We start from the raw sequence: 72,089 nt of genomic DNA, 5'->3' as shown, positions 1-72,089 counted from the left end.
CCTTTGGAGGTTCTTGTTACAGTTTAATGCTCCAAAGGATCTCTGAATCACCCAAGTTAATTTTTCAGGACTGGCTTTTAGGGAATTTTTTTCTTGCATAATATCTCTTTTAAACTTGATTTCAGCTCACTGGGAAAAGAAGAGCAAGTGATTCTTAATAAGGGGTGGTAATTATAGTGCAGTTACTTGGAAATGTCTTGAAATACACAGAAAACAGGAGCATATCAAATAAATACACATTTTAGCATCTGTATCTATGGCTGGACCCTAGGGTATTCTGGTTCAGTGACTTTGTGACAATAATATTTTATCCCTAAGCAAAAAAGGTATTAATCTCAAAGAAATTTCCATTTTAGGTCAAAATGAAAAAAAAAAAAGCATGTAAATGGCAACTTGTGTGGAACACAGTATAACCAGTGTCATCTTCCTTTTCAACCTGGAAGCAACAGCTCATGCATGATAATTGCATATATAACTTACTGAACAGGACTACAGATGAGCATATTAGTTAAAGGAGGGTGAATCAAGGTGACTTTAGAATCAACTCGTACAATAATCTCTTAATTTTCTGGTATTCTTTTAGTAGACTTGCCAGTAAACAGCATCCATGAAACATTAACAAATTTGAAGTGAACTTTGGCCAATTTCAGATATTATGTTCTATAATGCTTTGTATTTTAGTATGAAATATGTGAAACATTTTGTTATTTATGATTTATGAAAAAATAATCCTAAAAAGAGCCCCTTATACCCAACAGGCAGCATACAAAAACACCAAATTCTGAGGACTTTTGAATCCCTCCTTGATCATATTCCCTTCTCTTCCTGTTCTCTCAGAGAGAGAGAGAAATTTTTTTTCTTTTATTAAAATTTTATTTTATTTTTTATTTTATTTTATAAAATAAAATTTATAAAATTTTATTTTAATCCTACCACATGGATATAGATCCCAAAACAATATACTCTTTAATTTTACATGCATGTAAATTATAGAAATAGAATCAGACTGTATGTATTCTTCTGTAATTCACTTTGTTCAGTCAGTTTTGTGAGATTCATCCACATTGAGATGTATAGCTGCAGGTCTTTCAATTTCACTGCTGTGTTGTTTTCCATCCTGTGACTATATTATAATTTACCAATTTGCCTTTGATGTAAATTTGTTTTTTTCCAGGGTTTTGCTTTCCTACATCACTGTTATGTACATTCTTCTACATGTTACATTGTTCTTTATATGTGAGAATTTCTCTAAGGACTATATTTACAGCTAGAATTGTTACATCAAAGGATATGTGCATCATCAACTTTACTAGATAATGCTAAATATTTTTTTTTGCAAAATGATTCTAATAATTTATACTCCCACACGCATTTTATGAGTGTTCAAGTTCTACAGCCTCACAAGTTAACAGCAATGTCAAATTTTTAATCTTTGCCTAGTTGGTGGTTGTGAAATGGTATGATTTTAGTATATATGCTCTAGGTTACTTAATCCAAGTATGCATCTATTCATATATTTTTAAGTCCATTAGTTTTCACTGTTGTGTGAAATGCCTGTTCATGTCTTTTGACCTTTCCTTTCTATTACGTTGTTTATCTTTACTTACAGACTTTAGAAATACTTTATGTATCATAGATAATGATACTTTTCAGTTATTTTTATCAGACCATCTACTCTCATTTTGTGGACTCTCTTTTCACTATCTTTATCATATCCTTTAGTAAACGGTAATTCTTGATTTTAATGCAGTTAAATTTTACAATCTTTTTCTGGTTTTAACTCTGTGGTTTCTGTAAGAAATATTTTCCTTGGGGATACCAAGTTCATAGTGTTAATATTTTGTATATCTTTATCTTTTTTTAAAGTTTTGCCTCTCACTTTAAATGTGCAACCTATTGGTAATTTTGAATTCTGTACCTATACTTTAGTCCCCTATATACTTACTAAATTGTGTGTCTGTCTATCTGTCCATGTGTCTGTCTTCTCCCTTTTTTCTTAATTAATGTGCTGGGGTTTCTTAATGTTATTAGTATATTCACAAATTTGGGTTTTGTTGATCTCTTTATTAAAAATTTAATCATTAATTTATGTTCTTACCTTTGTTATTTAATTGCTTCTGTTTAATGTGGATATAGTATATTAATCTTTCTAACTTCTTAAATGGTATACTTAGGCAATGAATTTTAGTCTCTCTTCTTTTATATTTATATCTATATAGCACTTAAGCTGCATATCCTGTTTTGTTCCTTTGGTCAGCCTAAAATATTTTGAAACTTTCATTATTGTTTCATCTTTAACCAATTGATTATTTATTCATGTATTTCTTAATTTTAGGTAAATATGTACACAAACAATTTGTATGCATATATGTGTACATATATACAGCTTTTAGTCATTTTACCATTGATTTCTGGATTAATTTTCTTATTATAGATATACTCTATTATTTTGGTTCTTTGAAGTTTTTTGACTTGCTCTCTGATGCTGTATTATGTCCAGTTTTCATAAAGATTGTATATATATCTCAAAGAATGTACACTCCACAGTTGTTTCTCTAAATATTCCATATGTGTTCATTAAGACAATTTGTTATTTCTTCAAATTTTCAAGTTTGTGAAAATTTTGTCTCCATGTCTTATTAATTACTAAGAGAGACATGATAAATTCTTCTATTATGGCCATGGAGTATTCTGTTTTCCCTGAATTTCTGTCAGTTTTTGCTTGGTACATTTTGAGGTTTTATCATTAACAGCATGCATGTGCAATACTGCTATATCTTTCTGGGGAATTCAGTCATGTATTATTAAGAAATCACGTATCTACTTGTGGTAATACTTTATACCTTGATATCTATTTGTCAGGCATTTAGGTATACCAACTTTCCTTTATATTGGGATGATAGGATACTCCTTTATTGTTTTGAGGAGACCTTTACATACTGCCTAAATATTAACACTTCTTCTAACATGTTTTGATGAAATTTTTAACCCAATTTGTACACTTTTAATTATTGTGATATCTTTATATAATATTTAATATTCATGAAGTAATATTTATATTTCCTTTTACTTTCTTACACTGGCTTATATATACATATAAAGCATTTCTCAATCAAGAGGTCATATAGATATTCTTCTATATGCTCTTCAAATGTTTAAAAACATCTATAAAACCTCTTTCATTTATTTGGAATACATTTCATTTTGTAATGAGAAGTCAGGATCTAAGTATTTTTTCTCAAATAGTTGACACTCGTTATTTATTGTTATATCACTCTTCTATTGATTTCTTTATCATTTTAAGGATTTATTTTATAATAATTCTTATTTACAAAATCACTTATAAAACTGTACACAAAGTTCCTGTAAACCCCTTCCCTTGCCTCAAATATTAAAATCTTATGTAAGTACAGTACAGTCAATAAAACCAAGTAATTATCGTTGATATCTGACTCTCATTATTGAAAATACTACTTCTTTGCTCATTCCTATTACATATATGATTTCAGAATTGCTAGTACATACCTTCAGGAAAAACAAATTTACTGACTAGTATATGATATATAATAATCACATGCCTTTGATTTCTGTTAGCAATTAAATGTTATATATTGCTTGCTATTTGGCAGTGTTCTACATATTCATATATTAATTCATTTAATCTTCACAATCACCCTATGAGGTAAGTCCTCATAGGACTTCAAAAGTTATTATCCTTTCCCTACTAATGAGGAAACTAAGGCATAGAGAGGTTTAGTAATTTGCTCAGGGTCACACAGATAATAAGGAGTATATCTAAAACTTGGACCCAAGTATTCTGGCTCCAGAATCTGTGCTCTTAATCATTATACCATGCATTTCTCTTATATAAATTATTTCAGCTACTAAGGCTTCTTCTCATTTTCTACTACATTCCATCATCCTTTCAATCAATTATTCCAGTAGACCAACATGATTTAATTAAATGACTTTCTAATAATTATTTATATCTTATAGGGTAAATCTCCTAAATGGTACTCTTTTGCAAAGATAACTTGGATAGCTTTATTCTTTTTCTTTTAGTTATAAAGCAGTGCATACACATAATTAACAATTTAAACATCATAAACATATATATACAAAAGAGATCCCCTCTTAAATTCTACTCCCAACTCTGGAAACCAGTGTTAATAGTCACTAGATTTTGTTAATCTGTCTACTTATGAGAAAGTTAGACTCCCACTAATATAATAATTTAAGTCCAAAATGACAAAGTGGATTTTAAGTTTACAGTCTCCTCCCAGGAATATAAGTGATATTTTGAAGCTTGGAAATTTTATTATGCTTTCCTTTATTTTTTGTTTGTTTTTCTTTGTTTTGTTTCAAATTTTTATTTATTTAGTTAAAGTATAGTGTAATATTGGTATCAGGAGTAGAATTTAGTGATTCATCACTTACATATAACAACCAGTGCTCATAGCAACAAGTGCCCTCCATAAAACCCATCACACATTTAGCGCCTCCCCCTGCTGACCTCCCTCCATCAAGCTGCATTTTGTTCTCTGTAGTTATGAGTATCATTTTTTTTAAGTAGCTTCCATGCCCAGCATGGAGCCCAACATGGGGCTCTAACTTAGACCATGAGATCAAGACCTGAGCTGAGATCAAGGGTTAGACATGGGTGCCTGGGTGGCTCAGTCATTAAGTGTCTTCCTTCGGCTCAGGTCATGGTCCCAGGGTCCTGGGATCGAGTCCCACATTGGGCTCCCTGCTCCGCAGGAAGCCTACTCCCCCTCTCCCATGACCCCTGCTTGTGTTCCCTCTCTTGCTGTGTCTCTCTCTGTCAAATAAATTTTAAAAAATCTTAAAAAATGTTAGACATTTAACCAGCTGAGCCACCAAGTTGCCTCTGTAGGTAAGAGTCTCTTAGGTTTTGCTTCCCTCTCACTTGTTTTTCACTTCCCCCATGTTCATCTGTTTTGTTTCTTAAATTCCACATATAAGTGAAATCATATGGTATTTGTCTTTCCCTGACTGACTTATTTTGCTTAGCATAATACAATATAGCTCCATCCACATAGTTGCAAATGGCAAGATTTCATTCTTTTCGATGGCTGAGTAAATATTCCATTGTAGGTATGTATTTTAGCAGCCCATATGTCCATCAACTGATAAATGGAAGAAGAAGTCATATATATATGTGTATATATATGTGTGTGTGTGTGTGTGTGTGTGTGTGTGTGTGTGTGTGTATCATAATTCAGCCATTATAGATGATGCTGCAATAAATATTGGAGTGCATGTGCCCCATCGAATCTGTATTCTTGTATCCTTTGGTTAAATATCTAGTAGTGGAATTGCTGGATCATATTTTAGTTCTATTTTTAACTTTTTTAGGAACCTTCATACTGTTTCCAGAGTGTCTGCACCAGTTTGCATTCTCACCAATATAAGAGGGCTCCCCTTTCTCTACATCCTTGCCAACACCTGTTGTTTCCTATGTTGTTAATTTTAGCCATTCTTACAGGGGTGAGGTGGTATCTCATCATGGTTTTGATTTGTATTCCCTGATGCCGAGTGATGTTGAACATCTTTTCATGTGTCTGTTAGCCATCAGGATGTCTTCTTTGCAAAAATGTCTGTTCATGTCTTCTGCTCATTTCTTAACTTGAATATTTTTTGGAGGGTGTTGAGTTTGTAAGTTCTTTATAGATTTTGGATACTAACCCTTTATCAGATATATCATTTGCAAATATCTTCTCCCATTCCATAGGCTGCCTTTTAGTTTTGTTGATCGTTCCCTTTGCCGTGCAGAAACTTTTTATGTTGATGAAGTCCCAACAGTTCATTTTTGCTTTTGTTTCCCTTGCCTTGGGAGAATTTGCTAGGGCTAAGGTCCAAGCTGTTGCTGCCTGTGTTCCCCTCTAGGATTTTGATGGATTCCTGTCTCACATTTAGGTCTTTCATCCATTTTGAATTTATTTTTGTGTATGGCATAAGAAAGTGGTCTAATTTCATTCTTCTGCATGTTGCTGTCCAGTTTTCCAACACCATTTATTGAAGAGATTGTCATTTTTCTTTTGGATATTCTTTCCTGCCTTGTTAAAGATTAGTTGACCATATAGTTGTGCATTCACTTCTGGGCTTTCTATTCTGTTCCGTTGATCTATGTGTCTGTTTTTGCTCTAATACCATACTGTCTTGGTCACTACAGCTCTTTAATACAGCTTTTGAAGCCCAGAATTGCAATGCCTCCAGCATTGCTTTTCTTTTTCAAGATTGCATTAGCTATTTGGGATCTTTTATGGTTCCGTACAAATTTTAGGATGGTTTGTTCTAGCTCTGAAAAATGCTGGTGGTATTTTGTTGGGGATTGCACTAAATGTGTAGATTGCTTTGGGTAGTATAGACATTTTAACAATATTTGTTCTTCCCATCCATGACCATGGATAGTTTTTTCCATTTCTTTGTGTCTTCTTTAATTTCATCAGTGTTGTATAATTTTCGGAATACAGATCTCTAGTTCTTTGAGTAGGATTATTCCTAGGTATCTTATGGTTTTTGGTGCAATGGTAAATAGGATTGAGTCCTTGATTTCTTTTTCTGCTACTTCATTATTGGTGTATAGAAATGCAACAGATTTTTGTACACTGATTTTGTATCCTGTGACTTTACTGAATTCATACATCAGTTTTAGTGATTTTTTGGTGGTGTCTTTTGGGTTTTCTACAGAGAGTATAATGTCATCTGCAAATAATGAAAGTTTGAATAGTTCTTTGCCAATTTGGATGCCTTTTATTTCTTTTCGTTATCTGATTGCTGAGGCTAGGACGCTAGAACATCTAGTACTATGTTAAATGACAATGGTGAGAGTGGACATCCCTGTTGTATTCCTGACTATAGAGGAAAAGGTCTCAGTTTTTCCCCATTGAGGATGATATTAGCTGTAGGTCTTTTGTATATCACCTTTATGATGTTGATGTATGTTCCCTCTGCCTACTTTGTTAAGGGTTTTAATCAAGAATGGATGCCTTATTTTGTCAAATGCTTTTTCTGCATCTTTTGAGAGAATAATATGGTTCTTATCTTATCTTTTATTAATATGGCATATCATGTTGATTGATTTGTAAATATTGAACCACTCCTGCAGCCCAGGAATGAATCCTACTTGATTATGATGAATGATTTTTTTTAATGTACAGTAGGATTTGATTTGCTAGTATCTTGTTGAAAATTTTTTCATCCCTGTTCATCAGGGATATTGGTCTGTAATTCTCCTTTTTAGTCGGGTGTTTGTCTGGTTTTGGAATCAAGGTCATGTGACCTCATAGAATGAGTGTGGAAATTTTCCTTCCATTTCTATTTTTTTGGAACAGCTTGAGAAGAATGGGCATTAAGTCTTCTTTAAATGTCTGGTAGAAATCCCCTGGGAAGCCAGCTGGCCCTGAACTTTTGTTTGTTGGGAGATTTTTGATGACTGATTCAATTTCTTTTCTGGTTATGGGCCTATTCAAATTTTCTACTTCTTCCTGTCTCAGTTTTGGTAGTTTGTTTCTACAAATTTATCCATTTCTTCCTGACTACCCAGTTTGTTGGAATATAATTTTTCATAATTTCTCTTATAATGGTTTGTATTTCTCTGGTGTTTGTTGTGATCTCTTTCATTTGTGATTTTATCTATTTCGGTCCTTTTTCTTTTCTTTTTGATAAGTCTGGCTAGGGGTTTATCAATTTTATTAATTCTTTTGAAGAATCAGATCTTAGTTTCATTAATTCCTTCTACTGGTTTTTTGTTGTTGTTGTTGTTTTTATGTCATTTATTTCTGCTCTAATCTTTATTATTTCCCTTCTGCTGGCTTTAGGTTTTATTTACTGTTCCTTTAATAGCTCCTTTAGGTGTAGAGTTAGGTTATGTATTTGAGACTTTTCTTGATTCTTGAGGTAGGCCTGTACTGCAGTGTACTTCCCTCTTAGGACCACCTTTGCTGCATCTCAAAGGTTTTGAGCTATCCGAATTCCATGTATTTTTTAAAATTCTTTAATTTGTTGGTTAACCCATTCATTCTTTAGTAGGATGTTCCTTAACCTCCAGGTATTTGAGATATTTTCAATTTTTTTCTTGTGGTTGACTTCCAGTTTCATAGCATTATGGTCTGAAAATATGCATGGTATAATCTTGATCTTTTCGTACTTTTTGAGGGCTGATTTGTGACACAGTATATGATCTATTCTGGAGAACGTCCCATGTTTACTCAAAAAGAATGTGTATTCTGCTGCTTTAGGATGAAATACTCTAAAGATATCCATTAAGTCCATCTGGTCCAGTGTGTCATTCAAAGCCCTTTTTTCCTTGTTGATTTTCTGCTTAATCTGTCCATTGCTCTAAGTGAGGTGTTAAAATTCCCTACTATTATTGTCTTATTATCAATGAGTTTCTTTATATTTTTTTGTTAATTATTTCATATATTTGTGTGCTCCCAAGCTGGGGGCATAAATATTTACAATTGTTAGATCTTCTTGTTGGATAGACCCATTTATTATAATATAGTGCCCTCCTTCATCTCTTGTTACAGTTTTTGGTTTAAAATCTAGTTTGTCTGATATAAGTATAACTATTCTGGCTTTCTTTTGACATCTATTAACATCATAAGTAGTTTTCCATCCCTTTACTTTGATTCTGCAGGTGTCTTTAGATCTAAAATGAGTCTCTTGTAGGCATATATAGCTGGGTCTTGTTTTTTTTTTTTAATCCATTCTGATACCCTGTGTCTTTTGATTGGAGCATTTAGTCCATTTACCTTCAGAGTGATTATTGATAGGTATAAATTTAGTGCCATTGCATTACATGTAATGTCATTGTTTCTGAAGATTTTCTTTGTTCCTTTCTAGTCCTTGTTGTTTTTGGCCTTTCTTTCCCAATCAAAGAGTCCCCTTTAATATTTTTTGCAGGGCTGGTTAGTGGTCATGAACTCCTTTAGTTTTTGTTTATCAGGAAACTCTCCTCCTATTCTGAATGACAGCTTGTTGGATAAAGTATTCTTGGCTGCATATTTTTCCCATTCAGCATGTTGAATATATCATGCCGCTTTCTTCCTGGCCTGCCAATTTTCTGTTGGTAAGTCTGCAGCTGGCCTATGGGTCTCCCCTTTTAAGTTAAGGATTTCTTTTCCCTTGCTGCTTTTAGGATTTTTTCCCTTATCTCTGTATTTTGTAAATTTTACTACAATATGTCTTGGTGTAGGCCTGCTTTCATTGATTTTGATGGGAGTTCTCTGCCTCCTGGATTTAGATTTCTGTTCCTTCCCCAGATTAGGGAAGCTTTCAGCTATAGTTTCCTTAAATAAACATTCTGCCCCTTTTTTCCTCTCTTCTTCTTCTGAACTCCTATGATATGAATGGTATTATACTTTATGGAGTCTCTGATTTCTCTAAGTCTACATTTGTGATCCAATATTTTTCTTTTTTTCTTCTTTATTTTCCATAATTTTATCTTCTATATCACTTATTCATTACTCTACTTCTTCCATCCTTGTGGTCATTATATCCAGTCTGTTTTGCATTTTGGGTATAGCATTTTTCATTTCAGCCTGGCTATTTTTGGGGTCTTTTATATCTGCAGTAAAGAGCTCCCTAGTGTTGTCTGTGATTTTCTCAAGCCCAGATAGTATCCTCATGATTGTTTTATTAAATTCTGGTTTAGGCATATTACTTATATTATATTTTGATTAGCTCCCAGGCCATGACCTCTCCTTGTTCTTTCTTTTGGGATAAATTCCTCTGTCTTGGCATTTTGTGTAGATCTCTGTTTTTTGTGTGTTTGGAAAGCCTGTTATGTTTCCTGCTCCTGAGAGTAATGGCTGTATTAAGAAGGGGTCATATACTGTCCTGGTCCTGGCGCTTCAGGAAGTGTTTTTGGTGTATGCTCTGTGCACTCTGTTGTGTTTTTTGGCTGCTCTTTCCCTCAGATTAGTCCTCTTCAGGGTTTCTCCTTTGTCTGCAATAAGGACTGTTTAGACCTTGTCTAGTGTGTGGTGAGTTTTAAGTAGGTGCGTTTTGGTCTACTTGTTAAAAAAGGCTAGATCCTATTTCCCCTAGAGCTGAAGCTTTTCAGCACTCTATGGTGAGTAGATTTGGTGTATGCTGGAGGGTTGTGCTGATCTTTTGGTGGAGGGACTGCTACTTTGGCTCTCAGGTACACTTGCCTGTAGTGAAAACAAAACAAAACACTGGCAGAGTACAGGGGGTGGGTCTTGGTGTAGGCTCAAGCCTCCAATGTGGGCACTGTGACTCTCTGGAGTCCTTCTGTGCTGATGGGAGTGGTGAGAAATGGCATCGTCCCCCTATCATTCCCAGAGAGGGGAGTTTGCCTGCCGCTGTTTAGGAAGCCCTCACAGAAGAGTGAACAATCTTCTCTCTTGTGTCCTAGGCTTCTGTCAGATCCCTGCCTTCACCCTATCTGTGTCTAAGCTGTCTGCCCACCTGGCAGCAATGCCGTGCTCCTGTGTTTTATTATCAGGCATGTGGCGGGGTTTCAAATTCCAAATTTTAGGGACCTGGTGTGGTGTGGACCCATGCTTATCCTGTGGGATAAGTCTTGCCACACTGAGGCTAGTGCTGGTTTGTCCCAGAAAGGCAGTCACATGACCACTCAGGGTTTTGGAGCACAGTAAAAAGCTGGTGTCCAGGTTAGCTAACCTCAGCAGGAATCTCTGCTTGTATTCTAATGAATGGGGCAGCTCAGTGGCACCTGCCAGTTCTTTTTCCCCAGAGAGGCAGTGCCACCTCTCCCAAATGCACTCCAAGAGAGGGAACTGTCTCTCCCAGTGCAACCCAGGGGATCCTTCAGACCATGCTGTCTGCTCCTGGGCCTCTGCTCTCCTCCACAGGTGCACTGCTATGCCCACTAAGCTCTACTGGGGGGATGGTGTGGACTTCTAAAACTTCAGAATTTGAGCTCCACTGCTTGTAAAAACTTGTGATAATCAGCTCCTCTTGTTTTCCCAGTCAGTGGTTTTGGGGAAGTACTTTTCCTGTGCAATCCCCTGCGTGCTGATTTCTCTCTTTCTGTCTCTCCTCTCTCTGTGATCAGGCTCCCTCCCCTCCACAGCACCTGCAATTCTTTTGTTCCCCAAATTACTTCTCAGAACCTCCTGCCTTCCATAATGTGGCCTTTTTTCTCCCTCTAACTGTGCAGTTTGTTCTCTCAGTCCTCAGATCGATTTCTTGGGTATTCAGAATAATTTGATATTATCTAGCTGTGTTTGAGAGACAAGGCAAGCATAGGGTCCCCCTACTACTCTGCCATCTTAAGTCATCCCCCCTATGCTTTCCTTTCTGATGGATATTCTAACAGGTAACTTTTTTTCAAAATAGACCAATTTCACTGAAGATTTGATGACACAGTGTAGTCTTAAGACTATGTGTATAAGATCTAAAAAATGAACATCAAAAACTAATGATGTAATATGTGGTGATTAACGTAACAATAAAATTTTTTTTAAAAATGAGCATAAATGCAATATACATTTCATAGACTAGCAAAAAATTTCGCCAAGGGTAAAATACCTACAAACAGCTGTATTTTGAATTTATTTTAAAGGCAGAATCAATGGAATTTGCTGAAAGCAGTGCATGGGGTGTAAAAGAAAGAAAAAGTCAAGAATCACACCAGAATTGGCATGAATAAATGGTATAATGGGGAAATCATTTTCTAAGATGTGAGTCCTAAGGAACTAATTTTGGTAAGTAAGTTAAGTGTTCATTTTCCATATTTAACACTGAGAGGCAGATGTCTAGAATATAGTTGGATAAAGTATCTAAGATTAGAGTAAGTTCAGGTCATTTGTCCATTTTTTTATTGGGTTGTTTTGTTGTTCACACAACAAAATTTTAAAATTTTGATGGAGTCCACTTCGTCAGTTTTTCTTTAATGGGTTGTGCTTTTAATATCATATGTAAGAAATGTTTGTCTACTTCAAGGCCACAAAATTTCCTCCTTCATTTTCTTCTAGAAGTTTTATAATTTTAATTTTTACCTTTTGGTCTATCATCCATTTTGAATTAATTTCTGTATAAAGAATGAAATATAGATCATGGTTCATTTTTTTTCTTTTTTGTGTTGGAATGAAAAGACTCCTTGCTCCACTGAATTGCTTTTGCATTTTGGCAAAAATTAATGGAGTATATACGTATATGCCTATATCTGGACTTTACATTTGTGGCATTGATCTGTTTGTCTAACCATCCCCTAAAAGAGTGTCTTGATTAATTAATGTTATATTTGTTTATTTGAATATATGTTCATATTTCATTTTATTTTGTCTTTGTCTTTCATGTGTTATCTCTTTGTATCTTTTATAGTGTTACACTATACATTATAATATATATTCCCACAGTCTACTTAGAGTATATAAAGTGTCTTATAACCATATAGGTTTATTTTATCTCTTCCCTTTATATTACAGTTCTCATATGTATTATATTTATAAACATTGAAATGCTCCCCAGAAAATCTTATAATTTTTCATTTGGTAGTCATATATATTGTAAAGACTGTTAGAAAGATCATCTATTTTACTGACTCAGATATTTATCATGGCTGTTACTTTTCTTTTGCTACTCCTGTTCTAAGTTTACATCTAGCATCATTGCCTTTCAGCTTAAAGAAGGTTCTTTGACATTCTTTTAGGGTAAAGTATGTTTGTCATGAATTCTCTTAGTTTCCCTTCATCTAAAAATGCCTTTATTTTGCCTTCATTCCTGAAGATAATTTTCACCAAACAATTCTGCATTGACAATCTTTATAGTGTTCTAAAGATATTCCAGAGTCTTGTAGCCTCTATGATTTCTGATGAGAAATCTGCAATTGTTGTTTCCTTTTATGTAGGAAATATATATATATATATATATATATATATATATATATATTTATTTATTTATTTATTTTTGGTGTTCATCAGCTTGTGATGTGTCTGAGCATGGTTTTCTTTGAGTTTATCTAGTCTGTGATTCACAGAGCTTTATAAGTATGTTATTTTATATATTTTGCCAAATCTTTTAAGTTTTCATCATTAGTTTATTTAAATATTTTCTGCACTAATTTTATTCTTTCTTTCAGGGGCTCCAGGGACATGAGTATTAGATGTTTTGATGTAATTCTAGAAATCCCTGAAGTTCTGATCAGTTTTTTCATTTTTTTTTTTCATTCTTTCTGTTCTTACAGTTTAGAAAATTTCCATTGGTATAATTTCGGGTTCACTGACTCTGTCACTTCCATTCTGTTACTGAGCCTATTAAGTATATTTTTCATATCAAATATTATATTTTTAAGTTCAAAATTTTGTTCATATAGTTTCTATTTCTTTGCTCATTTTTACTTAATGGCACTTAAAATGGCTTTGAAGGTCTTTGTTTACAATTATTACCTCTATTTCAGATTGTTGATTGTCTTTTCTTCTGAGATTTTGTCTGATTTTCATGTTTCTTGGTATGTTGAGTAATTTTGTATTGTATTCTGGACATTTTGAATATTGTAATCAAGCTCTTGTTCCTTTTAAAATCCTTTGGAGAATGCTGATTTGTTGTTTCTATTGTTTTTGTTGTTATTGCTGCTGCTGCTGTTGTTTTAATAGGCAATCAACCTGGTAAAGTTCAGATTACAAGTTCTTTCTTGCCTTCCAAAGTCAGGAAAGTGGTTCTAAAGTCAGTTCATTTTTCAAAGGCTTTTCAGTACTGTTTGTGTTTGTCCCTTGCATATGACACTCAGGGGTTTAGTCTGTCCCTCAGGCAACTTTTATATTGTAGCTCAGTTTTCAAATGCTATGTTTATCTTTTCTGGGTGTATTCATTGCATGCACAGCTTGGGAGTGAGCCCTGAGCTTTTTGTTGGTTCATATGCAGAATCAGTGACCCTTTCTCTTCATTCTTCACTTGGAGATTCCCCCCACATTCTCCAGGTACAAGGGGTTCATTTCTCCATTTTTCTGGCCAGAAAGATGGAATTCTCTCAAAGTTTTAGCTTCCCACAGTACTGTGCAGGTCCACACCACTTGGGCTGCACTTGAGGTGAAGTGGCAAGAGAAAAGGGATATACAAATAATGAGGTTTTCCCCACACTCTGCATAACAGGGGCTCTTGCCCAGTTTCTCTATTCAGAGAGATGGGCTTTCTCTCAGGGTAATAGGTGATTATGCTGTACTCCTGTACCTCAAATAGGGCTTACTTAAGCCAGGGCTAAGAGAAAAAAAAGAAAGTAAATAAAAATAGATATTTGTCTGGCACTGAAAGACAGGCTTCTCTTGGAATGTTTACTGACCTGACTGCTAAGCAGTTACTGATTTGGTCTGCCCTGAAGTTAAAGCCAGAAGATAAAAGAAGTTAAAAAGAAACCATCAGACAAAAAACAACACCTTCTCCATATTGGTCTTTCTTCAAGTTTTGATTTCCTATCCCAGTCTGCCCATTTTTTTTTCTTTTTAGAGTTCTCAGGTAGGTGTGTTTTATTTTGCTTTTTGCATTTTGCCAAGTTTTTAGATCAGTGTAATGTAGTAGGCTTATTCATTGTGGCTGGAACCAGTGTTTTATATTCTTAGTTTTAAGTGGTAAGGTTATTTGATAGGTTAACTCTACAAACAACAACATGAAACAGCAACAAATGTCAAAACCTGACCCTTTTCCCTAACTTAATATTTTGTGAATGAAATCTAATTATTTTTACCACCAGTAATCCATTAGTAAAAATCATCAATACCTAAAATTGAAGGATGGAAAAATTATATCAACTCTACTTTTCATTCTACTCTCTAGTTTCCCTTTTGAATGAGAAGTCATGCTTCATTTTATCTTAAACTGAATCCAAAAGATTATAAGATTTTTTATTCTAAGATAAGTCAGAGTCAACAAACTAGCCCAGGAAGAAGAAACTTCTGATAATTTGTTTCCAAACAAAGTTAGTTGTGACTTTTCAGCTGCCTGGTTATGGTCAATTTTACAAAGAAAAATACTTTTCTAAACAATTGTTTATACAATGTATCCTCAATGATCTGAGCAGACTAGGAGACATGATGCAATTTCTTTTAAGCTGATCTCATAATGGAAAAGCCATACCTCAGCAGATGTAGTGAAATTTCAGATACTCAGAATAACAGGTAATTATATTCTTATTTTCAAAACATAAGTACACACATTTTTTTCTTAGTAGCAATTTCTGCAAATAGTCATACCATCAAACCTGTATGCCTCTAGGTTTTGATGTTCATCAGAGACTAGTAAACGTTTTCTTTAGTAGCCCTGAAAGTGAAAATATATAATAAGCCTGAATTCTTTTTCACTGCACACTGGTTTATAGAAATTAATGAGTCCATTTTAGTAGATACATTTAATTCAAGTGAGTATCCCAATAAAATCCACATTATGTCCCATTTGTCTAACCTGCAATCATGATCATGCAAGATTTTAAGTTAAAATTTGCTATATGTTAAAGAAAATTGCACTGAAAATGTACTTAAATGCACTTAAAATTGCACTTAAAAATGTAAACAAAAGTAACTAATTAATCCTCTATTTGTTTTTTAAATTCAACTCCAAGCTCCTGCAAAAATAATTATGCAACTTACCAATTTTAATTAAAAGGAAAGTATAAAATTCACAGTTAAAAAAACAAAGCTGAAACTAAACTATGAATAATTATTGATTGGCTAATATATGAGAGATGTCAGACAAAGTAAAAGGCAGCCTCCAATCCCTGTCTTATAGAAGATATTAATATTCCTTAAAGACAATTTATTTAATTTGCCTCCACTCCAGAAATAAAGCAGAAGGAAAAATATTAAAATTCAGAAAAGTCAGTTCTTCAGGGAATTGGAAATATATAATTGTAAAGTGATCTAAATTGATTAATCAGAAGTTTTCTTTCCTTTGGTTTCCAATTGGATTGACCCTTTTTCATTTTTTTTAAGATTTAGCTTTTTAGGGGCGCCTGGGTGGCTCAGTCGTTAAGCGTCTGCCTTCGGCTCAGGTCATGATCCCAGGGTCCTGGGATCAAGCCCCGCATCGGGCTCCCTGCTCCTTTGTACATTGTCCTCAGCTTGCCTTCTTCACCCTCTCCCACTCTCCCTGCTTGTGTTCCCTCTCTTGCTGTGTCTCTCTCTGTCAAATAAATAAGTAAAATATTTAAAAAAAAAAAAAAGATTTAGCTTTTTAAATATCCTGTATCTTGGAACTTAAAGACGTTACATGAATATTTGTACATTTAAGGTTCTCCAAAATTAGGCTCATAATAAAGTTCTGCTTATTGGCAACTTTAGCTCTACCTTGTATCTTGTTGCAGATTTATTCATTCAAAATATTATTGACCATGTACTATGTGTCATATGAGATTATAGTCAAGAATATAAAAACTACACTCAAGAATATAAAATATAATTTCACAGGGTCCTTTTTTCAGGAAACATTTAAAAAATACTAATATCCCAGAAGCAGTCAAACAGCTAATCCTCAAATCAAAGGCCATAACAGAACTGCCTTCATAAGCCTAATTCAAGCAATACACAATTGTGATGAGGGAGCAGAAGGCAATCTGAGGACAATGTACAAGCTGACACACTGCAAACCAACCCCCCCTCCCAGGTGGGATATGTGTGACATTCCTCAGGCACTCCTGGCAGCCCTAAAGCTAAAGGAAGGAAAAACAAATGGTTAACTAATAGAAATCACAGTCCAGCAAGACCTGTGTCTCCCTTAGTTTACAAATGTCTCAGTGACTTACAAGAAAAAGAAAACATTCTTATCAATAACCTAACTTCCAGAGGGAAAGTCCCAACTGTTTAATGTTAATGCTTTACTAGAGGGAAAAACAACATTAACTTGACAATTGCAAGGCCTCTAATATCTTGTATGTCCTCTTTAGCATACAAAAGTTCTTTTGAAAACCTCTCTTTTCCTTAGGTCCCCCAATTCCCAAGTATATAATCAGCCCCTCACAACCCCAGTGCAGCAACTCTTTTTGCCCATGGGTCCTGTTCCCATGCTTTAATAAAACCAGTATTTTGCACCAAAGACATCTCAAGAATTCTTTCTTGGCTGTCGGCTCCAGACCTCACCCCACCAAACCTCACCTATATTCCAAAACTACATCACTTGTGAGAGACTTTCCCAGAGATAGACTAAATATCCTTCCTACTAGGTATGTCTAAACTTCTCTGAAAAATTCACATTTTAATGAAGAGGGCAGCTTAATGATCATTTACCTTAAAGCCACACATTCATTTCTCTCATGTCTGCGAGTATATGACAGCTATTAACTGGCACTGGTATACGACAATAGAAAGTTTGGGGGTGGTTACCAGAGCAGGTTTTGGTCTGTGTCTTGGACAGTGTTTATATTGTAATTCAGTTCTCAGAGCCTTCATTATCCTTCTTTGGGCCTGCTCTGCTAATGATCAGTTTAGGGGTGAGGGGAGGGGAGAGGGACTTTGGCAAATCTGGGATTGAAAGCCTACCTGAATCTTTCAAACTCTTTGTAAAATGCTACAGTGACCAACACTTTTTTGTAAAACCCATCTGATACAGAATTCAAACCGTGATGTTCTAGTTTGCCTTCTCTTATCAGTTGAGCACAGATTTTTCCAGAAGAGAAAACTGGAGACAAGAAGGAAAGTGACTTAGCCCAAGACCAACCTGTTTGATTTGCTAAAAAAGTAAGAGTTGGAGCCTAGATCACCTAAAGCCCCAACCAAGCATTTTCCACTACTCCAAGTCCTTCTTTTCTTTGTTACTGTATTTTGAATAATAATGATTCTTTAAATATAAACAAAATCCTATTGGAAACCTGAGGTTAAATGTAAATATATTTGTAGTTGTTTTTGCATTCTTAAAATTATAACAAAAGTCATATAAATAGGAAAGAAAGGCATACTACATTGAGAAAATTAGCAAAACAAAACTGTGATTCCCAGAATAAGTCCTGTAAAAGAAACATCCTAAATAATTCATCTGGAAATCAAACACCTTCTAGTTAATTTCAGAAGTTAAATTTTTTTCTGAACAATGAATTTACACAGACAACTGTATGTAAGAACACTGAATGTTGATAAATATGATTTATAGCTTGGGATGCTTGCATGTATGATTGCACATGTGAGTATTGCTTTTCATAACCTTTCTCATTGACTATAATGAGGTCACTTTGTAGGCTTTTTAATTTTTGACATGTGGAATCACTTTTGGTTAATTAAAATATAGCCACAAAATACAGTCCTTGGAATGAAGCCTACTATAAAGATAATTGCTCAGGGTAAAGTATTTAGAAACGACAAAACAAAAACCTTAGCTTCCTGCCTTTTGTCTTAACCTTGAAAATATTATGGCCCTCAAACAGATTCAGAGTGTAGTAGAGGATTTTTGTTTTGTTTTCCCCCTCTCCTCTACTCTCTTCTCTGATTTCCACTTCTCTCACCTTAGCTTCCTTATTCTAATTCACTAACTCCATCATTCATTCTTTAGTTTACAAATATTTATTGAGATTGCTGTTAAACCCTAGGGATACGAAGATTTGCAAAGTATGATAATATAACTCAGTCTAGTCAGAGAGCAAGACTTCTAAGTAAATGGAATTGGTGGGATATTAAGTGCTAAAATAAAAATATGCATATGATATTAGTGGACACTGAAGAAATGACTATCTCTAATTGGTATAATCAGGAAAGGCTTTAATGTGGGAAACAAAGGCAGAAGGAAATGTAGATAAAATTAAATGTCCCTATAACCTGCAGCCCGTTGACAAATACTTGAGGCAGGCAGAGTGTAATTTTCCTCTGGGAAGCTCCTAACTGTCTTTTTTTTTTAATAAAGATTTTTATTTATTTATTCATGAGAGAGAGAGAGAGAGAGAGAGGCAGAGGGAGAAGCAGGCTCCCAAGGAGCAGGGAGCCCGATGCGGGACTCGATCCCAGGACCCTGGGATCATGACCTGAGCCAAAGGCAGACGCTTAACCATCTGAGCCACCCAGGCGCCCTCCTAACTGTCTTAATATATGTGCCTTGCTAGAGGGGAAAACAACCTTAATTTGACAATAGCAAGTCCTCCTATATCTGGTGAGTCTTCTTTAGCATATGAAAATCTTTTTGGAACTTCCCTTATCTTTATTTTCCCCTACCGCAAAGTATATAATCAGTTGTTCCTCACAATCCTGGGGCAGCAGGGAGCAGCAGCTCTTTCTGCCCAGGGGTCCTGTCCCCATGCTTTAATAAAACCACCATTTTGCATCATAGACATCTCAAGAATTCTTTCTTGGCCCTAGGCTCTGGACCCCACCAAACCTCACCTATATTCAAAAACTGGTCAGCTTCACGGAGGAAGCCATGTTTAAGCTGAAACTAGATTGATGAATAGAGTTTTCCAGTCTAACAAAATGGGAAATGTATTGCAGATAGAAGAAATATTATGATTAAAGGAAATTATTGAGGTCATGGACTTAACACCATCCATCCTTTTAGGCACAGCACGTAGCTCAGTGTCTGGCATATTGTAGGACATCAGTAAATGTTTATTGTGAAAGAAATCTTGTATATGGCATGCTATAAATACTTTGGTCTGAATAGACCATAAGGTTAAAGTGAAGGGGGGATGAGAATGAAGCTAAAAAGGTAGGTTGGTGATAGATTACAAAAAAAGCCTTAATACCAAGTTGAGGAGTTTGACCTTTATATAATTATCAGATGAAAAACATGACCAAGCTATAATATAATGTTGACTGATTTGAGCAGAGCAATAGTAGTACTGAAAAGACAAATTAGAAGGCTCTTCAAATAGTCCTAGAAAGAGGCAAGACAATAGGACCAGCTAGGAATTTATTATGGTAGTCCATGGAGAAAATGCTTAGTACCTGAATTAAGACTATGACAGTCAGAACTAAAAAGAAGAAAGAGTTTAAAGATATTTTAAAGGTGTAATTTCCAGATTATGTTGCCTGAAGGATGATTGTGTTAGAAAGGAAAAATAAGTCAAGAGTGATAGTTACATTCTGGCTTGATCTCATGGTTGGATGATGACTTCATTTATCCAGTAGGAGAGGAAAAACTGATTTTGGGTGGAGTTCTGAAAATAAATTGTTTCAGAGAAAATAGATTTGAAATAGCATGAACTAAGTGGAACTGGCAGTTAGAGAAATGACTTGGAGCTTAGAAAGAGGTGGCTTTTTGCAGGGGAGATAGACATTTTCCATTTCCCTTTTCAAATTCCCTCTCTGCCTAGCTCTTGCTCCAGGAAGCTGAGATTTATGGACTACATCACTGGATTCTCTTGCCCTCATCTTACTCTTGGAGTAAGCCAATGGGGGGAATCAGCAGGAGATACGAGGACAATGGAAAGGTGTGTTTGGATATTTACTCCCCTGATCCCTCCCTGTAAGGCCATGGCCTGTCTCTATTCCTCTGTTCAAGTCCACCCTTCTCTCCCCAGTGATCTCTGCCATAAGTTATAGTTCTTTCTCTCTTTCTCTGAATTTTGCTATTTATAGTCTCTTCTTTTTCTTTCTGTTCTAGGAGTTGTAAAAGCTTTCTTCTGTTGCCACCACAGGATACAGTACCATCTCTAGTTGGTTCCCTTTAAAACTTGCCCATGTCTGTGTAAATAATCTCTTTATTAAATTCTCCTTAATTCCCTCCTTGACTATGGCTGTTCTCTGTTGGAACCCTACCTGATACAATTAACAATGCAGGTGTTGTTGTTGTTGTTGTTGTTATAAAGTCATACAAAGTAAAATGGAAAATGAAGGTCTGTTAGAAAGCCAATATAATATAGGGATATAGTGTTATATCTAAAATAAGAGTCAATAAAGTGATTAGAAAAAAGTGATTGATGAGCCAAAAGACTGTCTTAGTCCATTTGGGCTGCTACAACAAGTACCATATATTCAGTGGCTTATCAACAACAAAAAATTATTTCTTTTAGTCCTGGAGGCTGAGAAGTCCAAGATCAAGGTACTGGAACATTCAGTGTCTGGTGAAAGCCAGCTAACTTCCTGCATTGTAGACAGGTGTCTTCTTGCTGTGTTCTCACACGGCAAAAAGCATGAGGGAACTCTCTCAGGCTTTCATGACAATGCTAATCATGACAGCTCCACTCTCAAAACCTAATCAATTCCCAGATGCTACCTCAAAATACCACTACCACATTGGAGATTAGATTTCAACATGTGAATTTTGGGGGGACACAGTCTATAGCAAGGACTTTTAACAAAAATGGGATATGATTATAGATTAGATGAAGGGCTGAAAATCCAAACAGCTAAGTTATGAAGGAAATAATTTATTTTTTATATAGGAAGAAAACTTGAAGGCACAAGATAACATTAGATTTAAATTGAGAAATCAATAGCAACTCATAACCTTAAAAATCACTTATTTTCCATCTCTGCCATGTCAGTAGCCTGCAATGTTCTCACCTTGCCCACCACCAGTGCATGTCTGGAAACATCTCACCTGTAAGTAACTGACCAAATTTTGGTTCCAAATGCAGTTTTCCACTAAAAGGAATGAAGTAAGTTGCTGATTCTCTCTTGAGTAATGAAAAATCAAATATGGTCCTGCAGGTCTAATGTATTTTAGAAAGCAAGAGTGATTTAAGTGTCTAGGTTAGTGCAAAGGACCCAGATTAACATGCCTTGAACTTGGGATGCCTGGGTGGCTCAGTCAGTTAAATGTCCAGCTCTTGATCTCAGTTCAGGTCTTGATCTCAGGGTCATTGGTTCACGCCCCGGTTTGGACTCCACACTGGGCATGGAGCCTACTTAAAAAAATAATGCCTTCAACTGGCTAGCTTGTGATCATTTGAGCATCTAAAAATAATAATAATTATAAATAATTGAATCAAGTGGAATCTTTGAAATTATTGAATCTGTACAAGTACAAAATATAAAGAATATAAAAAAGTCAATATAGAAAAATTAAAGTAGAATGAAAATAACACAGAATGTAGACTTGATGGTTGTCTTCTTTTGTTAAATATATGACTTTTATAAACTATATTTTTCTCTGTATAAGTAGAAAAGAGTTCCATATTGTTATTGTATCTCCCCTCTCATACTGTGAGAACCCTGGTTCACAACAACTTAAATATATTTTCTTACTTGAAAAATTATTCTCCAATACTGATACTAACAATAAAGCTAATAAAATATCCAAGATTTCTATTTGATTTATTTATTATTTTAATTCCAATATAATTAATATACAGTGTTAAAGTAGTTTCCGATATACAATATAGTGATGCGGTAATTCTATATATTACTCAGTACTTATTATGATACATGTACTTTTAATCCCCTTCACCTATTTTACCCATCCCCCACTCACCTCCCCTGTGGAAACCATCAGTTTGTTCTCTATAGGTAAGACTGTTTTTTGGTTTTTCTCTTTTTTTTTTCTTTGCTTGTTTCTTAAATTCCACATAGAATGAAATCCTATGGGATATTCTTTTTCTGACTTGACAAATTTCCATTAGGATTATACCCTCTAGATCAATCCATGTTGCTTCAAATGACAATATTTCATTCTTTTTTCTGGAAATATTACATTGTGTATATATACTGCATCATCTTTATACATACATTTATGGACAGACACTTGAGTTTCCATAATGTGGCTATTGTAAACAATGCTGTAATAAATATCAGGGTGCATATATCTTTTCAAATTAGTGTTATCATATTCTTTGGATAAATACCCAGTAGGGGAATTACTGGTTTATAAGGTAGTTCTATTTTTAATTTTTTTGAAGAACCTCCATAATGTTTTCTACAGTGATTGCACTAGTTTGCATTCCCAACAACTGTGCATGAGGGTTCCTTTTTCTCCACATCCTCACCCACACTTGTTTCTTGTGTTTTAGATTTTGATGTCATTTTCAGATGTCACACCATTCTGACGGTGTGAAGTGACATCTCATTGTCATTTAGATTTGCATTTCCGTGATGATGAGTGATATTGAGCATCTTTTCATATGTCTGTTGACCTTCGTCATGTCCCCTTTGGAGAAATATGTCTTCTGCCAATTTTTTAATTGGGTTATTTAGTATTTTTGATGTTGAATTATACAAGTTATTTATATATTTTAGATACTAAGCTTTTATCAGATATGTCATTTATAAATATATCTTCACATTCAGTAGGTTGTCTTTTAGTTTTGTTGATTGTTTCCTTCACTGTGAAGAAGCTTTTTTATTTTGATGTAGTCCCAGTTTACTTTTGCTTTTTTTTCCCTTGCCTAGGGAGACGTAGTTAGAAAAATGTTGCTATGGCTGATGTCACAGAAATTACTGCCTGTACTGTCTTTTAGGATTTTTATGGTTTCAGGTCTCACATTTAGGTCTTTAATCCATTTTGAGTTTATTTTTAAGTATGGTGTAAGAAAGTGGCCCAGTTTCATTCTTTTGCATGTAACTGTCCAGTTTTCCAACATCATTTGTTGAAAAGACCATCTTTTACCCATTGTATACTGTTACCTCCTTTGTCAAAGATTAATTGACCATATAATCCTGGGTTTATTTCTGGGATGTCTATTCTGTTCCATTGGTTTATATGTCTATTTTGTGCCAGTACCATATTGTTTTAATTACTACAGCTTTGCAATATATCTTGAAATCTGGGATTGTGATACCACCATTTTTGTTCTTTTTCAAGATTGGTATGGCTATTTGGGGTCTTTTGTAATTCCATACAAATTTTGGGATTATTTGTTCTATCTCTGTGAAAAATGCTGTTGGTATTTTTATAGGAATTGCTTTAAACCTGTAGATTACTTTGGGTAGTATGACTACCTTAATAATACTTATTCTTCTAATCCATAAGAATGAAATATCTTTCCATTTGTGTGTGTCATCTTCAATTTCTTTCATCAGTGTTTTATAATTTTCAGACTACAAGTCTTTTACCTCCTTGGTTAAGTTTATTCCTAGGTGTTTTGTTATTTTTGGTGCAATTGCAAATGGGATTGTTTTCTTACTTTCTCTTTCTGCTGCTTCATCATTAGTGTATAGAAATGCAGCAGATTTCTGAATATTGATTTTGTATCCTGTGACCTTACTGAATTCATTTATCAGTTCTAGTAGTTTTTTTGGTGAAGTCTTAAGAGTTTTCTATATATGGTATCATGTCATCTGCAGATAGTGAAAGTTATATTTCTTTCTTACAAATTTGGATGCCTTTATTCCTTTTTCTTGTCTGATTGCTGTGACCAGGAATTCCAGTACTATGTTAAGTAAAATTGGTAACATCTTTGTCCAGTTCCTGACCTTAAAGGAAAAATTCTCAGTTTTTCATAAGTAAGTATGATGTTAGCTATAGTTTTTCCATATATGACCTTTATTATACTGAGTTATGTTCCCTCTAAACCTATTTTGTTGAGGGTTTTTATCATGAATGGATGTTATACTTCGTCAACGTAATTTTCTGCATCTTTGAAATGATCATATGGTTTTTATCCTTCTCTTGTTGATGTGATGTATCACATTGACTGATTTACAAATCCTGAACCACCCTTGTAACTGAGGTGTAAATCCCACTTGATTGTGGTGAGTGATTTTTTTTAATGTATCGTTGGATTCATTTTGCTAATATTTTGTTGAGGTTTTTCACATCTGTGTTCATCAGAGATATTGGCCTAGAGTTCTCTTTTTGTGCAGTGTCTTTATCTTGTTTTGGTATGAGGGTAGTGCTGGTCTCATAGAATGAATTTGAAAGCTTTGCTTCCTTTTCTACTTTTTGGAATAGTTTGAGAAGAATAAGTATTATTTAAATGTTTAACATTCTTTAAATGTTTGCTAGAATTTGTCTGTCAAGCCCTCTGGTCCTGGACTTTTGTTTGTTGGTAGTTTCTTGATTATTGATTCAATTTTGTTGCTGGTAATTGGTCTGTTTAAATTTTCTATTTCTACCTGCTTCAATTTTGGTAGGTTATATATTTGTAGGAATTTATCCATTTATTCTAGGTAACCCACTTTGTTGGCATATAATTTTTCATAATATTCTCTAATAGTCCTTTATATTTCTATAATGTCAGTTGTTACTTCTCCTCTTTCATCTCTGATTTTGTTTGAGTCCCCTCCCCATGATTGTGGCTAAAGTTTATCAATTTTGTTTATCTTTTCAAAGAACCAGCTCCTGGTTTCATTGATCTGTTCTCTCTATTGTTTTAGTTTCTATTTTCTTTATTTCTGCTCTAAACTTTACCATGTCCTTAATTCTACTGATTTTGGGTTTTGTTTGCTTTTTTTTTTTTTTTTTAGCTCCTTTACATGTAAGGTTAGGTTGCTTATTTGAAAGTTTTTTCCTTCTTCTTGAGGTAGGCCTGTATTGTTCTAAGCTTTCCTCTTACAACAGCTTTTGCTGCATCCCAAAAGTTTGGATCATTGTGTTTTCATTACCATTTGTCTCCATGGATTTTTTATTTCCTCCTTAATTTTCCTGGTTGACCTATTCATTGTTTAGTAGCATGTTATTAAACCTCCATGTATTTGTGGTCTTTCCAGACTTTCTTGTGGTTGACTTCTAGTTTCATAGTGTCATGGTCAGAAAAGATGCACAGTATGACTTCAGTCTTTTTCAATTAGTTAATATTGGTTTTGTGGTCTAACGTGTGTCTATTCTGGAGAATGTTCCATGTGCACTTGAAAAGAATGCATATTCTGCTGTTTTGGGGTGGTATGTTCTGAATGCATCTGTTAGATCCATTTGGTCCAATGTGTCATTCAAAGCCACTGTTTTCTTGCTGATTTTGTTTCAATGATCTATCCATTGATGTAAGTGGAATGTTAAATTCCTCGACTATTATTGTATTACTATGGATTACTTCCTTTATGTTTGTTCTTAGTGACTTTGTGTATTTGAGAGCTCCCATATTGGGTGCATAAATATTTATAATTATTATATCTTCTTGGATTATTCCCTTTATAATTATTTTGTGCCCTTCTATGTTTCCTGTTAGAGTCTTTAAGTCTATTTTGTCCAATATAAGTATTGCTAATCCCGCTTTCTTTCACTTCCATTTGCATTATAAATGCTTTCCCATCCTTTCACTTTCGATCAGCATGTGTCCTTAGGTCTGAAGTGAGTCTCTCATAGGCAGCATATAGATGGATCTTGCTTTTTAATCTGTCACCCTATGTCTTTTAATTGGAGTGTTTAGTCCATTTACATTCAAAGTAATTATTGATAGGTATGTCCTTATTATCATTTTGTTACTTTTTCTGTGGCTGTTTTCATAGTTCTTTGTCCCTTTCTTATCTTGCTCTCTTCTCTCATGGTGCTGGCTTTCTTTAGTCATATACTTGGATTCCTTTATCTTTATTTTTTGCATATCTATTACTGGTTTTTGATTTGTGGTTACTATTAAGTATATATCATCCTATGTATATAGCAGTCTATATTAAGTTGATGGTTAATTAAATTTGAACCCATTCTAGAAGCACTAAATTTTTACTTCTCTCACCCTCATGTTTTAGGTATATGGTGTCATGTTTTACATCCATTTATTTTGTGACTCCCTTGAGTGATTTTTATAGATAATACTTAATTTAGTGCTTTTGTGCTTCCTACTTTTCTTACTCCTTCTTATGATCTTTCTACTCACAGAGTCCCATTTCACATTTCTTGTAAGGCTGTTTTAGTGTGATGAATTCCTCTAGTTTTTGTTTGGGAAATTCTTTATCTCTCCTTCTATTCTGAATGATAGCCTGCAGCTGGCTAGAGTATTCTTGGTTACAGTTTTTTTTTCCTTCCAGCACTTTGAATATATCAAGCCACTCTCTTCTGGTCTGTAAAGTTTCTGCTGAAAAATCAGCTGATAGCCTTGTGGGGTTTCCCTGGACTGTAACTTTTATTTCCCCCTTGCTGCCTTTATTTATTTTTTTCTTTTTTACTTGCTACTTTTAAAATTCTCTCTTTAAAGGGGTATCTGGGTGGCACAGTCAGTTGGGTCGTGGTCTCATGGTCGTGAGTTCAAGCCCCATATTTGGCTCCATGCTCAGTGTGGTCTGCTTGAGATTATCCTCCCTCCCTCTCTGCCCCTCCCACTTATGCTCTGTCTCTCTAAAATAAATAAATAAATCTTAAAAAATAAAATTTTCTCTTTATCACAACTTTTTGCCATTTTAATTACCATGTGACTTGGTGTAGACCTCCTTAGGATGATTTTGTTGGGGCTCTCTGTGCCTCCTGGGTCAAGATTTCTCTTTCCTTTCCCAGATTCAGCAGGTTTTCAGCATTATTTCTTCAAGTAATTTTTCTCCTCTTTTCTTTCTCTTCTTAGATTCTTATAAAGCAAATGTTATTATGCTTGATATTGTCACTGAGTTTCCTTAATCTATTTTCATTTTTAATTATTCTTTTTTCTTTCTTGTGTTCAGCTTGATTCCTTTCCATTACTCTCATTCAGGTCACTGATCCATTCTTCTGCTTTCTCTAGTCTACTATTTATTCCCTTTAGTATATTTTTAATTTCATTTATTGAGTTGTTCCTCTCAAATTGATTCTTTCCTATCTCTTTGTTGAGGATCTCACTAAGGTCCTCCACTCTTTTCTCAAGTCCAGTGATTATCTTTATTACCATTACTTTGAATTGTTTGTCAGGCATATTACTTATCTCCATTTTGTTTACCTCTCTTGGTGTGATTTTGCCCTGTTCTTTCATTTGGGTCATATTCTTCTGTCTCCTCATTTTGTCTAACTGTATATGTTTCTATGTGTTAGGAAAGTCAGCTATGTCTTATGATGTTGAAAGCAGTGACCCTATGAAGAAGAGGTCCTACAGTCCCTGCAGTGCAATGTCCCTTGTTCATCAGAAACTGGCATTTCAGTGCTGTCTCCTATGTGTGTTGCATGCATCCTATTTTTGTGACTGAGCTGTGTTTGCCTTCAGTTCAGTCATCTGCAATGGCTCTCTTTGCCTGTTGTGGGCAGGGTTCGGTCCCTGTGTTGTTAATGGGCCAGTTTAGAGCCACACTGGATTGAGTCAGACCAGGCATTTGCCAGAGCTGTGGTAACACCAAACTGCAGGACACTCTTCTTATATTGTCCCCGAGAAGCTTTCATTGGTGGGTAGGACTGACACAGTCCAACCAGATGTCTGCCCCAGCCCACTGCTGGGGCCATATTCAGACTGGTTTGTGTGGTTATCTTCCCCTCTCCCCTGAGCAGGAGTCACTTTGGAGTGGTACTGGCCCCTTTTGGGGCTGCTTGCCTATTACCTTGCAGCACAGACTTGCAGCACAGCTTTGGATGACTTCTCCCAAGGGTGTGTTGGTGGATGGGGATTCACCTGAGAATTCAGTCAGGGTGCACAGTGCCAGCAGGCCCATGCTGGTCCACTGCAGGAGGGGACCGGCAGCCACCTGAAAAAACTGCCCAGGCTGTTGGGGTTGAAGGATGTGGATGCACATAAGCACGTGAGGGCAGGGTGCACTGTTAACAAGCTAAGTGGAAGGTGTTCACACTGCATGGGTCACAGCAGATGTTGCTATATTTAGGCTAGGGGATCAGGGAGGGAAATGGTGCCCACCAGCTCCTTTGGTCTTGGAGAGTTCTCCTAAAGATCCCTGCCCCTCCAGCATAACCTCTGAGATTAGTAAATAAATCTCCTTCCTGCACACCCCAGGCATTTTTCAAACTGCTGCCCTGCTGTATCTCAGTGGGACTGTTTGTTGTGCTGTCTCTTTAAGGGTGGGGACTTAGTTTCCTATTGCTCTCTAGCTCTCCCAAGTAGAGCACACTGATTTCTAAAGTTCCTGGGGTTAAGCCCCACTAATTGTAAGATCTCTTGAAGCCAGGCCCCTCTGGTTTTCAAAGCCAAATATTATGGGGATTCATCTTCACAATGTGGATCCTTTATGCCTGGGATGCCTGGCATGGGTCTGCTCCTCTCCTTTCTCTGTGACTGCTGCATCCCTACCTCTTGCAGGCAGTTCTGTGTGTCCATTTGGCTCCCATCCATGTCTCTTCCCTTTCTTCCCTCCTCAATGTGGCCTCTCCTCTACACTTACTCTGGAGAATCTGTTCTGGCAGTCTTTGGGTTGTTTTCTAGGTTATTTGCACTGATATAGGTGTTATCTAGTTGTATCTGTGGGACAAGGTGAGCCCAGCCTCCTCCTATTCTTCAATCTTCCCTGGAAGTCCCCAGGATTTCTTTAGTTATTTTGGTGCTTAGAATTAGTTACTTTAGTGTTTAGAATATACCCTTTTATGAGTTTACAGAGAAGACTTTTCAAAAGTTGACAGATTTATTGTTTTCTCTGTGGTTATCAGTTTTTTTTAATTTGTCCAAGGTAATTTCAAGAAGGAGAGATGGATTATTCAGCACATATAGATAGTCAAATGCTCCTCTAATCAAAATCATTTATAAATATTTAAAGTAAGTTCTACACATTGATTTCTGCCTCATTTCTAGGCATTAATAATAAAGCATCAGAAAGAGAAATTAAGAAAACAATCCCATTTGCAATTGCACCAAAAATAATCAGATACCTAGGAATAAATCTAACCAAAGAGGTGAAAGACTTGCACTCTGAAAACTATAAAACATTGATGGATAAATCAAAGACAACACAAAGAAATGGAAAGATGTTTCATGCTTATGAACTGGAAGAACAAATATTGTTAACATGTCTGTACTACCCAAAGCTATCTACACATTTAATGCAGTCCCTATCGAAATACCACCAGCTTTTTCCACAGAGCTAGAACAAACAATCCAAAAGTTTTTATGGAACCACAAAAGACCTTGAACAGCCAAAGCAACCTTGAAAAAGAAAAGCAAAGTGAGAGGCATCACAGTTCCAGACTTCAAGTTACATTATAAAGCTATGGTGACCAAAACAGTTTGGTACTGGCACAAAAATAGGCACATAGATCAATGGGGCAGAATAGAAAACCCAGAAATAAACCCACAATGGTATTGTAAACTAATCTTCAACAAAGCAAGAAAGAATATCCAATGGAAAACAGACAGTCCCTTCAATAAATGGTGTTGGGAATACGGGACAGCCACAGGCAAAAGAATGAAACTGGACCACTTTGTTATACCACACATAAAAATAAATTAAAAATGGATTAAAGACTTCAATGTAAGACATGAAACCATAAAAATCCAAGAAGAGAACACAAACAGTAGTGTCTCTGACATCAACCATAGCAACATTTTTTAAAGATATGTCTCCTGAGGCAAGGGAAACAAAAGCAAAGACAAACTATTGGGACTACATCAAAATAAAAAGCTCCTACACAGTGAAGAAAACAATCAACAAAACTAAAAGGCAACCTACTAAATGGGAGAAGATGTTTGCAAATGACATACCTGATAAAAGGTTAGTATCCAAAATGTATAAAGAATTGATACAAGTCAACACCCAACAAACAAATAATCTGATTAAAAATGGGCAGAAGACATGGACAGACATTCAGCCAACAGACACACGAAAAGATGCTCAGCATCACTCATCATCAGGAAAATGTAAATTAAAATTCCAATGAGATATCACCTTATACCTGTCAGAATGGCTAAAATCCAAAACACAAGAAATAACTAGTGTTAGTGAGGTTGTAGAGGGAAAGGAACTGTCATGCATTGTTGGTGGGAATGCAAGCTGGTGCAGCTACTTTGGAAAACAGTATGGATGTTCCTCAAAAAGTAAAAATAAAACTACCATATGATCTAGTAATTGCACTACTGGATTTTTACCTAAAAACTACACACACACACACACACAAAACCCAAAAACTAATTCAAAGGGATACATGCGTCCCTTTGTTTATAGCAGTATTATTTGCAATTACCAAATTATGGATGCTGCCCAAGTGGTCTTCTATAGATGAATAGATAAAGAAGATGTGGTATACATATACAATGAAATAGTATTCAGGCATAATGAAAGAATGAAATCTTGCCATTTGCAATGACATGGATAGAACGGAGAGTATAATGCTAAGTGAAATAAGCCAGTCAAAGAAAGACAAATACCATATGATTTCACTCATAGATAGAGTTTAAGAAATAAAACAAAGAACAAGGGAAAAAAAAAAGAGAGGAGAGATAAGCTAAGAAACAGACCCTTAACTATAGAGAACAAACTGATTGTTACCAGAGGGGTTGGGGGTGAGGAGATGGGTGAAATAGATGATGTCGTGATGAGCACTGGGTGAAATACGGAACTGCTGAATCAATTGTACACCTGAATTATACACCTATATTGTACACCTGAAACTAACACAACACTGTATGTTAACTATACTGGAATTAAAAAAAAATAAAATAAGACTGGATCTACTACTTAATCTTGGGTGACCCAGAAAAATATGTTTGGCTTGTTTTCTGTCTTTAGATTAATCATGCCCACAGATTAGCCATGCCCACAGAGCCCCCTTGCTCAAAAGGAACTCACTGTGGGGCGCCTGGGTGGCTCAGATGGTTAAGTGTCTGCCTTCAGCTCAGATCATGATCCCAGGGTCCTGGGATCGAGCCCTGCATCCGGCTCCTGGCTCAGCAGGGAGCCTGCTTCTCCCTCTCCCTCTGCCTCTCCCCCTGCTCATGCTCTCTCTCTCTCTGTATCTCTGTGTCTCAAATGAATAAATAAATTAAAAAAAGGAAATCACTGAGAAAAAGCAGGCTGCTGGTTCTGTCTTGCCTCCTCATTTTGAAAAATCTTCTCAAAGAATTAGAAGAACTGTCTTCTGCCCTTTTTGCTGTTAGAGCTATAGCACTCAGTCATGGCTCTGTGAACATACTCTGGACATTCCACAGCCTTGACCTGATGCCTTGCATACAGTGGTTGCAACCATGTGTGTGGGCATGGTGATGATCAGAGGAGGGGCAGGATAGAATTTATATGTGTTGAATTAATGACTGAAGAGAAATCAGTTATTTTTGTCAATAATTAAGCTCACCATTTCTTCAGTAGCAGGCAACCCGAATCCCAGTTCTGCCACTTAAAACCTTTATCAATTTGGGTGAATCACTTACCTTTTCTGGGCCTCAGTTTCCTTATCTATCAAATGGCATTAGAACTACTTGCTTTGCATGCCCTGTCAAATGATACACAAAATAGTGCAAATGAAAACACTTTGTGGAAAAAAAAAAACACTTTGTGAATGTTTGTCATTCTTTCTCTCCCCTTTAATTTGCTCACTCCCAGTGTGCCCCATCATGCTCTGGAGTCCTCACAAGTTGGAGTTGCTGACCATCCATTTGCTCTGGAAACTGACAGTGACACGTACTGGGGGTCAGGAATAATAATTTTGCTTTGGCATTCCTCTGAAAGTTCTAGGAAATGCCATCTAGTTCTAGAGATTTAGTGACACTCTGTTAGGTCAGACACAGGCAAATTTCTGATAAGTTCGACAATTACTTCAAATTCTTAGAGAGCCAAGGAGATGTTAGAGAAATATCCTGACCAACTGGGAATAAATTTAGTAGACCAGGGCAGGGAGTTTTAAGCATACAGGGGTTGAAATACACTGGTATTGTGAGCCTGATTTTTATGGTATCAAATCCCCCAGATATTTAGGGCCTATAACTAGGTTTAAGACCAAAGTGATTCACAATATTCTGGGTTTGAATAATCATGGCAAATCTGTAGGACCTTCCCCTGAAACTGCTTTAGGACTCTAGGACATAGCAAAATGTAGGGGCCAGGGGAGAGAAATTGTCATGTCATGTCTGATGATGGAAAGTGGCCCAGATCCCTGGATAACTCTCATTCTATATGAACTGGCAGCACACAGCATATGCCCCATCCTGTTCCTTCCTGGAGACTGACCTGGGGGCTGGGGTTGTCAGGAATGATAATTGTTTGCCATTGTCCCTTCCTGGTGGTGCTGGAGGCCCCTATCACTCCACCTACATGTGATGGAAGAGATGCAGGCTGGGCTGCTCTGCACCAGGGTGCAGCAGGGATGTGTGTTCTTGTTACTCTTGGACCTCTGAGGGGAGCTGAAGGCCTGAAAAGAGGAGACCTCACAGGTGGAGACAGGTCTCACAGAGGACTGGTGGGACTTACTCTTCTGAGAGGAGGTGGTGCTGGTTGGCTGCTGCCGTACCACATGGGTCACACCCATATTTAAGGACTGGGCTGTTGGAAGGGTCACATGAGTAGTCAGTAGCACAGACTGCTGCATGATGGGATTGAGTATTCATGTTCCTCCAGTTGGCCAACTGCTGGATACCTGCCATGGTCTCAGGAATCACAATCACATGCTGCACTGCCATGTGGGTGGCTGCTCCAGTCAGCTGCTGCCATGCTAGAGAAAACAAGATTTTCTGGGTCCTACTTGGCCAGGCCTCCTGGGCAACTAGGCCTGGTTGGATCTGAAGATACTGAACTGCTGGGGCTTGAGTGACAATGGTAACTGCATTCTTCATTCATATGAGATTGCCAGCATGCTTAGAGGGAGACCCTTGGAATCATAAGAATCTGGGTGGACACATGATGAGAGCTTGCTAGGAGTCAGGCTGGGCATAGATCTGGGCTGCTACTGTGTACAGGGGCATGCTCTGCTGGGCCACTGCAGCCATGGATGCCTCTGAGGACTGGTAGAGTGTAGATTGGTAGTTTAGGAGACTTCAGGTTTGGATTAGGAAATAGTGGCTCTGGTAGAGGTGGGAGCCTGGTTGTGGACAGTGTTCAGGTGGTTGTTGAAGGTCATACTCTAGTTGGTGGATGTCATCAGGCAATATGCATGATGAAGGCGGTTTGGCTTGGATTCACAGTGTCATACATATTCACCCAATGTTTGCAAACCTCCATGATCTGAAAATATGATTTCATTTGTGTATTATGGGAAAAATCAAGTAGGTGTGTCATGGTGACAGAAGGGTGGTTTAGGGTTTCAATCCTAGTGATTCTCAGCATCTATGGTCAGTATGTTCTTTAACAGGTTGATGAACTCCCACCAGTCTGCCTTTTCCACCAACGTGTCACTCCCTTTTAAATCTTTTGTCAAGTTCAACTGGGCCATATCATCTAAAAAGGTAAAAATGTACATCCTTGCTTCTTTCTACTTAATCCCCATTTCTGTTTCATGGTCATCTAGCGTCTTCAGCCTCCACAAAGAATATGGCAAATCTGTGTCACAGTTAAAAAGCCTAGTTATCTTTTCCCCTGCACTTATTAAATATTTAGCTGGCAAACCCTGTTTTTGTGAAATATACCAAATATGGTCACATTAGGAAGCTCCTGTGATTATCAATTTTATATAGTTGTTTTCATTTATCTCTGTGTGCATTTAATTTTAAGTCTTGGCTTTTTTTCCCCTATTTTTTTATTCGTTTTAATATTTGAATATATAAAACAGTCACATTTTATAAATTAAAATTATTTTAAAAGTACCTTCATGACATTAGATCTGCCCCTCCCCCACCTGAAATAGTTTTTAAAAATCAATGAAATACATGAAATGATGGTATTCAAGGTATTGGGCTCCAGGGAGTGGGAGGTAGTGACACTGAGAGATAGCAAATGAGCACAGGGAGCTTTTAGATTGCTCCAGCTTAGTTCGTAGAGAGAGTTTTGAGGTCACAGCACATTGGCAGACGAATTCACATGTAGCCTGACAGCCTCTTTGTATTGATAAGATGGAACTGAGAGCCAGGGAGTGTGAGGCAGTTGGATTCTCAGGACAGATTCTGGAGAAGAGAGAACTATAAAAAGAGAAAATTCCAGAGATCTGCATAGAGTCTCCTTCTGGTAGAATATTGATAATCACAGGTATATGAGGGAACTACCTGAGGCTTTGGAAGAAATAACAGAAAAATTAGAAGCAATAATCTCTGGGGCCACACAGAGCCAGAAATAGATCCTGTTCCTAAAAGCCAGAGCCAGAAACTTCATAATTCATAATTTAATGTATTTGGGGCTGCATTCATTTTTTTATAATATCAGGATGGTAACACCTATTTACATCCTGCATTTCTGTTGTATGTGTTTGTTCATCATTTTTGCTTTTCTAAATTATTTTGATTTAAATGTGTCTTTTTTTTAAGATTTTATTTATTTATTTGAGAGAGAGAGAATGAGAGCTAGAGAGCACGAGAGGGAAGAGGGTCAGAGGGAGGAGCAGACTCCCTGCTGAGCCGGGAGCCCAATGTGGGACTCGATCCCGGGACTCCGGGATCATGACCTGAGCTGAAGGCAGTCACTTAACCAACTGAGCCACCCAGGCGCCCTAGATGTGTCTTTTAACTAGTCAAGTGTCAGTTTTGCTTTATGAGCCAATCTCAAATTCTTTTTTTAATACAGGAGTTGTCCTTTTATCATTATATAAATAAAATTATTTTGGTATCAATTATTTCCTACAATTTATGTTGTGTTAATTTGTATTATTTTGTATTTTCTAGATCTCTTCTCTATGTGGTCTGTTTTCCTTGTCTCTTTTACTATCTAGGGGTTATATATATATATACTATTTACTATATATATATTTTTTTCTCACATAGTTATGTTTAATCAAACACATCCTATAATATAAAGGGTATACCCTTTTTTTTAAGATTTTATTTATTTATTTGACACAGAGAGACACAGAGAGAGAGGGAACACAAGCAGGGGGAGTAGTGGGAGAGGGAGAAAGAGGCTTCCTGCTGAGCTGAGAGCCCAATGTGGGGCTCAATCCCGGGACCCTGGGAACATGACCTGAGCTGAAGGCAGACGCTTAATGACTGAGCCACCCAGGCGCCCCAAGGGTATACCCTTTTTAAATTTGGCTTCTGACATTTTAAAATAATCTTTAAATAAGACCCTTTGAGAGGTGCCTGAGTGACTCAGTTGGGTAAGCATCCAGCTCTTGGTTTCAGCTCAGGTCATGATCTCATGGGTTGTGAGATCAATCCCCGCATCAGGCTCCACACTCAGTGGGGAGTCTGTTTGAAGATTCTCTCCCTCTGCCCCTGCTCCCACTCTCTCTCTCTAAAATAAATCTAATAAATAAATATAAATAAGACCCTTTGACTCCCATGTGTTACTTTTGTAACAATTCATGAGATTTATCTATTTTCATTTATCTCTCTTATCTCTTCCCATTTTTAGATGTTATTTCTACCTATCAGAACATAGAACACATACATGTTAAACTTCCATCCTTCTTTCCACTTTATAGCCTTACTTGTGTAATTGAAAATATTCAATAGTCACAATTAGTTTTTTTGCCTAAGTATCCCCAGCCATATTTTGATTGGATAAAGCTAGTCTTCTACTAGATTTATCTGAAAAGATGCATGAATGAATGCAATATTATCTGAATACTTCAGTGATGAAACTGTTTTTCTATAGCCTTTAAAACTGAATGACAGTTTTAGTAGCTTTATTAGGATATCCTAGTGTAGGCAACCCAGGTATCACTTAAATAAGTCCTTTAAGTATGTAGATTCATATCTTTTTATTCATGGAAAAGCTTTCTTTGATTATAGTTTTGAATATCATTTCTATTTCATTTTTTTTGTTTCCTTCTTTAAGGACCAAATTATGTTATATTTTCTTTGCTTATTTGTTATATCAAGTCACTAATAATTTTTATCTCTTCATTATTATGTTTTCATCATCTTGACTGCTTTTTTCACTCATCTTTATGGAGGCATAACCTACATAAACAAATTATAAAATAAATTACAATATTTTTAAGGATACAGTTGTATACAACCATATAATGACCAATGACTCAAATCAAAATATAGAATATTACCATCATACCATAAAATGACATCATTCCTGTTTGTATTAAATCTCATCCCCAAAGCCACAGCCCCAGGTAAGAGCTAATATACTAATATGCTTTCTGATATTATATTTTTGCCTTCTATACAATTCCATGCAAATGGATATGTGTTTTTTCCTCAGAATGTTTTTAAGATTCACTTCTTACTGTTCCATGTATTAGTGGTTCATTCCTTGTTATTGTTGAGTAGATGTCAATAGCACAGATTTATTCTATTTTTAAAAATCTATTCACCAGTTGATGGACATGGAGGTTGTTTCAAATGTTTGGGTATTATGAATAATGCAGCTGTGAATAATGCAGTCTTAATTCACATGTAAGTCTTTTGTGGATTTATGTATTTATTTCTCTTGAGTAAATACCTAGGAATGGGATTGCTGAATTATATAGTAAATGTACATTTAACTTCATAAAGAACTACCAAAGTTTTATCTAGTGAGATTTTACCATTTCACAATTCCTCTACTAGTTCCTTCACATCTTTGTCAATGCTAAGTTTTGTCAGTCTTAAATTTTAGCCATTCTAGTGCCTGTGTAGTAATTTAACATGATGCTGTTAATTTATATTTCCTGGAGGCCTAGTGGTGGTGTCTGAAGGTACACATTAGCTATTCATATATCTTCTTGGCTGAAGTATCTATTAAAATAGTTTGCCAATTTTTAATTGGTTGATGATAGGGTGGCTGGTGACTCAGGCAGCAAAGAATTGCACAAAGAGTAGAGCAACAAACAGGACAGAGTTTATTCATTCTCCAAGGGAGGAGAGGGGCCAGACATCAAGAGAGATGTCGGCCCTGAGTTTCTGTCAGGCTGGGCTTTTTAAGGGGTTTTGAAGGATGTGAGAGGGTTGCAGCTGTGCCCATGAGGGGAGGGGGTATGGAAGGGGTCAACTCTTGACCAGGTAGAGCAGGAGATGGCATGTTTTTTGAGGGGCTCTGTCCAGGGCTTGTCTGGGATGTGAGTTGTGGTGAGGCTAGAGAATATGTTTTGTAGTTGGGGTCCACTTTCTGAGAACGGAGGGCACTGTGACCTAGAAAAACAGAGTTAGGGCCAAGTGCAGACCCCTGTGAGTTTTGTCTGTAAGTTTGGCTGGAGGTGCAGTGGGGGGGGGGGGCTTTGAATAGATTCCTTTCAGTTTATTTCTCTTAAAACAAAAAGGAGACAAACTAAAAAGAGACTCTTAAATACACATAACAAGCTGGTGGTTGCCAGAGGGGATGTAGGTGGAGAGATGGGCGAAATAGATAAAGGAGATCAAGAATATACTTATATTGATGAACACTGAATTGTTGACTCATTAAACTGTACCCCTGAAGATAATATAACACTGTATGTTAATTATACTTCAATAAAAAATATTTTCTTTATATATTCCACTTACAAGCCTTTGTCAGAGATAAGTCTGCAAACATTTTCTCCAAATCCATGGCTTGACATTTTATTTTCTTCAATAAGTCTTTCAAAGAACAAAGATCCTTAAGTTCAATAGCGGGTATATTGACCTTGTATCCTGTGATCTTGCTAAATTAAATTATAAGTTCTAGTAGCTGTATTGTAATTTCTTTAAGATTTTCAATTCACATGATCATTTCATGTATATTTCTTAGGGATTTCTATGTAAACAATCATGTCTTTTTTTAATTTAAATTTTAGGTAGTTAACATACAGTGCAATATTGGTTTCAGAAGTAGAATTCAGTGATTCATCACTTACATACAACACCCAGTGCTCATCATAACAAGTGCCCTCCTTAATACCCATCTAGCCCATGCCCCACCCACTTCCCTCCATCGACCCTCAGTTTGTTCTCTACTGTTAAAAGAGTCTCCTATGGCTTGTTTCCCTCTCTCCTTTTTTTCTTTTCCCCCTTCCCATATGTTCAACTGTCTTCTTTCTTAAATTCCACATATGAGTGAGTTCATCTGGTATTTGTCTTTCTCTGACTTATTTCACAACATAATACACTCTAGCTCCATACATGTCATTGCAAATGACAAGATTTCATACCTTTTTTATGGCTGAGTAATGTTCCAGTGTGTGTGTGTGTGTGTGTGTGTGTGTGTGTGTGTGTGTGTGTGTGTGTGTGTCACTTTTTCTTTATCTATTCATCAATCAATGGACAGTTAGGCTTTCTATAGTTTGGTTATTGTTGATAATGCTGCTATAAACATAAACGTCAGGGTACATGTATCCATTCAAATCTGTATTTTTGTATCCTTTGGTTAAATACCTAGTAGTGCAACTGCTGAATTGTAGGATAGCTCTATTTTTAACATTTTGAGGAACCTCCACACTGTTCTCCAGAGTGTCTGCACCAGTTTTCATTCCTACCAACAGGACAGGAGGGATACCCTTTCTCCATATCCTCGCCAACACTTATTATTTCTTGTCTTTTTGATAATAGCCATCCTGAGAGGTGTGAGATGGTATCTCATTGTGGTTTTGATTTATATTTCCCTGATGATGAGAGATGTTGAACATCTTTTCATGTGTCTGTTAACCATCTGGACGTCTTCTGTGGAAAAATGTCTATTTATGTCTTCTGCCCATTTCTTAACTGGGTTATTTGTTTTTGGGGTGTTGAGTTTTATAAGTTCTATGTAGATTTTGGATACTAACCCTTTATCAAATATGTCATTTGCAAATATCTTCTCCCGTTCTGTAGACTGCCTTTTAGTTTTGTTGATTATTTTCTTTGCTGTGCAAAAGCTCTTTACCTTAATAAAGTCCCAATAGTTCATTTTTGCTTTTGTTTTCCTTGCCTGTGGTGATGTGTCTAGTGTATCTAGAATGGCTGAGGTCAGAGAGGTTACTGCCTCTGTTCTCCCCTAGGATTTTGATGGTTTCCTGTCTCACATTTAGGTCTTTCATCCATTTTGATTTTATTTTTGTGTATGATGTAAGAAAGTGGTCCAGTTTCATTCTTCTGCATGTCGCTGTTCAGTTTTCTCAACACCATTTGTTGAAGAGACTGTCTTTTTTCCATTGGATATTCTTTCTTGCTTTGTTGAAGATTAGTTGACCATATAGTTGTGGGTCCATTTCTGGGTTATCTATTCTGTTCCATTGATCTATGTGTCTGTTTTTGCTCTAGTACCATATTGTCTTGATGATTACAGCTATTTAATATAGCTTGAAATCCGGAATCGTGATGCCACCAGTTTTTTCTTTTTCAGAATTGTTTTGGCCATTCAGAGTCTTTTGTGGTTCCATACAAATTTTAGGATTATTTGTTCTAGCTCTTTGAAAAATGCTGGTGGTGTTTTGATGGGGATTTCATTAAATGTGTAGATTGCTTTGGGTAGCATAGATATTTTAACAATATTTGTTCTTCCAATCTATGACCATGGAAAGTTTTTCCATTTCTTTGTGTCTTCTTCAATTTCTTTCATCAGTGTTGCATAGTTTTCAGAGTATAGATCTATTATTTCTGTAGTTAGATTTGTTCCTAGGTATCTTATTGTTTTTGGTGCAATTGCAAATGGGACCAATTCCTTGATTTCTTTTTCTGCTGCTTCGTTATTGTTGTATAGAAATCCAACAAGTTTCTGTACATTGATTTTATATCCCGATACTTTGCTGAATTCACATGTGAGCTCTCGCAATTTTTTTGTGGAGTCTTTCGTGTTTTCTACTTTGAGTATCATGCTGTCTACAAATAATGAAAGTTTGAATTCTTCTTTGCCGATTTGGATGCCTCTTATTTCTTTTTGTTATCTGATTGCTGAGGCTAGGAGTTCTAGTATTGTTAAATAACAATGCTGAGAGTGGACGTCCCTGTTGTATTCCTGACTACAGAGGAAAAGCTCTCAGTTTTTCCCCATTGAGGATATTACCTGTGGGTAATATGAAGTTGAGGTATGTTCCCTCTATCCCTATTTTGTTGAGGGTTTTTAATCAAGAATGGATGTCCTATTTTGTCAAATGCTTTTTCTGTCACTATTGAAAGGATCATATGGTTCTTATCCTTTCTTTTATTAATATGGTGTATCAAGTTGATTTTTTTGTGAATATTGAACCTCTTCTGCAGCCCAGGAATAAATCCTGCTTGATCATGGTGAATAATTCTTTTAATGTACCATTGAATTCAATTTGCTACTATTTTATTGAGAATTTTCGCATCCCTGTTCATTAGGGACATTGGTCTGCAATTCTCCTTTTTAGTGGGGTCTTTGTCTGGTTTTGGAATCAAGGTCATGCTGGCTTCATAGAATGAGTTTGGAAGTTTTCCTTCCATTTCTATTTTTGGGAACAGTTTGGGAAGAATAGGTATTAACTCTTCTTTAAATGTCTGGTAGAGTTCCCCTGGGAAGCCATCTGGCCCTGGACTTTTGTTTTTTGGGAGATTTTTGATGACTGATTCAATTTCTTTGCTGGTTATGGGTCTGTTCAAATTTTCTCTTTCTTCCTGTTTCAGTTTTGGTAGTTTGTAAGTTTCTAGGAATTTATGCATTTGTTCCAGATTGTCCAAATTTTTGGCATATAGTTTTTCATAATTTTCTCTTATAATTGTTTGTATTTCTGTGGGGTTGGTTGTGAACTCTCCTCTCTCATTTGTGATTTTATTGGGTTCTTCCTCTTTTCTTTTTGATAAGTCTGGCTAGGGGGTTATCAATTTTATTAATTCTTTTGAAGAATCAGCTCTTAGTTTCATTAATCCATTCTACTGGTTCTGTTTGTTTATTTATTTGTTTGTTTCTATATTGTTTATTTCTGCTCTAATCTTTATTATTTCCCTTGTGCTGGCTTTAGCCTTTATTTACCATTCCTTTTATAGCTCCTCTAAGTGTAAGTTTTGTTGTATATTTGAGACTTTTCTTGCTTCTTGAGGTAGGCCTGTACTGCAGTGTACTTCCCTCTTAGGACCCCCTTTGCTGCATCCCAAAGATTTTGCACTGTCATGCTTTCATTTTCATTTGTTTCCATGTATTTTTAAAATTCTTTAATTTCTTGGTCAACCTATTCATTCTTTAGTGGAATGTTCTTTAACCTCCAGGTATTTGAGATATTTTCAAATTTTTTCTTGCGGTTGACTGCCAGTTTCATAGCACTGTGGTCTGAAAATATGCATGGCATAATCTTATCTTTTTGTACTTGTTGAGGACTGATTTGTGACCCAGTATTTGATTTATTCTGGAGAATGCTTGTGTGCACTCGAGAAGAATGTGTATTCTTAAGCTTTAAGATGAAATGTTCTGAATATATCTGTTAAGTCGATCTGGTCCAGTGTGTCATTCAAAGCCATTGTTTCCTTGTTGATTTTCTGCTTAGATGATCTGTCCATTGCTCTAAGTGGGGTGTTAAAGTCCCCTACTATTATTGTATTATCATCAATGAGTTTCTTTGTGTTTGTCATTAATTGATTTATATTATCTGTGTGCTCCCAAGTTGGGGGCATAAACACTTAAAATTGTTAGATCTTCTTGATGAATAGACCCCTTAATTATGATATAATGCCCTTCTTCATCTCTTGTTATAGTCTTTGTTTTAAAAATCTAGTTTGTCTGATATAAGTACAGTTACTCTGGCTTTCTTTTGATGTCCATTAGCATGGTAGATGGTTCTCCATCAGCTCACTTTCAATCTGCAGGTGTCCTTAAATCTAAAATGAGTCTCTTATAGGCAGCATATGATGGATCTTTTTTTTTTTTAATCCATTCTGATACCCTATGTCTTCTGATTGGCACATTTAGTCCATTTATCTTCAGGGTGATTTTTGAGAGATATGAAATTTGTGCCATTGTGTTACATGTAGAGTTAGTGTTTCTGGTGATATCCTCTAGTCTTTTCTAGTCTTTGTTGCTTTGGTCTTTTTTTCTCCACTCAAAAAAATCCCCCTTACAATTTTTTGCAGGGCTAGATTAGTGGTCATGATCTCCTTTCATTTTGTTTGTCTGGAAAACTCTTTATCTCATGGAATGACAGCCTTGCTGGATAAATAATTCTTGGCTGTATATTTTTCCCCTTCAGCACATTGAATATTTCTTTCCACTCCTTTCTGGACTGCAAATTTCTGTGTACAGATCCACTGTGAACCTGATCTGTCTTCCATTGTGTGTTAAGGACTTTTTTTTTCCTTGCTGCTTTCAGGATTCTTTCCTTGTCTGTGTATTTTGTGAATTTGACTATGTTACACATTGGCGATGGCCAGTTTTTGCTGAATTTAATGGGAGTTCTCTGTGCTTCTTGGATTTTTGATGTCTGTATCCTTCCCCAGATTAGGGAAGTTTTCAACTATAATTTGTTCAAAGAAACCTTCTGCCCCTTTATCTCTCTCTTCATCTTCTGGGACTCCAATGATACAAATGTTTTAATAAATTGCTGAGTTCTCTAAGTCTACCTTTGTGGTCCATTACCTTTTTTCCTTCTTCTTTTCTGCTTATTTTCCATAATTTTATCTTCTATATCACTGCTTCACTTCTCTGCTTTGTCCATCCTCTTTTTTATGGCCTCCATTTGTGTTTGCATCTTGGTAATAGCATTTTTAATTTTGGCCTGACTAGATTTTAGTTCTTTTGTCTCTGCAGTAAAGGATTCTCTAGTATCTTCTATGCTTTTCTCAAGCCCAGCTAGTATCCTTATAATCACTGTTTTAAATTCTAGTTCAGATATCTTACTTATGTCTGTATTGATTAAATCCCTGGCTGTGAGTTCTACCTTGTGTCTTTCTTTTGGGGTGAATTTCTCTGTTTGGTCATTTTGTCCAGAAAAGAAAAGAAGAAAGAGAAAAAAACAACAACAAAAACAAAAACAAAGAAAAAAAAAAACCTCCAAAAAAAGTGAAAAGCAAAGAAAAAAAACCCCAAAAAACAAGAAAAACAAAAACACAAAACAGGAAAACCAAAAAAAACCCCTGGATACTGGATGTGGTTTGGTCTGCTTGTTAAAAGATTATAGAGCTCAAAGAAATAAAATAAAATAAGGCAAAAAATTAAAAAAATATGAAAAGTATATATGTAAATTTTTAAAAAATTAATAATAAAAATTTTTTTGTGGAGTCTTTCGTGTTTTCTACTTTGAGTATCATGCTGTCTACAAATAATGAAAGTTTGAATTCTTCTTTGCCGATTTGGATGCTAGATCCTATTTCTCCTAGAGCTGAAGCTTTGTAGTACTCTGATCAGGAGACTTGGTGCAAGCAAGTTGTTTGTGTTGGTCCTCTGGGGGAGGGGCCTGCTGCACTGATTCTCAGGCCGACTTGTTTCAGTGGAAATGCTTCTCTGGGGGCAGGGAGGTGGGGCTTGGTGTATGTCACTCGGTCCTCCACTAGGTAGCGTTGTTTTGCTCCCTGAAGGCTTTCAGCACTGATGGGCAGGATGAAAATGGCTGTGCCCTGCTCTCTAGCCCCTGAGCTGAAAGTTTGCACACTCCACCCTTCAGTGAGTCCTTGCAGAAAAACAATCAATTACCCTATTTGTTTCCCTGGTTTTCGTCTGAACCCTGTGTTCACCTTGCCCTTGTGGAAGCCTTTTTATCTCAGGTGCATGACCGAGTTTCAAAACTCCAAATTTCAGGGATGCCCAAGGCATGGACCCACACTGTTCCTCAGGGAAGGGTGTCGCCATGTTTGCCTGGCCATCCCACGAAAGTGGTTGCGCGACCACATGGCGGTTCACAGTTTATAGCTGAAAACCAGCACCAAGACCTGCTGCCTTTGCCAGCTCCATGACTCCTATGCTTGGGAAGAGCACAGCACTTTGGCACCTCCTGTTCTTCCCGCAGCCCAGGGTATCCTCAGACCACCCCGTCACTCCTGAGATTCTGGCCCTCTTTGCCACCTGAGCACCTTTAATCCAGGCGCGTCCCCCACAGTAGTGGACTTAAAAGTTCAGATTTTGCACTCCACCCCTTCTAATACGTTGCAGCAGCCTCTGTAAGCAGGCTCCTTCCCTGCAGCCACATCCATAGCTATGTCTTCCCCAAGTGAACTTCTGCACCTCCTACCTTCCAAAGGTGGTCCCTTTTCTACTTGTAGACTTGCAGTTTTTGTCCTCTCAACCTCTGATTGACTTCTTGGGCGTTCAGAATAATTTGATAACTAGCTGTGTTCAAGGGATGAGATACACTTCAACAATCATGTCTTTTACGAACATAGATAATTTTATTCTTCCTTGCCAATGTCTTTTATTTCTTTTCTTACTTTATTCCAGTTACTGAGACTCTTCATATAATGTTGAATAGCACTGCTGAGAGCAGACATCTCTGCCTTGTTCACCATCTTCAGGTGAGAGCGTTTTGTTTTTCATCATTGATAGCTCTTGGTAATTGGTAATTTTATATCACCTTTAATAATTTAAGAATGTTTCTAGTTCTATTTTTCTGAGACTTTTTTCATTAGTGACTGTTAGATTTTGTATGGTGCTTTACCTTTATCTATTAAAATTATCATGTTTTCTTGTCTTTTATTTCTATTAATATGGTGATTTGAGTTGACTTAATTTTTTTAGATGATAAATGAAGTTTGAAGTCCTAGTGTCAAACCTGCTGTGGTTGCTGGATTTGTTTCATAATATTTTCTGAAAAATTTTTGTATCTATATTCATTGGAATATTGATCTGCAGTTTTCTTTTGTTGTGGTGTCTGTGTGTGATTTTAGTGTTTATGAAGTAATGATCTTCTTCTTTTAGTTGGTAAATGTTCCTTTTTCTAATATTCTGAAAGTGTTTATGTAGGATTGCAATTATTTCTCTTTAAATGTTTGATGATATTCACCAATGAAGCCACCTGGGTGTTCTTTTATTTTTTCTTATGTCAGTTTTAGTAATTTGTGTCTTTTAATTAATTGACAGTATATGTAAATTATCAAATTTCTGGGCAGAAAAGTTTTTGTCATATTCCCTTATTAGCCTTTTGCTATCTGTAGTATCTGTAGTTATTTCCCGTCTTTTATTTCTGATGCTAGTAATTAGCATATTTTCTCTTTTTGTCTTGATCTTTTCTGAGAACCAGGTTTTGGTTTCATTTATTTTCTCTAATTTTGGCTTATTTTCTGTTCACTTGATATTTGCCCTTATGGTTATTTCCTTTGGTTTAACTTTGTTCTCCTTTGCCTGGTTTCTTTAGATAAGTCCTTAGATCATGGGTTTTGGATCTTTTTTATTTTTAATATATGCATTTAAAGCTATAACATTTCCCCTAAGTACTTCTTTAAATGCATCTCACAAATTTCCATATGTCATATTTTTATTATGTTCAATTTAAAATATTTCCTAATTTTCTTTTTTTTTTCTTTCACTCAGTATTATTTAGAAGTGTGCTGTTTTTAACTTACGAAATTTGGAGATTTCTTATAGATATATCTTATTGCTTTTGATTTCTACTTTATTTCTACTCTGGTTGGAAAGCATACTCTGTACTAGGTCAATCATTTTAAATTTACTGATACGACTTTATGCCTGTGTACTTTAGATTAATAATTACATTATGTGAACATAAAAATAATGTATATCCTATGGGTTGTTGGCTATAGTTTAAAGCGGTTGATAGTGTTTTTCAGGTTGTCTATGTCTTTGCTGATTTTATCTAGTTGTTTTATCAATTGCTGAGAGAACAATCTTAGCATCTGCTGGGGGAAGCAGCCATCCTGTGACCTGCTATGGCTATGGCCACCTGAATGCCCAATCTGCCAGCAGCAGAAAACACTAAGTCCACAATATGACACCATTGCTCAGGGTGATCAGCCGGCTGCCTAATGGCAGGTTGATCAAAGTGGTCTGCATTCATCACAGAAGGGGCAGCTTTTTGTTCTTGTTGGAATATATAATTTGTCTTTGGGAAACCACCATCAGATGACCTGCCACCCCTCTCTGGGACTGCACGATCAGTGTCCTGGGCCTAAAACATTGCCCTATGCAGAAACATGGGTGATGAAGTTGTTGCTTGGTCTTATAGTCTTCTTTCTTATTTGGGAAAAACCTTCCTTTGTCCTGGGTATGCAGTGAACTTCTTTTTATTGCTTAAGCATGTGTGTCATGGTACCTGGCCAGCCTCACCCCCACTGTAAGGAAATGGGCTCTTTGCCTGCAGTATGAAAGGGATGAGTGTAGTCCATCATCCTGTGTCAGGTATTGGGAGGGATCAACTAGCCATGGGAGATCAGTGTACATTACAGACCTTGATCTTGCTGTGACTCTTTTGTGAACAAATTGTTGTTCCAGTCAGTGCTTTAGGTGTTGAGTCTTCCTTGGCAAATCCAAACCCACAGAAGATAGAGTGGGTGGAGGTCTGTGGGCTCCTACTTCTAGGTGTTAGCTTTATTATGATCTCTGATGTCCTCCATGTGGTAGGAATCTTCACTTGGGATTGGTAGCTGGATCTTCCTACTCTTGACAATATCTCCTACTATGATTGTAGGATTGTCTCTCTCTAGTTCTATCAATTTTTGCTTTATATACGCCATAGCTATTATTAGCATAGATATATTTTTTAAGAGTTAAGTCTTACGATGAATTGTCCCCTTAATCATTATGAAATGTCTCATTTTATTTTGGCACTACTCGTTGTCATCAGTATGTTTTATACTAGTTACTTTAGTCTTTTTATGCATTCTGCTTGTATGATATACATTTTATTCCATTTACTTTCATCATATCTGTGTTTTTATATGTGAAATGTGCTTTTTGTACACAGCATGTAGTTGATTCTTGCCTTCTTATGCATTCTTATAATATCTGCCTTTTTATTGTAGTGTTTAGTTCATTAAAGTTTAATATAATTATTGATATTGGTTCATGTTTACCATTTTAATATTTGTGTTTAATTTATTCTTTCTGCTTTTCATCCCTCTTTTCCTTTTTCCCGTCTTTTTAAATATTATTTGACTAAATTTTAGTATTCCATTTAAACATTTTTATTGGCTTTCTTGCTGTACCAATTCGTTTCCCTTTTTCAGTGATTTCTCTAGGGATTTATTTGAACCATATTACCTTGGGAGAAGTACGGCAAGGCCAGACACACATCAAGAGAGAAAAACCAAAAAGAGTTTTACAGGTTGTTATACTTACAATTCCCTGGGGAGAACACAGTGCATTATCCACAGCCACACAGGGCAAGCACTAGAAGCAGAGGGAGAGAGGGCGACAGTGGGCAAACACCTTTATTATGGTGTCTATGGAAGGAAATGGTGAGGCAAGACAAGCAGGCTTAGGATTGGCTAGTTTGAATAATTTCAGTGCGCTCTGGGTCATAGGGCCTGTCCCTGGTTGTCTGGTATCTGGCCCTGGGGCATTCAGAGCAGATATATAGTTGCCCCAAGTGTGAGAACTTGACAAGAGATGTGGCTGGGAGTGTGAACTTAATTGGCTACTCAAGAAGGGAAACTGACCTACCTTTAACCAGGGTCTCAAAAGTGGGCCAAGACTGCATTTTAAAAAGCATATTAAAATATTATAGCTACAGTCTTAACACTTCACAATCTACTTGAGTTAATGTTGCATGACTTTAAATAAATGTAGAAATTTTGCACCCATAAAGGTCAATTGATCTCTTTCTCATCTTTTATGCTACAGTTATTATATGTATATGTTACCATAGATTATACAACCTAAAAGATGTTATAAAGTTTGTTTTAAACTGTCATATGTGTTTTGAAGGAATTTAAAGGGGAAAAATTATCTTTTTACATTCACCATTTATCGTGCTCTTTATTCCTTTTGGAGGATCCAAGTTTCCATCTGGTACCAACTTTCTTCTGCCTGAATATCTTCCTTTACTACTTCCTATAATGCAGTCTTAATGGTAACACATCCCTTTGTTTTACTTTTATTTGAAAATGTCATCATTGTCCCTTCATTATTGAAGGATATTTTATTGGAAAAAGAAAATATTGTTGACAGGTTTAATTTTGCATTCAGCATTTTAAAGATGTTGCTTCATTTTCTTCTGTCCTCTAGACATCCTGATGAATAGCTAACTATTAATTGAATCGTGGTTCTCCTGTACACAATATGCCATTTTCTAGTTGCTGCTTTCAAGATTTTCTTTATTTCACATTCAAATGTTTGATGATGAAATGCCCCAACAGAGACTGCTTAAATGTTTATTCTGATTGGAGTTTCTTGAACATCCAGATTCTATAAATCTATGTGTTTCATCAAACTTAGAATTGTTATAGACATTATTGTTCAAATTTATTTCCTGCCCTATTTTCTTTCTTCTCCTTCTGGGACCCCAATTACATGTACTTTAGTCAACTTATTAACTATCCAGTCTCTGAGAATCTGTTCATTTTTTAAACTTCATTTTGTTTGTTTTGTAGAGCAGTGTTTGGTTCATAGCAAAATTGAGTGGAAAATATACAATTCCCATATATCCCCTGCCTCCACACATGTATAGCCTCCCTGATTATTCTGTGTTCTTTTGTGTGATAGCCAGTCAACTGTGGCACAAGAGAAAATAGAGGAGAAGCTCAGGAAAACAAAGTTTACTATACTCACAGGTCCTAGAAATGAGACATAGCATAGCACACAGGGCCACATAGGAAAACACCATCATTGGCCAGGAGACACAAAGTACAAGAGTGAGGGGAGATACTAAGCCATGGGCTTTATTGGAGTTTCCACAGGAAAAGCAAACAGACAAAGTAAACAATTTAGGATTGGCTAATTTGAATAATTGCAGCAGGCTCTAAGCCACAGAGATGATGCCTTATTGCCTGGTACCTGTCCCTGGGATGATTAAGGCAGGGGAATATCACCTCCTAGGGTATACAGGTGAAATAGAAAAGGACTGGCTTTGGATTGGTTACTTTGTGTACCAATAACATGTTCCTGGTTGGCTAGCTCAGGGGATGGCAGTCTCCTCTGAGAAAAGTTTTTAAGGTTTCCAAACATCAGAATATACAGATAATAAGAGATGTAAACAATGCACCAACTACCAACATCCTGAACATGGTATATTTGTTACTATCAATGACCCTACATTCACATTACCACCCAAGTCCATAGTTTACATTAGGGTTCACTCTTGGTGTTGTACATTCTATCAGTTTGGACACGTATATAATGACATGTATCCACTAATATAGTATCATCCAGAATAGTTTCACTGCCATAAGACTCCTCTGTGTTTCACCTATTCATCCCTCCTTCCCCCTCGAATCCTGGAAACCACTGATCTTTTTACTTTCTATATAGTTTTACATTTTACAGAATATCATACTCTTAGAATAATACAGTATGTAGCCTTTTTGGATTGGCTTCTTTCACTTGTAATATAAATTTAAGGTTCTTGGGCGCCTGGGTGGCTCAGTTGGTTAAGCGACTGCCTTCGGCTCAGGTCATGATCCTGGAGTCTCAGGATCGAGTCCCGCATCGGGCTCCCTGCTCAGCAGGGAGTCTGCTTCTCCCTCTGACCCTCTTCCCTCTCGTGCTCTCTCTCTCTCTCTATCTCATTCTCGCTCTCAAATAAATAAATAAAATCTTTAAAAAAAAAATAAATAAATAAATAAAAATAAATTTAAGGTTCTTTCATGTCTTTTCATGGCTTGGTAACTCATTTCTTTTTAGTGCTGAATAATATTTCATTTTCTGGATGTACCACAGTTTATTTATTCATTCACCGAGTGGAAGACATCATGGAGGGATTGCTTCCAAGTTTTGGCAGTTATGAATAAAACTGCTATAAACATTTGTGTGCAGATTTTGGCTCTATTCTACTTGATATGTAGTGGTATTTCATTGTTTTTTAAATTTTCATTTCCCTGATGACATATGATGTAGAGAATCTTTTCATATGCTTATTTTCCATCTGTATATCTTCTTGGTGAATTATCTGTTAAGGTCTTTGACACATTTTTTATTTTTTTTAATCTTTTTTATTGTGAGTTGTAGGAGTTCTTTGTATATATTGGATAACAGTGATTATCAGATATATCTTTTGCAAATATCTCCTTCCAGTGTGTGATTTGTCTTCTCAATCTCTTGTGTTCATTTTAAAAAATCCTTTCCCCTGTCCTTCAGATCATATAATTTCTATTGATTTATCTTCAAGTTCACAGATTCCTTTGTTTGTCACTCCCATTCTGCTAAATCCATCCAGTAAATATGTTTTTTAATCTCTAATATTTTTTTACTCTGCAATTGCCACTTAAAAATTCTATTTAAAATTTTTTTTAAACAAGAACATTTCTATTTTATTAAGAGTTAGTATCTTTTTATTACTTGTAAGTATGTAGTTTTACATTGTTAGGGACACTTATAATAGCTGCTTCAAAATCTTGGTTTACGAATTCTGTCATTGGTAGATCTTGGGGTTTGTGCCAGCTAATTGTGTTTTTCTCTTGAAAAGGAATTATGTGGGGCGCCTGGGTGGCTCAATCGTTAAGCGTCTGCCTTCAGCTCAGGTCATGATCCCAGGGTCCTGGGATCGAGCCCCTCATCAAGTTCCCTGCTCAGTGGAAAGCCCGCTTCTCCCTCTCCCACTCCCCCTGCTTGTGTTCCCTCTCTCACTGTCTCTGTCAAATAAATAAATAAAATCTTTAAAAAATCAAGAAAAGGAATTACGTTTTCCTAGTTCTCCATATCTCATATTATTTTGAATTTTATGCAGCATATTATGAATGCTAAGTTCTGGAGACTCTGTATCCTTTTATTTTTATTTTTTGAGTGTTTTCTTTTAACAGGCAATTGAGTTCACTGGGTTCAAACTGAAAAGTCTGTTTCTTGCTTAGCAGAGGAGTTCAGATATTTGTTCTTAGCTGAGCTGCTTTGAGTTATGTTCTGCAAATTTGTGGTTGTAGCATCAGCCAGACACATTAGGAAATATAAAGATCTGCTCTCTGGTTCTTTGCTCTCTTGGTTTTCTCTCTTTTTCCAATCTTCCTGGTTGTTCCAGACTGAACTGTCTTGTCCCCTAGGTCAGAAAGCCTGAAGTCTTTCCTATAAAGCACAGCTGTGCCACTACAGAAGTAGTGAGAGCAGGGAACTCATGTACCCTCTAGCAAAATCTTCCTGCTTTTTTTACTGTGACTTTAGGTTCAGAATTTACAGTTTTTATTTATGCGAGATGTTCTTAATCATTATCAGGTATTTGATCATTTTTTTAAAAGATTTTATTTGTTTATTTGACAGAGAGAGACATAGTGAGAAAGGGAACACAAGCAGGGGGAGCGGGAGAGGGAGAAGCAGGCTTCCCGCTGAGCAGGGAGCCTGATGCGGGGCTCAATCCCAGGACCCTGGGATCACGACCTGAGCCGTAGGCAGATGCTTAACGACTGAGCCACCCAGGCGCCCCCAGGTATTTGATCATTTTATTTTTTTGTATTAGATATTTATTTGAATCTATTCTCCCTTATGTACCTTGTAAAATAATCTTCATTTATTATTCTTTTCTCTTCAATTTCATTCCTGAGTTGGATCATCTCTCATTTCTTTTGGTTTGTATGTTTGTTTGAAGCTGAGGTTTTGAATTTCTGATTAGAGGTTTTATTTTATATTTAAAAATTATTTTTTCTGGATACTAATTCATGTTAGAATACTCATTATAGTTTTTCAGTGCATCGTGGTTTTTTTGTTTTGTTTTGTTTTGGATAATTTTTGTTGAAATCGTTTGATTTTCATTTTTTTTTTTTCAGAATAGTTTTATATGGACATACTTGTGTTTGTGTTTAAATGTCTTACTTCTTTGGGACCAGCAATATTTGGTAGCTTTAAGGTATTTTGGTTATGAACTCATTTTAAAGAGAGTTTTTTAATCATTGGAACATTTTTATGTAGGTAGAAGGGTTTGATTTTGTCATTCACCTTTCTTTCTCTGGAACCCTTAAATTCCCCTCCTGTGTTTATTTTCCCCTTCTCTCTTCTTGTTTCATTTTCTCTTCTTTCTACCAAGCATCTGAAGAAGGTGTCCCTCTTCCAAGTTGCCTCTTTTTCGTGAAAAAGTGGTATCTTTTCCAAGATTGCCCCTCCTGATTGCATGCCTCTATGACCATTCCTTGAAATTCACCACTATCTAGTTCTCTGATCCATCAGTTTTCAGATTTTTCTTGACAAATCGTCTCTTAACGAGGATTCTTCTTTTTCCAGAAGTGATGTTTTTCAGGTCCTGCCTCTCTTAGTTCCTAGCTCCATTCTCCTGTTCTCCATATAGTCTAGGTGATATTTTATTATGGGTTGGGCTGTGATGTAGTTGACTGGTTTGGCATGCTTAATTCACACCTATAAGTACTTTAAAATTTGTACCATCTCTGTATCTTAGTTAAGTTGTAGACATGAGATATGAAGAATTTAGTTTCCCTTCTTTATATGATTTTCTGCTAATAATGTAAAGATTTAGATTTTGGTAGCTGAATTTATCCTATGAGAACCCAGAAATTCTTAACTACTCTTTGTTGCTAATATATAAAAAGATGGTAGTGTGCCTATGAAAATGTATTTATCTTGACATTTTTCATTTTGTTAAAATGATATGTAACATTCATAATGGTATGATATATGAATGTTACCATGCTATGTTAAGGAAAAATTGTTAACACTATTCAAATTTAATCAATTTTTATTTCAATGTATTTATCAAAATGGAAAAATTTAAGAAGTACTAATTCTAGTATCTGTCATTTCCAGGTGGAAGAGAATAACATTTCTAAACAGTATGTTTATTATTATGCTCTATTTATAAGACAAAATGTAAAATTTATATAGCAAAACCATTTTTGTAACCTCTATCATGTTTCACTAGAAATCTATTAAATTTTAATTATGTGTAACTTACATATTGAGAAGGAAATAATCTATTTTTTGTTAGTACTAGGCCTTATATGCAACCATCTGTGCTCAGCAAATCATAAAAACTGGAAAGGGTCTCTGAGCTCTGTTTAAAAGATTCCATTGCAAAGTCCATGTTCCTTGGTAACTGCCTTTACCATCAACTTGTTCACTTCAGAACATTTACACATTTTTGCTTAACATATGCTAATTTATTCAGTATTTGTCTGCTGAGTCTCTCCTGAAGTTTCTCACTAAGAAACAGTTTAAACCAATTAAGAACCTTCATAAAAAGAGACATTTTTAATTAACTCTGTGGAAATCATTTTAAAGATTCCCTTAATGCAATGATTGTGACCAACTCGAAATTTATATTTATTCTGCATTTTACAACAAAATGAGCTCAATTAATTTGTATGCCTTCTCCTCTGAGGCCATGTTTTAATTTTCCATCTTCAAAGTCCTTGCTGTGTTGTCAGTGCATGAGAGATGTCAAATAGTAAAGCAGTAATCCAAAAATGGGTGACATGGTGGAACAGGGCACTGGAGTTTATTTTCTCATTAACTTATAAGACAAAGATAGGTTTGTATATTTATCTAGCAAACACTTATTGATCATCTAATAAAATGTCAAGCATTGTCAAGTACTATAAATACAGAGAGAAAAGACAGACCCTGCTGTCAAGTGGATCACTGTCTAGTGAGGAAGAGAAATATGTAAAATAAAAAAATGGTACTATGGTAGTGTCAAGGTAAGAGGAAGAGATACTGTGCAATGAGAGCACAAAGGAAGGGCACCCAACCCAGTCTGGGGGGTTAGTGCAAGGTAAGCCAAACAACCCCTCCACTTGTTTTATTTTATTTGTTTGTTTGTTTTGTTTTGTTTTTATGTGCAGGACAACTTTCCAGATTAGATGTGGTGGCTCTGGAACCAGACCTCCTATTCACATTCTATGAGATTATTAAACGGGTTGTGTCAATGTTATGTGCTCATCTACTTGGAAAGTATTTAATACTTGTTATGAAATGGATAGGGGGATTAATCTGTCTTCAAAAACAATTGCATTTGGGGCGCCTGGGTGGCTCAGTTGGTTAAGCGACTGCCTTCGGCTCAGGTCATGATCCTGGAGTCCCGGGATCGAGTCCCACATCGGACTCCCTGCTCGGCAGGGAGTCTGCTTATCCCTCTGACCCTCTTCCCTCTCATGCTCTCTATCTCTCATTCTCTCTCTCTCTCAAATAAATAAATAAAATCTTTAAAAAAAAAAAAAAAAAAAACAATTGCATTATCTTGTTCATACTCTACCATGGTCAGAGGAAGATTCTTAAGTCTTATCTTAAGCAAGTTAGAGAGAGACTTTAGAGTACTCCTGGGAGAGTTTGAAAATGTATGAAATTCATGAAACCTAGGACTGACACTTGTTTGAGAAAACTAAAGGTGAGAGACTAACTAGTATCGTTGTCCTAAGGCGATAAAACAGAGGGCTCTGTTAACAGCAGGCTGAACTTCCACTGAACCTGGGGCAAAGGTACGTGTTTTTGAGAAGCAAATGTGGACCTATTTAAAGAAAACCAGCCTGGGGAGTCTTAAAAGGAATGATCTGACTCCAGTACTGCAATAAAACCCAAACCTCATCAGATAAGCGAGGATATTTTAAGAAGCCAGTTAAAAAAGAGACTTTTTCTCATTAAGAGACCTAAAGGGGGAGATCCCTATAATGGAACCTCCGAAAAGAACCCCATAAAGAAGAACCAATAATATTACATTCTCCATATTCAGAGGACCACAATACTAGTTTACCATTTTCCTGTACCTTATGTTTCTTCCTCACTAAAGCTTTATAGGGAACAGAAATCTTGGCTAGTGGGTAAGGAAGAGGTAGATTAGAAAATAGAGAATTGATTTACTCTGCCCTTCCTCCCCAACTCCAGGCTTCGTGTTTGGCTCAGGCTTCACTTGGGAGACAGAAGAAACTTTAAATTAAATTACAATTTAGAGTTTTAAGTATTGTACTGGATTGAAATGAAGTAATGTAGCTATTATATTGGATTAGACCCTTAATGTTAAAACAAAGAGAATATTTGCTTATGATCTAAGAGGAACAATAACAACAGACCCTCTGGGATATGTGTGAGCTTTCAACCAGGATTGGAAAAAAGTAATCATACCAGAGCAGGTTTTAAGGGTCAATAGAAAAAAATAATTAAGTTGGTTTCTGTTTATAACCTATTGATTGAATCCTTGCCATTCAACAAGCAAGTAAGAAAAACAATCAGAATATATGATCTGACACATGGATCTAAGTATTTGTGTTTTGATTTGTGAATTACTTTTTAATGAAAAGTCTTATACTTAATTATATTTAATTTCTGCATTTTTCTTTTAAAAGATAATTACCTTTAAATGCATTTTAGTGTTTATAATAATATATGTTGATCAAAAATAAATTAGATTCACAAGTAGGTAGAAAGGAAAAAAGATACCTATGGTTCAACATTTTGTAAATATTTTGGCATATTTCCTTTCAGTTATTTTAAGTATGTTTTCTTGTTTCTAAGTATTTATACAAATACTAGATAAAAAAGTTTGTCCTTTTTTCTTCTTAATTTTAAAATAAAAATCATTTTCAGTGTCACTACAATATGAACCAATACTTTTTACTTTTTAATGATTATGGTTTTATGCTTGATACAGTAACATGCATAGATCCCAATTACACAGTTCACTGAGTTTTGATAATCTTCACTCACGTAACCATCAACCTAAACAAGATAATGCGCATTTCCATTTTCTTGAAAGTTCCCTTGTGCCCTTTTAAAATTTAAATTCCCCACCCACAGTCGACCATTTTTCTGATTTTTTCCCATCATATCTTAGTTTTGCTTGCCTTCAAATTTCATATGAATAGAATCATACAGTTTATGTTCCATTTTGTCTAGCTTTTTATACCCAAAATATTTTGGAGATTAATGCATGCTGTTGTGTGTATCAGTAGTTAATTCCTTTTCATTGCTGAATAGTATTCCAATGTGTATTCACACATTGGCATTCTCCTGTTGATAGACAGTTGTTTCTAGGTTTTGGCTATTAAGAACAAGGCTGCTTTGAACATCATTGTAAAAATCTTTTTTGCATATATGTGTTTTCATTTCTCTTTGAGTAGAATTACTGTCAAAGGTAGTTAATTATTTAACTTTTTTAGAAGCTGCCAATGTTTTATTCCAATGGGTTTTTGCCATTCTTGATATCACTGGCAAGGTTTGAGAGTTCTACATGCTCTACATACTTACTAATATGGGCTTTCTCAGTCTTTTTTTCTTTAAATTTTCATTTTGAAATAATTATAGACTCATACATAGTTGCAAGAGTACATACAGTACTATGAACCTTCCGCCCAGCTTCCTTAAATGATGATATCTTACATAACTATAGTAATAATATCAAAATTGGAAATGGACATAGGTACAATTCTGTTTGGTAGACTACAGATCTTATTGTTTCCACCAGTTTTACATGCACTCATAGAGTGTGTGTGTGTGTGTGTGTGTTCTGTGTATTATATCTCATGTGTAACTATCACCACAATCAAGATACAGAAATGCCCCATAACAGAGGAACTGAGGAACTCCCATGTGCTACCCTTTTTCAGTTGTATGCTTTTCCATACCCCATCACTGAGCCCTGGCAGCCACTAATCAATTCTCAATCTCTATAATTTTTGTCATTTCAAATATGTAAATGGTGATGGTGATCTTTTGATATTGGCTTTTTCACTGAGCATAATGCCCCTGAGATTCATCCAAATTATTGCATGTATCAATAATTTGTTTCATTTTATTGCTGAATAGTATTCCATAATATAGATATACCAGAGTTTGTGCTACCCTGAAATATGCCACTTTGGCATAAGGATTATTTTGAACTAAAGTCACTTAAAGACTTTGAAAAGCAGATGCAAGAAAAGCATTCTAATCTCTCCTTTTCTTCCTAAAAGCAGGAGATAAAAATTCCCATGTGAAAGATGCCCTTCCTATACCAGGAGAAAAGAAACAGTCTTTGACAGGGGATCAAAGCCAAGAAAATTCTGTACAGACCCTTGTTAAGACATTTCTTATATTCCTTTAGCACCCCCACTTAGTTTCATTACTTTTCCACTGTTGCCTCTTTTTGTTCAACCCAATATGAAAGCATGCAGGTTCCCTCATTTCTTTGGGTCTTCATTCTTTATAAAAGGCTCTCATATAAATCTTATATTAATTTGTATACTTTTCTTCTGTTAACCTATCTTATGTCAGTTTAATTCTCAAGCCTAGCCAAAAAACCATAAAAGGGTAGAAGTAGAAGTTTGCTTTCTGTACACCATTCTACTATTGAAGGATATCTGGGCTTCTTCCAGTTTTTATCTCTTGTAAATATAGGTGCTGTGAAATTTCATGTGTAGATTTCTGTATGAATGTTGAATTTGGTTTCCATTTCCCTGGAATAAATGCCCAAGCATTCAATTGCTGGTTTGTATAGGGACTTCATTTTTAGTTTCATAAGAGACTGCCAAACAATTTTCCAGAGTGGCTGTACCATTTTACATTCCCACCAGCAATGTATGCATGATTGTTTCTCTGCACTGGTAACTATTTTTTGTTATTTTACTGTAGCTGTTCTAATAGGTGATGTTGAACGTCTTTTCATATGCTTATTTGCCATCTATATATTTTATTTAGTGGAATGTCTTTTCATATCTTTTGCACATTTTCTAACTGGATCTTTTTGTTTTATTTCTGAGTTTTTAGAGCTCTTTATATATCCTAGATCTAGCTACAGGTCCTTTGTTGGATATGTGGTTTGCAGATATTTCCCTGAATCTGTAGCTTGTCTTTTCATCCTCTTAACAGAATCTTTTTAGAGCAAAAGTTTTAAATTTTGATAAAGTCCAACTTATCATTTGTCCTTTTTATAGATTGTACTTTCAGTATCATGTCTAAGAACTTATCATTTAGTTTTAGCTTCCAAAGTTTTTCTTGTAAGAATTCTTCTAAATGTTTTATAGCTTTACATTGTACATTTAAATTCATAACTTAATACACAGATTTTGAAACAATCTGTGTATAATGTGAGAGCTTTAGGTTGAGGCTCATATTTTGCCTATGGATATCTAATTACTTCCATTACATTTGTTGAAAAGACTGTCTTTACTCCATTGAATTGCTTTTGCAATTTTGGCAAAAATCAGCTGGGGGTATTTATATGGATCTATTTTTGGGCTCTCTATTCTGTCGCACTGATCTGTGTATCTGTCCCTCAGCCAATAACACACTCTTGATTCTACAGCTATATAATAAGTTTTAACATTGGATGGAGTGATTCATCTTACTTTATTATTCTTTTCAAAATTGTTTAAATACCACTAAATCTTTTGCCTTTCCATATACATTTTATTTTATTTTTTATTTTTTAAAAGATTTGTTTATTTTAGAGAGAGAGAGAGAGAGAGGGCACATATGCTAGTAGGGGGAGGGGCAGAGGCAGAAGGAGAAGCAGACTCCCTGCTGAGCTTGGAGCCAGATGCAGGGCTCAATCCTATGACCCATGAGATCATGACCCGAGCTAAAACCAAGAGTCGGATGCTTAACCGACTGAGCCACCCAGGTGACCCTCCATACAAATTTTATATGGCTTGACAATATCTGCCCAAAATCTTGATGGTATTTTGATAATGATTGCATCAAACCTACATATCAGTTTGGGGGAAATTGATATCTTTACTATGGTGATTCTCCAATCCAGGGACACTGTACTCCATTTATTTAAATCTCTAATTTTGTAAATCATTATTTTGTTATTTACAGCATACCATTCCCATACTTTGTTAGATTTATACCAAAGTATTTAATATTTTAGATCAGTTGTAAATGGTATTGTGTTTCTAATTTTAGTTTTTATATGTTCATTGCTAAGACAGAGAAATAAGATATATTTCTGTGTATTAATCTTATATCCTGAGACTTTACTAAACTCACTTATTAGTTCTAGAAGTATTTTATAGTATCCATGAGATTTTTTCCTAGACAATTGTATTAACTTAAATAAGGACATTTTTATTTTATTCTTTCTAATCTGTATGTCTTTTCTTACCTTATTGCCATGGCAAGGACTTTCAGTACTTTTGTTAAATAAGAGTAGTGAGAACGCAACAACCTTGACTTGTTCAGTCTTTTTAAATTTTGAAATTCTAGTATGTGAGTTGTGGTATCTCACTTTATTTTAATTTGTATTTTCTTGATGAGTAATGGTGCTGAGAACTTTTAATGGGTTTAATATCCATTCTTATATCTTATAATGGAAAGCTTTATCTCTATGTCCTATTCTAAAAGCATTAAAATATTATATTTTTACATTTAATTATATAATAATTGACATCAAAATAATTTTGGTATGTAAATACCAAAGATGGGTTTCCCTTCTTTCTGTGTGGATATCCTGTTGCAAGACAAATTGTAGCAAAATATTTTCTTTCCCCATTGAGTTGTACTGGTACTTAACTGAAAAATGAGGTGATATGTATAAATTTATTTGTGACATTCTATTCTATTCTTTTGCTCCAAATGTCTATACGATCCCATAATGTCCTCATTATTATAGCTTTATAGATATCTTGAAATCAGATAGTGCTGGGTCATTGAACTTTGCACTTCTACACAGTATTTTTTTGATCATTTGCATTTCTTTATAAACTTTAGAATCCAGTCACCAACACATAGATCAGTGAAACAGAATAGAAAACCCAGAAATGGACCCACACCTATATGGTCAACTAATCTTTGACAAAGCAGGAAAAAATATCCAATGGAAATAAGACAGTCTCTTCAACAAATGGTGTTAGGAAAACTGGACAGCAACATGCAGAGGAATGAAACTGGACCACTTTCTTATACCATACACAAAAATAAAGTCAAAATGGATGAAAGACCTAATGTGAGACAGGAATCCATCAAAACTCAGGGGAGAACACAGGCAGTAACCTCTTTGATCTCAGCTGTAGCAACTTCTTACTAGACATATCTCCAGAGACAAGGGAAACAAAAGCAAAAATGAACTGTTGGGACTTGATCAACATAAAAAGCTTCTGCACAGTGAAGGAAACAATCAACAAAACTAAAAGGCAGTCTACAGAATGGGAGAAGATATTTGCAAATTGCATATCTGATAAAGGGTTAGTATCCAAAATCTAAAGAACTTATCAAACTCAACACCCAAAAAACAAATAATCCAGTTAAGAAATGGGCAGAAAATATGATTAGACACTTTTCCACAGAAGACATCCAGATGGCTAACAGACACATGAAAAGATGTTCAACCTCACTCATCATCAGGGAACTACAAATCAAAACTACAATCAGATAACACTTCACATCTGTCAGAATGGCTACGATTAACAACACAAGAAACAACAGCTGTTGGTGAGGATGTGGAGAAAGGGGAACCCTCTTATACTGTTGGTAGGAATGAAAACTGGTGCAGCCACTGTGGGAAAATAGTATGGAGGTTCCTTGAAAAGTTAAAAAATAACACTACCCTATGATCCAGCAATTGCACTACTAGGTATTTACCCAAAGGGTACAAGAATACTGACTCAAAGGGATGCATGCACCCCAATGTTTATAGAGTATTATCAACAATAGGCAAATTATGGAAATAGCCTAAATGTCCATTGACTAATGAATGGATAAAGAAGATGTGGTACGTATATACAGTGGAACATTACTCAGCCATAAAAAAGAATGAAATCTTGCCATTTATGATGATGTGGAAGAAGCTAGAGTGTGTTACACTAAGCAAAATAAGTCAGAGACAAATACCATATTATTTCACTAATACGTGGAATTAAGAAACAAAACAGATGAATATGGGGTAAAAAGAGAGGCAAACCATAAAGAGACCCTTAACTACAGAAAACAAACTGAGCGTTGCTAGAGGGGAGGTGGGTGGGGGGATGGGTTAAGTAGGTGATGGGTATTAAGGAGGGCACTTGTTGTGATAAGAACTGGGTATTGTATGTAAGTGATGAATTACTAAATTCTACACCTGAAACTAATACTACACTATATGTTAACTAACTGGAATTTAAATAAAAATTTGGGAGAAAAAAATGAAAAAAAAATAAAGAAACCTGCTGGGATTTTGGGGAGAGTATATTGAATCTACTGACGAATGCAGGGAGAATGATACCTTAAAAATATGAATTTTTTCATCCATGAAAATATTATATCTCTTCATTTTATTTAGGTTTTCTTAAATTAAATTTTAACTGCTACATTGGTTTTTAGTTACAACTCTTATTTTATGGTTGCTTTATTGATTACAGTATGCATCCTCAACTTACTTCAGTATATATTAAATTCTTATCATGCCATTTCACATATAATGTAAGAAACTTAGAAGAGTATAATACCATTTACTACTCTCCAAATAGCTGTGCTAGTGTTGTACAATATTTCAGTTTTACATATGTGATACTCCAAATTTATTTATTTTTATTTATTTATTTATTTACTATTCTATTTTTAGTTGATTGTTGCTTATTTTTACACCTGGTTTTTCATTCATAACAGAACAAAATTTTATCTTTTTGTAGAATTACATCTTTCTTGGGTAGATACATAGGAATGAAATGACTAAGATTTATGGTAGGTTTATATTAAAATATTTAAGAACTACCAAATTATTTTCTAAAGTGTTTGTAGCATTTTACATTTCTACCAGCATTGTAGGAGTGTTCTAGTTGCTCCACATCCTTGCTAATTCTTACTACAGTCACGCTTTTAAATATAAGCCATTCAAATTAGAGTATAATGTTTCCTCCTTGTATATTTAATTTTGCATTTCCTAAATGACTTATCACATTAAATATGTTACGTGCCATCCATATATCTTCTCTGATCAATAGCCTATTAAAGTCTTTAGCCTATTTTTAATTAAGTTGTTTGGCTTCTTATTACTGAGTTGAAGGAGTTCTTTATATATTCTAGATACATGTCCTTTGTTAGATATAAATTTTGCAAATATTTCTCCTACCCTAAATATTTTTATAAGTTACTTTTGAACAATAACTTTTTTCTAATTTTGAAAATGTCCAATTCTTTTATCTTTTATAGTTTGTGGGGCTTTTTGTTTGTTATATCTTAAGAAGTCTATATTCAGATCTATGATGCATTTATTTTTAGATTTTTTTGAATGTCCTTTCCAATGTTACATTAGTTTTAAGTATACAATGTAGCGATTCCACAGTATTACACATTATGCAGTGTTCACCACAAATATAGCTATGATCTGTCCCCCTGCATTGCTATTACAGTATCATTCACTATGTTCCTTATGCTGTGCCTTTTATTCCCATGACTTATTCATTCCATAACTGGAAGCCTGTACCTCCCACTCCCCTTCACCAGTTTTATCCAACCCCCCACCTCTTCCCCTCTGGCAACCATCAGTTTATTCTCTGTATTTATAGGTCTCATTCTGCTTTTTGTTTATTTTTTTAGACTCTACTTATGAGTGAAATCATATGATATTTGTCTTTCTCAGTCTGACTTACTTCACTTAGTGTAATACCATCTAGGTCCATCCATGTTGTCTTAAATGGCATGATCTCATTTTCTTTTATGGCTATGTAATATTCCATTATATATATATATATATATATATATATATATATATATATATATACCACATTTTCCTTATCCATTTGTCTATTGATGTATGCTTAAGTTGCTTCCATATCTTGGCTATTGTAAATAATGCTGCAATAAACATAGAAGTGCATATATCTTTTCAAATTAGTGTTTTTATTTTCTTTGGGTAAATACTCAAAAGTGGGATCATTGGATCATATGGTAAATTTTTGTGTATGGTGTGAGGCAAAAGCTATAGGGCATAAAGATATCCAATTATTCATTTTATTGTTTTTTGTGCTTCTTTCAGAGTTTACAATATACTTCTATAATTTGGGGTCTTTCTTCAAGTGATATTTTACTACCTTGTATATAGTATAAGAACCTTATAAGAGTATATTTCTGTTTCCTCGTGTGGTCTTTGGGCAATTGCTGTCATACATTTTACTTCTTCATTTCTTATAATCCCATAATACATTATTATTTTGCTTAAAATAATCAATTATTTTTAAGTAGATAGAGAAAAGTGTGTTATATATATTCACAAATTTACCATTTCCATGCTTTTCATTCCTTTTTATAGATTCAGATTTCTACCTGATTTCATTTTCCTTTTGCCTAAAGGACTCCTCTTGTCATTTCTTACAATGTTTGTCTCCTCATGATGAAATATTTCACCCTTTGGTATGTCTGAAAAAGAAGTTCATCTTTTTTGAAAGATATTTCCACTAGTTATAGAATTTCAGGTTTTCAGGTTTTTAAAATCTTTTACTACTTTAAAGATGTAGCTGTACAGCTTTCTACCCCATATTTTCCCAAAGGGAAGTCTGCTGCCATCATTGTATTTGTCTGTGAGATCATTTTTCTGTCCTCTTAAAAGAGAAAGATAGAAGCTTTCTTAGCTTCTCAACTCTTAGATTCCTTTGTTGTTGTTTCCACAAACTGTTAAAATAATGTAATTTTTCCCCCCTCTGCTAAAATCTGAATGTTTATATCTCTCCCCCCATTCATATGTTGAAATCCTAACCCTCAAAGATATTGATATTAGTAGATAGGGCCATTGGGAGGTAATTAAGTTATGAGACCAAAGCCCTCATGATTAGGATTAGTGCCTTTGTGAAAGAGACCTCACAGAGCTCCCTAGCCCCTTCCACAGGGCACAATAAGAAGTCTACCACCCAGAAAAGGGCTCTCACTCAACCATGCTGGTACTCTGATCTGAGACTTCCAGCCTCCAGAACAGTGAGAAATAGATTTCTTTCATTTATAATCTACCCAGTCTGTGGTATCTGGTTATAGCAACTCAAATGGACTAACATACCCGAAGGTATGCTTTCTCTGCTCATTTCCCTCATATTAATCTCAACCTCAATTTATTTTGCCCTAAATTTCCATGACCTGTTCAGATTAAATTAGACTCCCAGTAGTTTCTCCTCCACGTGGGGAGGGCTGAAATATGGTTGATTTATTTTGAGTTCATAGAGGCAGAGAGTACTCTTCATCAACAGACTCTTTTTTTTTATTTTTTTTATTGTTATGTTAATCACCATATATTACATCATTACTTTTTGATGCAGTGTTCCATGATTCATTGTTTGTTCATAACACCCAGTGCTCCATGCAGAACGTGCCCTCCTCAATACCCATCACCAGGCTAACCCATCCCCCTACCCCCCTCCCCTCTAGAACCCTCAGTTTGTTTTTCAGAGTCCATCATCTCTCATGGTTCGTCTCCCCCTCTGACATACAGTCTTGCACAATTCACAGCGCTCACCGTAGCACATACCCTCCCCAATGTCTATCACCCAACCACCCCATCCCTCCCACCCCCAACCATTCCAGTAACACTCAGTTTGTTTCCTGAGATTAAGAATTCCTCATATCAGTGAGGTCATGTGATACATGTCTTTCTCTGATTGACTTATTTCACTCAGCATAACACCCTCCAGTTCCATCCACATCGTTGCAAATGGCAAGATCTCATTCCTTTTGATGGCTGCATAATATTCCATTGTGTATATATACCACATCTTCTTTATCCATTCATCAACAGACTCTTACATGGTCCCTTTTGAACTTGCTAGAAAACTAGAGCTCGTATCGTTTCCTCCCAGTTTTAATGCTGTTCTCGGATTGGCCATCAAGCTTCCCATGCCTAGTGATAACCCTTCATTTTAGAGTTGGTACCTGTTGTCAGTTTGATTTTCAGTGTCCTGGCTCTTCCAGCCATCAAAAGTTCCATTACCTTAGTATCACTTCTTCCTCATATTTGATAATACCAATCAATCTGGTTCCATTTCTTGATTTGTCTCTGAAGTGTGTTTTGGATTTAAAGGGATGCATTATCAATTTTTATATATAGTAAATGTTAGCTATGAGGTATTTATTTTGTTAATCTAGCTTTTTTATATTTGTGGGGCCGATTTGGGATGATTGAAAATTTTGCCAGTGCTGCACAAACCTTCGCAGAATTCTCTGGCTACAGTTTTAAAATGATATTTTACTTCAGAAAAATTTTACACATGAGCTGCTTAAGTGTACTTAATATATAGCCTTATAATAAATATAATGTTCCATTTTTGTATGTCTTTACAGACACTGATAATGGAGAAGATATTATTTTATTTTATGAGTATTTTACTCTGAACCTGAAAACTCCCATTCTTCACACAAGTAAATCTATACAGAGTTCGAAATTGGTGTTAATGTCAACATGGTTCATCAGTTGTTGCAGCAAACCTCTATTATGGACATATGCAAACATGAATTGAAATAGAAGTTAAAGTATGATATAGGATAAGTTTTGATTCTGATATCTTATATGTTTGAATATATAATATGTATACAACCTGTAGAGTTTGAAATACCCCTTTTATAATACAAAAAGATGATATTTGCTTGCCTGAGCCCTAGTGCAACTAGAAATAAGATCTAGATTATTGTTTCCAAATCTGAAGTGGTTTTCCTCATATTAGGCAAATAAAACATAACTACTCTAAAAATCATATATATATCCATTATTTCTATATATCCATATACATATTATATATATCCATTTATTATATTTCAAATAAAAAATTATGTGTGCCCTTCTCTTTGGGATCTGTAGTTCTTTCTGTCTTATTCTACATTATAAATTCTGGCTTCTGATAAGACCTCTCTATGTATATTTGTCATTTTCTTATCTAAAACAAAAGCATTCCCAGCCCCACCCCCAGGTAGCTCTGTCCGTTCATAGAGCCTTAAAATACTATCTACATGATTTTCTAGACCTCACCTTTAGAAAATATGGGCCATCAGAAAAAAAATCCTAACAATAGAAATATAGAATATATTTACTGAAATTATATTAGAAATTACCTAATCCAAGTTTCTCGTTTAACTGATGAATAAAGCCAGGTCAAGTATTTGGTGACAGTAATCTGGACTAGAAGTCAGTCTTCCTCATGTTTGCCCGTAGCTCTTTGAGATATATTAGGTCACCTTCCCCTTCATTTACTAACATCCTTTTTGGATATCTCAACCTCTGCTTCACCTCTCAAAACTTTGCTTCAAATAGACAAGTTGGAATTTTTAAGACCACACCACTGTTAACTCCCCTTATAATGTATATATTTCAGATAGCTGTCGAACATAAACAAACAAGCAAAAACCCTATCCAAAACGCAATACAGATTTTAATCTTCTCATAGCCTGATTTTGCCTTTAAAACAGTTCTTATATGATTGCACTATCGGATTTGCATTTATCAGGATGCAAAGTAAATGGCAGTAAATTATATTTTACTGTATTATGTAAAATTAAAATAAAATTATACTTCTGAGATGGTGTAGGCTTAATCTAACTTCTCAAATGTGTTTATGTTCACAAGAATAAGTATTGATAATTTTCTTAAATATTAAAAAGCAAATGATTATTCAGTTGCAAGAGCAAGGAAATTACTGTCATTTTTCAAACTCTGTTCTCCACCATGAAAACTCTGTAACTAATTTTAAAAACCAGTGAATATAAATTCAAGTACATTGGCTGGTAGGTGCTATCAACCAGTGAACGAACTTATGATTGTCAAACTATAATTGCCAATTTATTCCTACCAGACACTCCCCAGTAACATGTTTTTGCACATCTGTTGATAAATAACCACTCAATCATCATTTAGGGCATTAGTCCACCAGGTGGTATATAATCCTGACACAAGATAATTTTTTTAAGGACACGTTAGAACTAGAAAGCTGCCATTTGTTTTACTTTAATGTTTTGGCCTTCAACATAGTTTCATGTTGTGAAAAACAGATTGTAGCCGTTTTGTCACTGTCCCTGCCTGACAAGTGTCAGTATTATTGTATCAGCAAATAACTATTTGGAATATGTTTCTTGATGGTGGTGATAACCAAACATAATATCACTGTGTTGGAAAGATTTTGAAAAATCGCTTATATCTTTCTACTGGCCTTTGAACTAAACCTTAGTCACCTTAATATGTCCCTATATTTAATGTTTTTTTGGTTTGTTTTTTGTTTTGTTTTGTCTGTTGTTTTTTAGAGAGAAAGAGAGTGAGTGCACACATGAGTTGGGGGAGCAGAGGCAGAGGGAGAGGGAATCTCAAGCAGGCTCCACTGGAGTGGGAGCCCAGTGCAGGGATAGATCCCACAACCCCAAGACCAGACCTGGGCCAAAACCAAGAGTTGGATGCTTAACCAATTAAGCCAATTAAGTAGCAATTTAAATTTCAAAATTTTAAAAGGCTGGGATGCCTGGGTGGCTCAGTTGGTTAAGCATCTGACTTCGGCTCAGGTCATGATCCCAGGCTCCTGGGATCGAGTCCTGCATCGGGCTCCTTGCTCAGCGGGGAGCCTGCTTCTCCCTCTGCCTGCTGCTTCCCCTGCTTGTGTCCTCTCTCTATCAAATAAATAAATAAACATCTTTAAAAAAAAGACTGGTTATGAACTGAATTGATTCAGATTTCCTAAGAATAATCTGTTCTGTTTCATAAGCCAATAGGTGGAAGTGCAGATACAGGGGATAAATAACTGTCCTGCCAGTTGTACAGATGTTCATTCAATATGCAGGGATTACAGATCTAAAGTCTAATCATTTGTGAAATCTAAGTCAGTGATTTCATTGTGGTCTGATTATTTTGGTGATTAATGATTTTCAGAAGCCTGCCATAACAAGGGTAGCTAGCTGCATTATCTTATAGGGCCACTGATTTCACTGTAACCACATCTAGCTGTCTAAAAGAACTTGGACAAAGACTATGGCAGATTCTAAATGAAAATCAGTTCTCATCACTGAATATACAGCTCAAAATACCTGCTTAAATGTTGACTGGCTGATTAATTATTACCGACAGGGGCTACAGAATGTAATTAGGGTATAGCTCCAAAGTTATGAGAGAAAGTCAGAAAACTATCTTCCTCCAGACCTTAAAATGACTGGGATCAACATGAAATATATTAGATTGGTCATATGCAGAAGTCCTCTACTATGTGAAATGAATTGTAAATGTTATTTTTACTGGGATTTCTCCCAGAACTTGATCTTCACCACTGTCACTCCAGCTCATCAAGATGAGTAAAATATAAATAAATATCCATCCACTTATAACACATATTGCTGTAAAACTCGGACAGTAGAGATGTCTGCAGAGTTTAGGAAAAATAAATCCAAACAGTAAGACTAAACTCTGTCTATCCAGCCCTGTTCAGTTGAGTGACAGGGTGTACTCTGTAGATGTGATTTTTATGTTCACATACCCACAGAAAGTATTCTTTATAGTGAAATAGGCAGAATCTTCTGGGGTTACCACCACCTTCATTAACTATCCATAGAAGGTCCTTCAACTCCTGTTGAATTGTGTACTTGATGCCAAAAGAAGAGTATACCACAGACAACAGGGATTACTAGGAATTTCATGTCTGGCAATTTTGTACCTTTTGAGTGTACCAATCCATTTTAAGCAGCTAGAAGATGTGATGCAGGAAGAGATTTCAACCGTCCTCTCTACCAGCTAACATATTTGTGTGTAATAGTTTAGGGAATAATGCAATTGGATGGGTTGGCCTCAGGTGACTATAGTTTTTTTCATTTTCCTTCCTACTTTCCAAACACCACTTTGCAAAAGAGAACTCGAAAAGAAAGTATTTGCTGTTGGTTAAAAGAAAAAAAAAGCCTTTTATAAAAATGTCCTTTTTTGTGTTCATTTCTTCTCTTCCTTACCCAACCCCAATTTTCCTCGTAGAAGAACTATGATCTGTTATCAAATCCTCTTATTAATTTATATCTGAAAAGCCTCTAGGTACACAGTACAAAGATTAAAATATAAATTAATAGAAAAAAATCATAAGAGAAGCTGTTTCCTGTTTCTTTTAGCCTTATTCCTGCAGTCCATTTGTGGGTACTCTCATGTCTCTTTGTTTCCTAGTATTGTAGGAATTTTCAGTGACAAAATTGAAAACTCTACTTCAAATATCTCTAAAGGTACATGCATACTGTTTAAATAGCAAGTAGTAGTTATGCAGTATTTTCTGTAGAAAAATTGCCCCGAAATTTCACATTGCACATTTTGTAGTTCTTGACTTGTATAAAGCTGGCATTATAGATGGACAAAAGCTACTAGGTGGTCAAATTTGAGGGGCTCAGTTTCCCGAGTGTACACACACACACACACACACACACACACATTTGTTATAATGTTTAATATTATATCATTAGATATACATTCTTTTGGATTTGAAACACATTTCCATCTTCTAGGTTCTCCTATTTAAATAAATAACACATATGAGAAGAGGAACTTAAGTCCTGATATCTCCCATTTCTAAATCTTTGTGAAAGCTTAATGTAACTATATATATATATATATATATATATATATATAGTTCAATGAAGTATTGGTATAAGCCTTAGACATTTAGTAAATTATTGGAACAGGAAGAAGTTTTAGAGATCCCTTAATTTAAATTCTTCACATTATAGAGGAAAAATAGCAAGAGGGAGTGGCTTGAATCTCAGATCAGTATTTATTCCTCTATACCAAGCTGATCTTGTCATTGTGTTATAGAGATGGTGTGTGTACAAACTTACTAATTAAAGTTCTTTATGCGACAGAAAAGTATCTATCCCTTCCTCTTGATAGCATAAACCATATGCTCTGACATAAGCCTGGTTCTCTAGACCTTAGAGCACAGAGTAAGCAGAAGTATGTAGATAAGATATACAATGTACCACATAAGTTTAGAGAAGGTAAATGCCTTATTGCTAACACACAATGAAAACTCACTTATGGGGCACCTGGGTGGCTCAGTCAGTTAAGCATCTGACTTGGGCTCAGGTCAGGATCTCAGGGTGCTGGGATCGAGCCCTGTGTCTAGCTCCCTGCTCAGCAGGGAGTCTGCTTCTCCCTTCATTTGTGCTCTCTCTCTTTTTCTCAAATAAATAAAATCTTAAAAAAAAAAAGAAAACTCATTTACACTAAAAATGATGTTCAAGGTGAAAGGTTAGGCATTGTGCACAGTGGTAAAAGTTGTTCTGCAACTCACTAATATTTCCCGTTTTTCTCCAGCTTTACTGAGGTGTGATTGAAAAATAAAATTGCATATATTCAAAGTGTATAACGTGATGATCTGGCAAATGTATACATTATGAAATGATTACCACATCATATTTATCATCTCACATAGTTACCTTTTGTGTGTGGGGGGGTGAGGATGTCTAAGATCTACTCTCTTAGCAAATTTCAACCATATAATATGGTATAATTAACTATAGTAACCATGATATACATTAGATATCCAGAACTTATTTTTTTATTACATTATGTTAGTCACCATACAGTACATCATTAGTTTTTGATGTAGTGTTCCATGATTCAGTGTTTGTGTATAACACCCAGTGCTTCGTGCAATACGTGCCCTCCTTAATACCCATCACCAGCTTAAGCCATGCCCCCAACCCCCTCCCCTCTAAAACCCTCAGTTTAATTCCTGGAGTCCATAGTCTCTCATGGTTCATCTCCCCCTCCGGTTTCCCTCCCCTTCATTTTTCCCTTCCTTCTCCTAATGTCCTCCACGCTATTCCTTATGTTCTACAAATAAGTGAAACCATATGATAATTGGCTTTCTCTGCTTGACTTATTTCACTTAGCATAATCTCCCCCAGTCCCATCCATGTGGATGTACAAGTTGGGTATTCATTCTTTCTGATGGCTGAGTAATATTCCATTGTATATATGGACCACATCTTCTCATTAACAGAAGTTTGTACCCTTTGACAAATATCTGCCTGTTTCCATGACCCACACCCAGCCCCTATCAACCACCATTCTACTCTCTGTTTCTATGAGTTAGACTTAGAAAAAACATTTTTAGATTCAACATGTAAGGGAGATCATACTATATTTTTCTTTCTCTGCCATATTTCCCTTACTATAATGTCCTCCATGTTCATCCACGTTGTCACAAAGGTCAGGATTTCCTTCTTTTTTATGGCTGAATATTATTTTCTTAAGATTTTTAAAATTTTAATTACATACAGTTAACAGAGAGTTTTATGTTAGTTTCAGGTACACAATATAGTGATTCATCAGTTCTGTACATTACTCAGTGTTCATCATGATAAATGTGTGCTTTAATCCCCATCACCTATTTCATCCATCCCATACCACCCTCCCCTCTGGTAACCATCAGTTTGTTTCTTATAGTTAAGGGTCTTGTTTCTTGGTTTATCTCTCTCTTTTCTTTCCTTTGTTCATTTGTTTCTTAAACTCCACATATGAGTGCAATCATATGATATTTATCTTTTTCTGACTTATTTTGCATATCATTATGCTCTCTAGCTCCATTCACATTACTGCAAATGGCAGTATTTCATTCTTTTATGGCTGTATACTATTCCATTATATATATATATATATATATATATATATAAATATATATGCTACTTCTCCCTTGTCCATTCATCTATTGATGGGCACTTGGACTGCTTCCATAATTT

General features: G+C 35.6%; 1 pseudogene; it reads right to left on the bottom strand.

Moving 5' to 3' along the window:
• Window positions 1–32,717: 32,717 nt before the first annotated feature.
• On the bottom strand, window positions 32,718–44,294 carry LOC113930478 (annotated as a pseudogene).
• Between the last annotated feature and the right edge of the window lie 27,795 nt (window positions 44,295–72,089).

This window comes from Zalophus californianus, chromosome X (assembly GCF_009762305.2).
Source record: "Zalophus californianus isolate mZalCal1 chromosome X, mZalCal1.pri.v2, whole genome shotgun sequence".
Taxonomy (NCBI): Eukaryota; Metazoa; Chordata; class Mammalia; order Carnivora; family Otariidae; genus Zalophus; species Zalophus californianus.
Note: the sequence above shows the minus strand (reverse complement) of the source record. Positions and strands in the feature narration are given on the sequence as shown.